At 35.3% G+C, this 72,089-nt stretch overlaps 1 pseudogene; it reads right to left on the reverse strand.

Moving 5' to 3' along the window:
- Positions 1 to 11,072: 11,072 nt before the first annotated feature.
- On the reverse strand, positions 11,073 to 52,291 carry LOC131054583 (probable CCR4-associated factor 1 homolog 7; annotated as a pseudogene).
- Positions 52,292 to 72,089: the final 19,798 nt, after the last annotated feature.

A 72,089-nucleotide genomic window follows, 5' to 3' on the forward strand; every position in this document is an offset into this window, starting at 1 on the left:
TGGAGATATCTTTACTAAGTATTTGCCTAACGAAACCTTGAATATCTCAAAGAGTATCTTGGGGTAATACCCTCACCGGTAGAGACTTAGACAATTGAAGATTGGCATCAAACCGACTGAAACTAACAGAGAATTCTTTTTTCCGGCTTTGATGGAGGAGAGCTACTTCTTAGGGGGAGTAGATGGTTATAACAATTGGTTACAGTAATTGGTTATATGAGTTGGTTATCTGTTCTGGTATTGTTATTGCTTTGGCATTTGATGTCAAAGGGGGAGAGATATCTATAGAAAAACTTATCCTTGGGAGAGATTATTCTTTTGGAGACATTATTTCATTGGGAGAGTTATACATTTTTATTTTGATTTCTGGTATTGATCTATTCTGGAGATTATTGGTTTTTGGTTTTTGGCATTTTGTTTTGGCACTTAGATGTTTTTCTAGCTAGTGTTTTCATCAATGCCAAAGGAGGAGATTGTTGGTATTATGGATGTTTTGCATTATTTTTGTCATTGATGTCAACACTTATCCTTCTGGAGATCTATGGTTATGTTGAACCAGTGCATTGTGTTCACCGGCAAGATTCAGTGACTTATGCACAATCACCGATATATTGTTCACCAACAGGTTATATTGTTCACCGGCACTAATGATGACTTGTTATCATCTGGAGATCACTTGTTTATGTCGAAGACATGGTTTGGATACTTTGTTTTGGTGTTTTGGTTATTGGTCTAGGTTATGGACTGGTATGCGTTATCTATTCCAGATCAACACGACACATTATGAAGATGATTTATTAATTAGATATTGTTGTAAATGTATTGAGCCTACATGATGCATCACATCTTGACTTACTTGTAATTTATTTAAATTGTAATATTCTTATTGAGCCGACCTACACATTTGGTCTTAGATTTTGTATATATGTAAGATCTCATTTGTGAGATATGACATGATGAGAATGTATGGTATGTAATGTTATGGTTTTGTAACATGGTATGTGCAAATATTGAACATCATATGAGAAGACCATAGAGAAGGTTCAAGGAAGGTTTGAAGGTGTTTATTAGAGCTTAACTGGTACTGAATCCAGCATTGGAGATGCTATTTTGAGCAGTACATTATTCTAGGATTTGACCATCCTACTATAGTCATCGCAACTCCAATTTGAGCAGTGTGCTCTAGGCAGTTGGCTTTTTTGCATGTGCAGACCCCATTTGTATAAACATACTATCTACAGTAGTATCATTTGATTGTGGGTAAGGCTTCCCATCATGGTTTTTCCCCTTACAAATTTTACACGTTAAAATATTTGTCTTATGAGTTGTGGATGTTGTTTCTCTTTCTATTTTATGCATTAAGTTTCATCAGTATTAATATTAACTGCTATTCTATCAGCCGGCATTAAGTTTGGTTTACCAGTATTAAGTATCAAGTTTGATTAAGTTATGATTGGGTTGAAATTCATAGACAACTGATTCAGCCCCCTCCCCCCTCTCAGTTGCCTTTTTGATTCCTAACACCACCTCCCTGACCTACCCCTTTCTCCAGGGCAGAATGCAAACATATTTATGTTGAGGCTAAGAGAGAAGTTGTTTTCACAAGCCAAGTAGTTTTCGGTCTCTAATCAAGCTAGAGGATTCGATTTTGCATGCATGAGGACCCTAATGCAGTTGAAAATTGCTCGGGTCGCAATTTTATGACAATACAAATATATATCTTTGAAGAAAATATATTGCATTAAAGAAACTCCTCATGGATAGTTCAAGAATAATGCTTCACAAAAGACAGCTTAGAGAAATCACTTCTTAGCCATTTTCATTGTCATGCGTTTGTAACTACCTCATATCCATTTCCACTACCATGCATTTATAACTACCCACGTTTCTTTTTTATTAAATTTTCCACTACTGTCATTTGATGTGTAACTATTTCCAAATCTTTAGTGTGTATAGGGATGAGAAATCTCCACCCTTGCTTCCATAGTAGGACGCCTCTCGGCATAATGATTTTAAAACTTGTTATAGTCCACCTTGAGATCATAAACAATTGAGCACTGACTCCTTATGGAAAATACTCATTAAGAAACTGAAATCAATTTTAATTTCAATTAGACAACACTAAAATCCAAGGAGATAGATAATTGATACACCATTCAAGGGGAGGGAGGGGGAGAAGCAATCCATGTTCCATTTTTTGAAGCAGTAACAATGAACAGGGAAATATGGTAAAAAAGGTGGGTCAAAAGTCATGTCCTTAGAGTCAACATGGGGCAAAATATTGCAGCATAAAAGCATTAAACTAAATATAAAGTTGCTAAGTAGCTTTAAATAAATAGAAAAACAAGGAGGATGAGGTTGGACAACACTTGATTTGCCTCTTACATCAATGGAGTTTAGGGTGTCTATGTAAGGGTCTCACTCATAAGCATCTTTGTCTTTGTCTTTTTATTCTTCTTATGTAGCATGATCAAATGAAATAGAAAGATCCAATCAAGGGAACTTGCCAAAATCAAACTAGTTGGAAACAATCACCAATAGACCACCCATAATTTCTTTCCATGGATGGTGGGGGAGGCAAAGTGTTGAAGAGAAGGCTACAACTAGCCCCACTATCCATAATTCCTTCTTGCTACCAAGGGAAAAGTTTGGAAGAATCTCTCCTAGGTACCTCAATTAGAAAGACTCCATCCAAAATGGTGCCCATGAGAATGTGATTGATCCCTAAAGGAGGAGAAAGATAAAGGAAATCAAACAATTGTAAAAGGAGTATTTCCCTAGTGGTCAAGCAGTACTGGTAAATGGGTCACCTCAAGTACATCTTTGTTAGCTTGTATTTGAATCTATAATATGAAACATTTGAACAAATAAAACCTTTAATATAGAGAAAAACATTCAATCAATAGAATAATTTCAAAAATAGTCAAATTTGTATCTTTCTATATGGTGAAGAGAATCTCCACCTTGAAATTATTCCAAATCTATTTGAATTTGTGAGGGATGCAAGGTCAATCCTCTAGAAGAGTCATAATACACTAAACAAAGTCAGCCAATTTGTGCTCTAGAAGAAGCATCCAAATGGTGCAAAATCTATGATGTCAAAAGGGGGTTGGTGATTACAAATTCAATCATTGATTCAAAGTGGGAACCATGGGCAAGTGAAGAGAGATCCAAACACATCCTGGCCATGATTTGTAATTCTAGAACATGATGTTTGGATACTTCCAATATTTCCACGAAAACCTTAAAGAATTGATACAAATTTGGTGAAGGTCATATTAGTTGAAAATGACCCAAATTTCCCCATGACTATATCAAAAGTTTCACAATATTGACTAGAAATATTAAACTTGGCTTTAGTGTCATCCCACTGTAGAAGAAACATTGAAGCTCTAGAGAAGATGTCTTTCATCTAGCTACTTTCTATGAAATATCAAGGCAGTTTAACCAATAAGTGTTCATGACCTTACAAAATGGGGGGCCACCAAATATTCTATCGGTTAAGGGAAATCCCATTATGAAATCTAGAACCATTTCAAAGAAGCTAGGGCTTCATGGATTACCAAGTTTTCTAAATACTTTTTTTTTTCAAATATGTCCCTTGATTTTCACTGGATTCTTCATGCTAATAAGGGTTTGAAGCCCAAAACCCTTCCAAGTAGGTCCTTTAGTAGGATAACCAAATCTGATACAATTCTACATAATGATTTTCCAAGGTTCATCATGTTTAAGGGCACAAATGTTTCACTTAGTACAAATAACCAAACCCTGACATTGGGGTAATAAAAACCCCAAACCTCCAAAATATTAGTCAAGCCAACAAAATTTAAAGGCAACCATATGAAATTTCTTCTAAGTATTTAAAGAATCACAAAAAAAATCACAAAGAAGCCTATCCAACTTTATATAAGAGGTTTTAGAAGGAGCCTATCATGAAGAATAATAAACATAAGTGGCCATAACAATCTTGGAACTAACTTGAAATTTTTAGCTTGGGAAAGGGGTTTGGTGACTTAGTAGCCCAACTCAATATTTTTTCCATAAGGATTCTTGGGAAGCCTACAAGGTGAAGGGGATGCCCAGATAATTAAAAAATTCTCCATGGCCAATCCATTTTAAATATCAAGAGTTGAGATAGGAAGCTGTGAGTAGTAAGGATTGTTGTAATACTATTTCTTATGCTAATGAATAGAAATCCTAGAAGCCTTGCAAGAAACATTCACAAGGTAGCCATTATAAAAATGAGTTGAGAAATTAGGTTTAATACATCTAACTAATCCTTTAGACACAAAGTGAGTTATAAGGTAACCAAATCATTTAGTAAGAAACACATAGAGAGTTGGAGCCAAGGAACAACTTTGGCAACTTATGGAATTGGAAATTCCAAAGACACTAGATTTTTAACCATTATTATGTGATTATCGTGTGCGGAAATGTTTCCTACACTAATCCTGAGAGGACGATTATACAAATTTCAACTTAACTATTATAAAGATTACAAGAAGCACATCGAGTAGAAATAAAACAATAAACACATAACACAGTGATTATTGTGGGGAAAACCCATACGGGTGGAAAAACCCCACACTCTAAAATCTACATAATGTATTAACAAATCAACAAGAGATTACAATACACTTGCAATGCAAGTTCTTAAAAGAGCATCACCTCAACTCAAGCTCAGAGAGACTTCACTAGCATCCTTCTAGCACCCAGCCTTGCAAACCAAACTCCATAATACAAATTCCTCCCCAAGCCCTCATTATATAGGAATTTTACAACCTGGAAACCATTTGTGGTTTTACAATACCATGGGCAAAACTTCCATGACACATGTTGCCCATGCTTGACATTTGTTTTTCCAAGATAAGAAAACCAGGTTAAAAGTAGTTACTAACGTCCAAACTCTTATCCCCTATTTTTAACCCTCATAACTAACATGAAATGTGTCATATAATCTCTAAAAATGTCCCTCCTATATTATACTATGGACAAGGCATCTTTTGAAAACTCATATACCTTTTTCCAAGGCACCGATAGATGGGAAACCGCCCAGCTATATTTGGAACTATTTACTGAAAATTGCATGGTTGAGACACATGTATCTCAACATTCTCCCACTTGTCGAATACCTTACAAGAGTCAGGAGATCCATATTACCATGGACTCAATGGTTAGGGGCCAAGAGGCCCATAGACTCCTAACACCATCTGAACTTCTCTGTGCTCACGAGCTTAGTTAATGAATCAACAAAATTCACCAGAGTTTCTACCTTCTCCAGCTTCACCTTGCCATCCTCAACCATATCTCTCACAAAAAGATATTGTACATCAATGTGTTTGGTCCTGGCATGAAAAGTTGGGTTCTTCTCTAGGAAAATTGCACTCTGATTGTCACTATAAATTATCAGTGCACCCTATTTAAACTCTATATCTGAACACAATCTCTTGAGCCAAATGGCTTCCTTGCAGGCATGAGTAGCTGCCATATACTTTGCCTCTGTAGAGGACAAAGCTACCACAACCTGTCACTTTTTTAACCAACTGATTGCACCACCAAATAATGTAAACACATATGCACTGGTGGATCTTCTTCTATCAACATCACAAGCCCAGTCTAAATCCACAAAGCCTCTAATATCCAAGGAATGTTCATTTCCTATTCCATGAAAACATATAGAGTACTCTGAGGTACCTCGCAAGTATCTAAAAACTCTTTTTACTCCATCCCAATGTGCTCTTCCTGGATTAGACATGTAATGGGAAAGTACTCTCACTGCTTGGGCAATATCTAGTCTTGTACAAACCATAGCATACATCAAACTTCCAACAACACTTTGGTATGCTACTCAACTCATCTCTTCCATCTCCAATGGGGATGTAGGATACTGTGAACTAGAAAGCTTTGTTCCCATTGTAACAAGAACACTCAATGGTCTAGAATCTTGCGTATTAAATCTTCTCAGAATAGTACTAACATACTTACTCTGGCCTAGCCAAAGATTTTTGTTTTGTCTATCTCTTACAATCTCCATTCCCAGAATGTGTCTTGCTGCACCAAGATCTTTCATATCAAATTTTGCCGAGAGTTGAGATTTTAATTCTACAATCAAACCTTTTCCTTTCCCAATAAACAATATGTCATCAACATACAAGGCAAAAACTAGGAAACGATTACCATCAGATTTGAAATATATGCAGTGATCAGATTTAGACCGCACAAACCCCAAACTCAATGCATATGTATCAAACTTCTGGTACCACATCCTAGGACACTATTTTTTACCATACAAGGATTTCTTCAACATACAAACCAAATTACTTTTACCTTTTACCACATAGTGGTCTAGCTGTGTCATATAAATTTCTTCCTCCAAATCTCCATGAAGGAAAGCAGTTTTTACATCCATTTGTTTGACCTCTAGATCATAAGCCACTGCAATAGAAAGAAAGAAATGAATGGATGTCATATTGGCCATATGAGAAAAAATCTCACCATAATCTACTCCCTCGACCTATGAGTAACCTTTTGCAACCAAATGTTCTTTGTACTTCTCAATTCTTCCATCTGAACCTATCTTCCTTTTGAACACCCATTTGCAACCAATAGGCTTTTGTCCTTCAGGCAATGGTACAAGGTCCTATGTGTCATTTTTCTTAAGAGCTGCCATCTCTTCATTGATGGAAATTTTCCAGGACTCTAAATCATTCATACCAAGAGCCTCTTCTAAAGATTTTGGTTCATCAATATTATCATTCAAAGAAAATATGCATCTCCAATCATCAGGAGAATATCCATACCTTTTAGGTGGTTTACTTTGTCTAGTAGACCTTCGAACAAGTTCAGGTTTAGGCTCTTCTTCTTCCTCTGATGATTCAAAACTCGTAGAGCTCTCATCAACTTCCTATCTTTCTAAGGGCCTTGATTCAACTTTTTCAGGTGTAGCAGGCAGTTGAATCACATCTTTCTTTTCTTCCTTTTGTTCTGGCTACACTGTAACAAAAGAAGACAATTTCTCTAAAAATAACACTTCTAGAATAAAATACCTTCTGTGCAACAGGATCCCAAAGCTTGTATCCTTTCATACTATAACTGTATCCAATGAATATACATTTAACAACTTTGTTATCCAATTTTGTCCACTTCTCCTTTGGCACATAGGCATATGCCTCACAACCAAAAACTTTCAGATGACTAAGTGAAGGCTTGTGGCCCGACCATGCTTCCAGTGGCATTTTATCAACAAGAGTTGATGTAGGAGACCTATTTAACAGGTAGCAGGCAATGGCTACAACTTCAGCTCAGAAATTTTGTTCTAGACCAGAACCAATTAGCATACTCCTAGCCTTTTCCATCATGGTCATGTTCATTCTTTTTGTAGCTCCATTCTGTTGTGGAGAATACGGAGCTGTCTTTTGTCTCTTAATACCACAATCTTTACAAAATGTGTCAAAATCATTGGAGCAATATTCACTGCCATTATTTGTCCTTAAACATTTTATCTTCTTTCCAGTCTGCAACTCAACCATTGCTTTAAATTCTTTGAAACGATTGAAAACTTCAGCTTTACTCTTAAGAAAATAAACCAACGTTCTTCTACTGAAATCATCAATGAAAGAAACATAATAAACTGATTCACCAATAGAAGAAACATCAACTGGAGCAAATAGATTTGAATGGATTAGATCCAAAACACTTGAAAACTTATAAGAACTGGAGTAAAACTGAATGCGGTTTTATTTTCCATAAATACAATGCTCACAAAAATCAAATTCAAGATTGCAATCATTCAACCCATTAACAAGGTTCTTATTTTTCAAAGTTCATAGACCCTTCTCACCTATGTGGCCAAGTCTCTAGTGCCACAACGTTGTCTTCTCTACAGGCAACTTTGATTCGGTAGACAGAGCACCCTTGGGTACCCAAAAACCATGACCATCTGTTGAAAGAGACACCCTCTCCTTTTCCAACATAGTCTTTATCATAGTCTTATCAAAAGTACTATTGCACTCAATTGTGCATGCATCAAGCTAGTACAATGTACCCATTCTTCTTCCTCTTGCTATTACCATAGCACCTCTCACCATTTTCACACCTACTTCAAAAAACTGTACATGCACACCGCATCTATTAGTTTGCTAATAGATAACAAATTTCTTGCTAATCTCGAGATATGCAAGACACCATCAAATCTTCTAGTTCTACCATCAAAAAATTTAACATGAACACTTCCAGGACCAACAATATCAAGAAAGGAGTTATCACCCAAATACACCTTACCACCATCAAACTTTTCATACTTAATAAACCAGTTTCTAATAGGAGTCATGTGGAAATATGCACCTGAGTCTATCAACCATGCATTGTCACCTGCACGAGTGGGCCAAGGCTGCAATAAAAGCATCTCCATCTTCCTTCTCAGACTCGGAATCAAAATCTTGCTTCTTCTTCTTTTTCTTCTTATCTTCTTTACAGTCCTTTCGAAAATGTCCGGGCTTTCCACAATTCCAGCAAATTGCCTTGGACTTACTAGGAGATTTTGATCTCCCTTATTCTTGGACTTAGAACGACCATTCTGCTTTTCATTCTTGCCTCTTTCTTTTGGTCTTCCTCAAACACTCAAAGCCTCTTTGGCATTTAGAGAAGCCTTCCTTCTCATCTCCTCAGAAAGTAGAGAACCAACAACATCCTCCATCTTCAAGACAACTGCAGTGCTCCCTATGGCCATCACAAGGCTGTCCCATGAGTCTGGCAACGAACATAGCAAGATTTGGCACCTTTCTTCTTCATCCATTGGTACCCCAACCAAGGTCAACTGAATCACCAACATATTAAAACTTTCCAGATACTCAGAGATTCGTCCACCTTCTTCCATTCTCAAGGAATGCAACTTCTTCCTCAAGAAAATTTTATTCACAAGTGATTTTGCTCGGTAGATCTCACTTAGCTTCTTCCAAAGCTTCTTCACAGTAGATTCTTCATGGACATTAATCAGAATTGAGTCTGGAAGGCACAATCTTATGAGACCTTTAGCTTTTCTATCCATTACATCATATTGTGTAGCTAAAGTCGGATCTATGGGCCTTGACTTATTCTCATCAACCGCATCCCATAGATCTTGATCAATCAACAGATCTTCCATCTTCAGCTTCCACATTTCAAAGTTTGTGCTAGAAAACTTCTCCACATCAATCCTCCCTGATATGCTTGCCATCTTTACAATCCTGCAATACAAAAATGAAATACTCTACACAAGCTCCCACTCAAACCTTGATTAGCTCAAAAAACCCTGTACCCAACAAATAGAACCAAAACTGGCCAGACTCTGATACCACTTGTAAGGAAGCAAAGGTGTGCGGAAATGCTTCCTATGCTAATCTTGAGAGGATGATTATGCAAATTTCAACTTAACTATTAGAAGATTACAAGAAGCACATAGAGTAGAAATAAAACAATAAACACATAACATAGTGATTATTGTGGGGAAAACCCCACACTCTAAAACCTGCATAATGTATTAACAAATCAACAAGAGATTACAATACACTTGCAACACAAGTTCTTACAAGAGCATCACCTCAACTCAAGCTTGAAGAGACTTCACTAGCATCCTTCTAGCACCTAGCCTTGCAAACCAAACTCCATAATACAAATTCCTCCCCAAGCCCTCATTATATAGGAATTTTACAACCTGGAAACCATTTGTGGTTTTACAATACCATGGCAAAACCTCCATGACACGTGTTGCCCACCCTTGACATTTGTTTTTCCAAGATAAGAAAACCAAGTTAAAAGTAGTTACTCACGTCCAAACTCTTATCCCCTATTTTTTACCCTCATAACTAACATGAAATGTGCCATATAATCTCTAAAAATCACCCTCCTATATTATACTATGGGCAAGGCATCTTTTGACGACTCATATACCTTTTTCCAAAGCACCAACACATGGGAAACCTCCCAACTATATTTGGAACTATTTACTGAAAATTGCATGGTTGAGACACATGTATCTCAACACAACCCACAGTATTCACACTACAAGCATTTTCAGAACTTTTATATTGAGTCTTGACAATTAACAGTCAATGGGGAAGCAAATATTCTTTTCAGCAGCACAAAGATCAAGAAAGATTATAATAGATACATGAACATTTTCTCTAGTAACCCACATAAATTAAATTTATAAAAAAAGTACAAAAGAAAACAGGGAAATATGGTACCACACAATACTACAACAGACACTCACCCAACAGTGCATTCCAGAAGAAAAGAAAATAACCCACTTAGTTCCACAGAAAACTAGTTCGTTTCCATATAAATTGGAAGAAAAGAATTGAGGTATTTCACTAATAAGACCAAAATTGATCTCAGAAAAAAACACACTTAACATCAGATCCTTTACCAAAGGCATGGGTACACAGAAGGGCCAATCAAGACCTGCTGATCACTTTATCAGCAGACTAAAAACCATGTGATGCTATATAATTCCAATTTAAAGCTCTGCAGCAATGTGCAAGGATTAGATGAATTAAGCAAGCTACTAGAAAATGACCTGATGGACTGGAACAATATTGCTGTAATAACCTACCACGTCTTGATCAAAAAGTAAAACTTACCAATAAACTCTATCCTTTCTCCTTGCATAAAAGAAGCAGCCATGTGTATGCAATTTCTAAACATTTAATGATACAAACTATTCCTCATCACCAAAGTATTGTACAATTTCCATAATGATATCTTTTAATTGATCTTTTCCTCCATTATACATACATACTCCATTCATATCCAAGAAATTCAACTTATACTGAAAATAAACAACTACCACGGAGAAACTAAAGATCCAATTATTTTTAACTACAATTAGTTTCCTCAATAACTAAAGACTGTACATGCCTTAAATCTCTGAAAGAAATCCATGCATGTTCTTCTGCAGCAAAATATTTAAAATTAACCTTTGTATATATGCAGAAATTTTCTCATCTTTTTCTTTTTAAGAGTTATATTTGTTCCACCAGAGTAGCCCACCTCTTAACAGAGAGAAAATGGAGGAATAGACAATGCATTGTAAATGGCAAGAAAATAGCCCACTCTGTTTCGGTGGAAAAACAATTTAAAGAATTGAAGTATTTTGATATTATGAGAAAAAGTAGATGGCATGAAAGAAGACACTATACAACAGACATTGTAGTACACAAAGAGGGGCAATCATGTACTACGGGTCCCATTCTCATTGCTCAATACCCAAATCGTATAAAAGACCAGAAAGAGGCTCAATAGATCCATTAATAAAACCCTGTTGCAGCTTCCAAAAGACACGCGAAGTAAGCAAGCTATCAGAGTCAGCTTGATGCTTAGGTCCAACCCTTTCCACCTTCAGTTTGTTTGCAAGATTGCCCAATCCACCATGGAGGTCTTTACTACAAAGTTTTAACAAATTCTTGATATCATACGATTTAGGGAAATAGGTCCTAAATAGCTTGAAAAATTCAGCTTGATCTTTCGGCAGATCTTGGTTCGTGAGCAATTTTATCACGTACCCAAAATCATATCTCCCTTGAAAGCTAATCCACAGGACATTCTCATTTAGCACCACCCGAGAAGACATGAAAAGATCCCTAAAAACTTTGGAATCAATACCAAATTGCTCATTTAGGACCACCCTAGCTCAGAGAAAATCAATACCACACTTCTTAAGCATCTCGATCGAAAAACTATTATGCTTATCAATATGGCTATTGAACTCCCTGAAATTGAACTGCCAGACGCATTCCTGATTAGTTCCACATTTGGCCAAGTTGCCATTCTTATCGGAAAATGTGAAACCCAATTGAATTAATTTCAATAGATTCACATTGTCTCTGAGCTCGGCGTCCTTGTATTCTGCATCACTCTGGATTCTGGAAGCTGCCCATGGCTAGTATAGATAATCATCTACGATTTCACTAATTAACCTGAATTCTTCTACCAGATTAGCTGCCCATACCTTACGAATTCAAAGACCATCATCCGTGCTGGTCGTTGTACCGGTGCTTGTCCCTGCACTTGCCATTAGTGATGCCTGAACGTAAGGCAATGCTGGTCAGCAATCGTAAAAGAAATCCTCAGCAGAACCCAGGAAAACCCAATTACTGCAAAACCGAAGAAAACCTCAGAACCTCGAAATTACTCAGAATCAAGTGGGTTTTGGTTAAATTGGCCCGCCCGCACCAATTTTCAATCGCGAAAATTCACCCAATGAAATATTGATTTTTTTTTTTTTTGTTGTTGTTGTTGTCTTTGTATGTCACTTAATTACTTATAACTAAGGTTCTGGTTTTTGAGTAGTAAGGAGACACCCTATGGGATCAATTATGGGCATAAGGTTCAAAAAGTATATATTTTGAAGTGTTGCTGATATCTACTTAAAGATGTTCCAAAAGCTGCCGCTCAAAATTGCCAATATTGGAGGACAAATGTCCCAGTAGTTGTGCATAAATGTCCTAGTAATGGTGGACAAATGGGCCAATTATGGATCAGAAAAGCTAAATAATGATCGGCTATTCGTACATGTGAAACTTATTAGTGAACTTTTTATCATCAATTTTTCGGCTCCTTTAAAATTAATAATTGGGGATTGGGTGCACAAGGAGTGATTGGTTATTGGAACACGATATTCATTATAGTGTTAGTTGATTGTGGTTGATTTCTTATATAGTTAAAGCTAGAAATCAACTACAATCAATAACATGAACTATGGAGATATGATAAATCTAGTATAGTGTTAGTACTTATATGATTTTAATTGCTTTGTTGTTTTTCTTTATTTTTTTATGAATAAAGTGTATATTACTTTTTATTGATAAAGAAGATAATATACTATTTTAGAAATAGGTGAATGGTCATCGAGAAGATCCTATACTTTAGATGGGACAAACTATCATTAATAGCTCCCAAATAATAAAAGCACCATCCTCCTCTTGATATTTTCTAGACTGTTGAGCATGAACATGGGAAATTGCTAGCTCCAAGCAAGGAGACTTGTGAGAGTTTTTCCCTCCAAGAGCACCATGCTAATGAGGAAAGGTGAAGAGCAACTGAGAGGGTTGAGACAATCCATAGGAAGTACAATCTATAGAACTTTGTAATCAAAGCCTTAAGATTGGAATTCAAAATCTTATTTGACAAACAGACCATAACTATGCATACTCCCTAAAGGTGGGAGGAAGTACGAGCTAGGACTCTAGTAGCCACGCATCTGGAAAATTACTCCAATGGCTGAAATACTTCTATAGATGTGCAACATCTAATGGAACTTGGCAAGCTTGTACATAGATCTACATAAGTACATTAGAAAAAATCATAGCTTTAGCATATAAAGAAAAATGAACATTAACCAAACAAATAGAGAAGAGAGCTAATTTTTTTTTATCTTTCTAAGCATTATAGATAATTTCCACACTAAGAGCTTGCTAAATATAACAAAAATCAAGCATGAGACTAGGTCAATCGCCTAGCAACACCAAATACCTTGTGAAGGTGTAATGTCTCTGTTTGGAATTTGCCTTTCTTTAGTCTTGAGACAACAATTTAAATCTAATGTGAGAGTTGAAATACATTTATGAATATAAGTTTATCAATTATGAGTATATTTCATTATAATATTTGATTTAAATTTCTAAGAATTAGTTTGAGAGATAAGACTTATCTCGCTATCTCAAATATGGAAAATTGATGAATATGCATAGGAGATCTTTATTGTCTATCTGAATTCACTTGATGTAAAGCTCTGTCTATTTATCTACAAAGGTGTATGTTTATATCACTCATAGTGATATGTTGTTGTCTCTGACATGAGCGTATCTCCTTGCAACAATGATTATTATGGTAGCATTGTTGATAAAAATTCTTGTGTGGAATTGAATGTTGAAATCAATTTCCTCTTCAATGGTTGAATCCTTAACTCGAATGCAACACCTAGCCTTGAAGGGAGACTTGAGAATGTTCAATGATGGAAAAAAATACTGGAATGCTTGATCGCTTGTGCATACTCCAATCTTATCTAACTTCAACTTATGCAAATGAGAGGACAAATTCCCCTTAAATACATGTGATTGGATTTGATTTTTGTCACAGGCAGACATCGGGAGAGTTTTCCCTTTCATTGCACAATCCACAACGCATGCTTTAGGAAGGTCCTACTCCAAAATAGGGTAGGGACAAGGCACCACACCCCTATCTTGGGAGGAAAAGGGCACTACGCCATTGTAATACGGGGGATAGGGGCGCCATGCCCCTGACCTACCGCTTTCTCCAGGATAGAGTGCGGACATATTTATGTTGAGGCTAAGAGATAAGTTGTTTTCGCAAGCCGAGTAGTCTTCGGTCTCCGATCAGGCTAGAGCATTCGAGTTTGCGTGCGTGAGGACCCTAATGCAATCGAAAATTGCTAGGGTCCCAATTTTATGACAATACAAATATATATTTCTTTGGAGAAAATATATTGCATTGAAGAAACTCCTCATGGATAGTTCAAGAACAACGCTTCACAAAGACAACTTAGAGAAATCACTTCTTATCCATTTTCATTGTCATGCATTTGTAACTACCTCATATCCATTTCCACTACCATGCATTTGTAACTACCCACATTTCTTTTTTATTCAATTTTCCACTACTATCATTTCATGTATAATTGTTTCCAAATCTTTAGTGTTTACAGGGATGAGAAATCTCCACCCCTAGTGATTTTAAAACTTGTTATAGTCCACCTTGAGATCATACACAATTGAGCATTGACTCCTTATGGAAAAAGCTCATTAAGCAATTGAAACCAATTTTAATTTCAATTAGTCAACACTAAAATCCAAGGAGATAGATAATTGATACACCAGTCAAGGGGAGAGAGGGGTAGAAGCAATCTATGTTCCATTTTTTGAAGCAGTAACAGTAAACTGGGAAATATGGTAAAAAACATGAGTCAAAAGTCATATCCTTAGAGTCAACATGGGGCAAAATATTGGAGCATAAAAGCATTAAAGTAAATATAAAGTTGCTAAGTAGCTTTAAATAAATAGAAAAACAAGGAGGAGGAGGTTGGACAACACTTGATTTGCCTCTTACATCAATGGAGTTTAGGGTGTCTATGTGAGGGTCTCACTCATAAGCATCTTTGTCTTTGTCTTTTAATTCTTCTTTTGTAGCATGATAAAATGAAATAGAAAGATCCAATCAAGGGAACTTGCCAAAATCAAACTAGTTGGGAACAATCACCAATAGACCACCCAAAATTTCTTTCCCTGGATGGTGAGGGAGGCAGAGTGTTGAAGAGAAGGATACAACTAGCCCCACTATCCATAATTCCTTCTTGCTACCTAGGGAAAAGTTTGGAAGAATGTCTGCTAGGTACCTCAATTAGAAAGACTCCATCCACAATGGTGCCCATTAGAATGTGATCGGTACCTAAAGGAGGAGAAAGATAAAGGAAATCTAACAATTGCACAAGGAGTATTGCCCTAGTGGTTGAGGAGTACTTGTAAATGTGTAACCTCAAGTACATCTTTGTTAGCTGGTATTTGAATCTATAATATGAAACATTTGAACAAATAAAACCTTTAATATAGAGAAAGACATGTCAATTTATATCTTTCTATATGGTGAAGAGAATCTCCACCTTGAAATTATTCCAAATCTAGTTGAATTTGTGAGGGATGCAAGGTCAATCCCCTAGAAGAGTAATAATACACTAAACAAAGTGAGCCAACTTGGGCTCTAGAAGAAGCATCCAAATGGTGTGAAATATATGATGTCAAAAGGAGGTTGGTGATTACAAATACCATCATTGATTCAAAGTGGGAACCATGGGCAAGTGAAGAGAGATCCAAACATATCCTTGCCATGATTTGTAATTCTAGAACATGATGTTTGGACACTTCCAATATTTCCACTAAAACCTTAAAGAATTGATACAAATTTGGTGAAGGTCATATTAGTTGAAAATGACCAAAATTGCCCCATGACTATATCAAAAGTTTCACAATTTTGATTAGAAATATGAAACTTGGCTTTAGTGTCATCCTATTGTAGAAGAAACATGGAAGCTCTAGAGAAAATGTCTTTCATCTAGCTACTTTCTATGAAATATCAAGGAAACTTCACTAATAAGTGTTCATGACCTTACAAAATGGGGGACCACCAACTATTCTATTGGTTAATAGAAATCCCATTACGAAATCTAGAACCATTTCAAAGAAGCTAGGGCTTCATGGATTCCCAAGTTCTCCAAATACTTTTTTTTTTCAAATATGTCCCTATTGGCATATGTGCAGAGCTTGATGATATGATGATATTGTATGTTGTCAGTGATGTCAATATGTTGTAGTATGAACCAATATATTGAAGTAAGCAAGTTGGCAAGAGAACCGGTATGATGAGGTGAACCAGTCTATGTGAAAAAGTGAAGCGGTATGTTTGTTCAAAGTGAACCCGTATGTTGGAATGTGAACCGGTATATGGAAAGTTTTGTATCGGGGTTTCATTTGGTATGACTACCGGTTGCTAGTCTCAGCTTCAGGGTTTTTGATTGATGCATTTCAAGTCTGTGTGATTTGATCGATGACATTCTATGATGGGTTAGCATTGAAATGGAGATCAGATCCTGTTGCCACGTAAGCCTTGTGTGCTTGAAGGATTTCCTTGAGGATCTAGCATGAAGAAGATTGATCCTATCTACCTCGAGAATGTGCGAAGTCTAGGTAAACGATGGAGAGCGTGTGATGGGTTATCAACTTCCTGAAGCGGCAAAGAACAAATGATGGAGAACATCTTGAGATCTGTTCAAGGCTATTTTATTCAATGCAATGTGTTTTGAACGGTCATGATTGGACCAACTGTATTGATAACCTAAATGTTTAGGGTTTAGGGTTTATGCTACTGACCTATCTATTTCTGATAAGGTCGATGATGATTTGCATTGTGAGGTTGTTGGCAAATGTTATGTGTGTATCCAAGTGAAGATATACTTTATTCTTGCCAAACCAGAGAAGTGTGTTGATACCTACAGAGTGTGATTGCAGAAGCAAAGGAGCTAAAGTGGATCTACCTTGGCATTGAGTCTTGTTATCAGATCAGTGTAGTACGTGTTGACTTCTAACCATTTCAGTAGTTGGAAAATCCCTTAACCGGGTAGCTTTAATAGGCTTTGTGTAAATCCTTTAATAGGGTGACTCAATTCAATGACTTCTTCAAATCCTCTTGCGAGGTAACCTTTAACCGGGTATTTAGCCATCCCTTAACCGGGTGATCCCTAGCAGGATCAGTTCCTAGCAGAACCTATTGTAAAGTCCTTAACTAGATTAGGCCCCTAATAGAGCGGACTTCGGAAGAGTTCAAAGAACAACTTGTGGGTATTCATCCCCACTGTGGTTTTTCCCAGTTGGGTTTCCACAAGAAAAATCAGTGTGTCATGTGTGATGCCTTTTCATGTGATGATTAGTATTTTCTGTTAAGTGGTAATGCATGCTGATCTAGTGGTCTTTATATTTCTGATCTATTACTTGTTTATGCATATGGGTGATGTGGAAAGGAGAGATTACGTGTGGTGAAGATCTAAGTGTTGCTGGTTTATGTCTTTCACAATCATACTGTGTTTTACTAATAGTACCCTGCTTTAGATCAGTGATACTATTTACCAATTAGTTCAGTCTTTGCAGTCAAACTGGTTTAAGGAAGTTTTTGTCTATACTGATTCACCCCCCTTCTCAGTATCTATTGAGTACTTACTATTCATCATTATTCATCAATTGGTATCAGAGCATCCTCTAGGTCCTCTATGTTGTAAGCTTAACCGCTTGAGGAAAAGATCCTATTCTAATGATGAAGAGAGAACATCCCAAGTTTAATAGAGACAACTTTAAGATATGGAAGGACATAATGAAGATATACATTAAAAGCATGGGTGCTCAACATTGGAGCTATGTTGAGAATACTTATGTTTTCCCTATTGGTACTCTCACCGATGATCAAAGAAGAGAAATTCAGGAGAATGGACTGTTAGGGTTTCAAGAAGATCCGAAGCAAATATGAACTAAAAATTAGATGCAGATTTAAATACAAAAGATGAAGAAATAAAATAGGACACACATAACATAGAGATTTAACGTGGTTCACCTAGAATGGGTTATGTCCACCATACATAGCCGTCCAATCTTTCTTATTATCCAGCAAAAATAGTACATCAACCTTTCAATGCCTTAAGCATCCCAACCACTTATAACATGCATTTTAGGGCAACAAACAAAGTCAACCTTTTTTAGGGTTTTATTACAATGTCAGTTTTCATCAACAAAAAATGACGAGAATACATGCTGAGTGTACAACACTTTATTGATTAGTCACCACATATCAACATGGACAAGTCATGGAAGCTCTTATCAACAACCTATCTAATGTTGAGTTTATTGATGTTCAAGAAAAAGACAATCCCAAAGATGTATGGGATACTTTGGAGTCTATCTATGGCGGTGATGAGCATGTGAAGCAGGCTAAGGAAGAAAGCCTTAGAGAAAAGTTTCAAGATATGCGGATGGTTGAAGGAGAGACCATTCAACAATATGGGATAAGGATTAAAACTATTGTTGGAGACATCAAGAGTGCAGGAGGTACAATGGATGATTCCACCATTGTTAGCAAAGTTTTGAGAACCTCATTACCGGTCTATGCAATAAGGGTTGCCGCTATTCAGGAGTTGAGATCTATTGATAAGACAAAGGTGTCCCTTGATTCTATCATTGCTAAGTTGACCGTTTATGAGCTAAACAATCATGAAAGGGTAAATAAGTTAGTACCAGTTGTGAACCTAAACAAAGTAGAGATATGGATGGTGAGGAGATCCTGATGGAATTTGAAGCTCTTCTGGCCAAGATAATTCCTAAGGGAACTAGTAAATATAGAGGTAAGATCCCTTTGAAATGCTTTTCTTGCAATAGGATTGGATACATTGTTGTTAACTATCCTAATAGTGATAATAAGGACAAACCAGAGAGGTTCAAAAAGTTCAAAGGAGGAATTAGGATAAACTATCTTGTTGCAGTTGATGAAGGTGTCACTGATGATGAATCAAAAGATGAAGAAAGTGAAGACATAGTATTTGTAGCTATCAAGGAAGATGTGTCAGACAAGAAGGCTCTTGTCTCCCGCTTTGATAATTCTAATGAATGGATTATTGCTAGTGGTTGTTCTCACCACATGACTGGTGACTAGATAAAGTTTTTGTCTTTGGAAGAGTATGATGGAGGTGTAGTCCGATTTGGTAATGATGCACCTTGTATGGTAAAAGGAAAAGGGTCCATCTCTTTAAATGGAAAAAGAAGCACTGATAATGTGTATTGGGTAGAAGGTCTCAGGCATAACCTTTTGAGTGTTGCTCAGCTAAATGATAATGGACTCACTCTGGAATTCAAAGATGGAGTATGCAAAATAAAAGGGAAGAGTGGTGGACTGATGGCCACCGGTATGCAGACCAAAGGTAACCTATTTCAGTTAAATGCAAATATCAGTCAATGTCTAATGACCAAGTATGATGACAGTTGGATATGGCATAGGAGACTCTACCACGTAAATTTTGATAAAATTGTGAAGGCCAGTAAGATCAAGGCAGTTAGGGGATTGCATGTACTGAACAAACCAGAGAATCCTTTGTACAGAGAATGTCAACTAGGAAAATGTCTTCCTCAACCTTCAAAGGTAAATCTTTCATAGTAGAAAATTTACTTGATCTTGTGCACACTAATTTGTGTGGTCCTATGAAAACTAGGAGTGTTCAAGGAGATAGGTACTTTATGATTTTTACTAATGATTGCTCAAGAATTATGTGGGTCACATTCATGAAAGACAAGTTTGAAGCTTTTGGAAAGTTTAAATCCTTCAGAGCACTTTTTGAAAAAGAAAGTGGTAAGAGAATAAAATGCCTTAGAACTAACCAAGGAGGTGAGTTCACTTCTAGTGAGTTCAATAAGTATTGTGAAGAAAATGACATCAAGAGGAAACTGTCTACCCCCTGGACTCCACAGTAGAATGGCCTAGTAGAGAGGAACAACCAGACTATAGTTGAAGCAGCCAGAACAATGTTGATCCAAGGAAAGGTTGCTCACACTTTTTGGAGAGAAATGGTGAGCACTGCAGTCTACACTATGAACCAGGTACTCATCAAGAAAGGTAAGGATAAAACACCTTATGAGTATTGGACCAATAATAATCCTGTAGCAAGCTACTTTAGAGTGTTTGGCAGCAAGTGTTATATCAAGAGGAGTGAACACCAGAGCAAGTTTGATGTAAAATGTGATGAGGGAATATTCCTAGAATATTCCACCAAGAGCAAAGCTCTCAAGTGTTTCAACAATGGGACTTAGAGAATTGTTGAAAGTATCAATGTCAAAGTTGATGAAACCTCTGAGAAACCTGAGGAAATTGGCTGTGAGCAAGTAGTAGATGAACCGGTTGTAACCTTCTGGGAACCGGTTGCAAAACAACCAAGTACCAGTAATAGTGCTCCTACACTGGTAGATGCTGATGCTGATGAAGATGAGGATGAAGAAGAAAAGAAAGAGGAATCTATTAAGATCATTCCTAGGTATGTTAAGCTGAATCATGATCCAAAGCAGATCATAGAAGATAAGGATGCAAGAATTCTTACAAGAATAAAGGTAAGAGAAAACTCTTGCATGATCTTTGAATTTGAGCCTAAAACATTTAAAGAGGAACATAAAGATGAAGAATAGATCAAGGCTATGGAAGAGGAACTTGACCAGATAGAAAAGAATGGTACATGGTATTTGGTACCCAGACCTGAGCATAAAAATGTTATTGGCACCAAATGGGTTTTTCAGAAACAAGTTGAATGAAGATGGCATAGTGGTAAGAAACAAAGCTAGACTGGTGTGTAAGGGCTATGCTCAAGAATAAGGAGAAGACTATGGAGAAACCTTTGCTCCAGTAGCTAGATTGGAAAGAGTTCGAATGCTTCTTGCATATGCAACCTTCAAGGGATTCAAAGTGTATCAAATGGATGTAAAATCTACACTCCTGAATGGAATACTTGAAGAGGAGGTGTATATAGAGTAACCAGATGGATTTGCCCCATCAGAAGACAATAAAATGGTGTGTAGGCTACATAAAGCCTTGTATGGATTGAAGCAGGCACCTAGAGCATGGTATGAATGTTTACACTCCCATATTGTGAAGATTGGATTTGAAAGAACATGTGAAGATAGAAATATCTATCTGAATTCAGAAGGAGATCAGATCGTAATCTATGAAGTGTTTGTTGATGACATAATTTTTGGTGGAGATGACAAGATGAGTCATGATTTTGCAAATGAGATGAAAAAAGAATTTGAGATGTCACTTATCGGGGAGATTAAGTTCTTCATTGGACTACAGATTCAACAAATGAAAGATGTTATCTTTATCACTCAGTCCAAGTATGTCAAAGAGGTGTTGAAGACCTTTGGCATGGAAGACAGCAAACCGGTTGGTACACTGATGGTGACCGATTGTAAATTGTCAAAAGAAGATGACTCAGCATTGGTGAATGAGAAGGAATATCGATCAATGATTGGTAAGTTGCACTATGTAGTACACAACATACTGGACATTGCACATGTAGTGGGCATTACTGCACGTTTGTAGAAAAGTCCAAGAGAATCCCACTTGGTAGAAGTCAAGCGGGTTCTTAGATATCTGAAGGGAACTATTGACTATGGATTGTGGTATCCATATAGTAATGATTTCAATCTCAAAGTATTTATAGATGTCGATTGGGCTGGTAATGTGGACGTCCGGAAGAGTACAACTGATGGAGCATTCTTTCTTGGTGGTAGACTAGTTTCATGGATGAGTAAGAAGCAGAGTTGTATCTCTCAGTCTACAGCAGAAGAAGAATATGTAGTAGCATTTATGAACTCCAGTCAGACAATTTGGATGAAGCATATATTAAGTGGTTTCAAAGTCCTTGTATCTAAACCAATGAGTATATTTTGTGACAACACAAGTGCAATTAATATTTCCAAGAATCCGGTATTGCATGCTAGAACCAAGCACTTCGAGCTCAAGTATCTTTTCTCGAGGGAGAAAGTTCAGAACAAAAAGGTTGTCTTGGAACATGTTTCTAGTAAGGAGCAGTTAGCAGACATATTCACCAAGCCTCTATCGAAGGCTACATTTACATATTTAAGAGGTGAATTAGGGGTGCTGCCCCTTCAAGAGGTGAACTAAAGGTATGTGCTCCACATTAGTTAGGTATTGCATTGTCAAATCTTTTCAGGATTAGTGTGTTGAAGGATGCTACTCCTTAGGGGGAGCAGCATAGTGGAACATAGTTTTATGTGCCTCCACTTTGGCATTGTTGTCAAAGGGGGAGAAGATGTGAAGCGGAGAAGATATCTACAGTATTAGGGAGAAGATATGAAGTGGAGAGATATCTTTGTATATTGCCATCAATGCCAAAGGGGGAGATTGTTGGTGTATGTGCAGAGCTTGATGATATGATGATATTGTATGTTGTCATTGATGTCAATATGCTGTAGTATGAACCAATATACTGAAGTAAGCAAACTAGCAAGAGAACTGGTATGATGATGTGAACCGATATATGTGAAAAAGTGAAGTGGTATGTTTGTTCAAAGTGAACCAGTATGTTGGAATGTGAACCGGTATATGGAAAGTTTTGTATCGGGGTTTCATTTGGTATGACTACCAGTTGGTAGTCTTAGCTTCAGGGTTTCCAGTTGATGCATTTCAAGTCTGTGTGATTCAACCGATGATATTTTGTGATGGGTTAGCATTGAAACAGAGACCAGATCATGTTGCCACGTTAGCCTTGTACGCGTGAAGGATTTCCTTGAGGATCTTGCATGAAGAAGATTGATCCTATCTACCTCGGGAATGTGCGAAGTCTCAGTAAACGGTGGAGAGCGCGTGATGGGTTATCAGCTTCCTGAAGCAGAAAAGAATGAACAATGGAGAACGTCTTGAGATCCATTCATGACTGTTTTATTCAATGCAATGTGTTTTGAATGGTTAGGATTGGACCGACTGTATTGATAACCTAAATGTTTAGGGTTTAGGGTTTATGCTATCAACCTATCTATTTCCTATAAGGTCAATGATGATTTACATTGTGAGGTTGTTGGCAAACGTTATGTGTGTATCCAACTGAAGAGATACTCGATTCTTGCTAGACTAGAGAAGTGTGTTGATACCTGCAGAGTGTGATTACAGAAGAAAAGGAGCTAAAGTGGATCTGCCTTGGCATTGAGTGCTGTTATCAGATCAGTGTAGTACCTATTGACTTCTAACCATTTCAGCAGTTGGAAAATCCCTTAACCGGGTAGCTTTAATAGGCTTTGTGTAAATCCTTTAATAGGGTGACTCAATTCAATGAGTTCTTCAAATCCTCTTGCAAGGTAACCTTTAACATGGTTCTAACCTTTAACCGGGTATTTAGCCATCCCTTAACCAGGTGATCCCTAGCAGGATCGATTCCTAGCAGATCCTATTGTAAAGTCCTTAACCGGATTAGGATCCTAACAGAGCGGACTTTGGAAGAGTTCAAAGAACAACTTGTGGGTATTCATCCCCATCGTGGTTTTTCCCAGTTGGGTTTCCATGTGAAAAATCAGTGTGTCATGTGTGATATCTTTTCATGTGATGATTAGTATTTTCTATTAAGTGGTAATGCATGCTGATCCAGTGGTCTTTATATTTCTGATGTATTACTTGTTTATGCAAATGGGTGAAGTGGAAAGGAGATATTAGGTGTGGTGAAGATCTAAGTGTTGCCGATTTATGTCTTTCACAATCATACTGTGTTTTACCGGTAGTACCCTGCTTTAGATTGGTGATACTATTTACCAGTTAGTTTAGTCTTTGCAGTCAAACTAGTTTAAGGAAGTTTTTGTCTATACTGATTCACCCCCCCTCCTCAGTATCTGTTGAGTACTTACTATTCATCATTATTCATCAGTCCCTTGATTTTCACTTGATTCTTTATGCTAATAAGGGTTTGAAGCCCAAAACCCTTCCAAGTAGGTCTTTTAGTAGGATTACCAAATGTGATACAATTCTACATAATGATTTTCTAAGGTTCATCATGTTTAAGGGCACAAATGTTTCACTTAGTATAAATTACCAAACCTTGACATTGGGGGAATAAAATCCCCAAACCTCCAAAATATTAGTCGAGCCAACAAAATTTCAAGGCAACCATATGAAATTCCTTCTAAGTGTTTGAAGAATTGCAAATAAAATCACAAAGAAGCCTATCCAACTGTTGGGAAAAATGGTGTCTCAATCTTGCATTTATGCGATGTTACTATTTATAATAAGTTTTTATTTGAGAACAAAATGGTGCGAAACTCTCCCTGAAGCTTCTGGTTGGCTAGATAAGCATTCCGTTAAAGTTGCGTCTCAAGGTCACAGCTAGTTTTGAAGATATTAAAGTTTTCATCTTGGAGGGGTGCAATAAAATGTTTAAACTTAATTTTGGAGACTTTAGAGGCTCCAAAACGCCCTGAAAAGTTGTCGTAACCGGTGAAGCAGGTTATGAGGTGATAGAGCACTTCGCGAGCTTTCCGGCGCTTCAAACGGTTCGTCAATCGGACACCCGGTTTTCAAGTTATGGCCTCCGGAAGTTTGTACTCCTGAAATAGGAAAAATAATTTATATCGGATACATAAATGAGCTGTAAAAGGGAGCAACACATGTTGATGTGTGCTTTAACATGTCATAGGGCATCTAGAAGGGAGATAAGGTCGGCTACACCTTATTGGGTGGTTTTAGCCCATGGTTTTGTAATACCGTTTGACGGTTTCTTGTATTGTATCTCCTATTTATGAGGTGTGTGAGATAGAGGTTGGGTGTAAGAGTCTTATGGCTATTGAGTTGCCTCTGAATCTCTGATTAGTGGTACTCCTGCGAAGAGCTTGCTCTGCAAGTATTTTGTAATCTGTTTTTGATTGCTGAATAAAATATTGAGCTGCTTTTGGAGGGTGGGGTTTTTCTCCCGAAAGGGTTTTCCCCACGTAAATCATTGTGTTGTGGTATGAATGCTATTATATCTATTTCCATTTTCTGTAACTGTTGTAATGATCTGAAAAAGTTTTGCATTACCCTCCTCTCAAGGTTAGTGTAGGAAGTTGTTTCCGCTACTTAACTTCCTTACACCAACTTTATATAAGAGGCTTTAGAAGGAGCCTATCATGAAGAATAATAAACATAAGTGGCCATAACAATCTTGGAACTAACTTGAAATTTTTAGCTAGGGAAAGGGGTTTGGTGACTTAGTAGCGCAACTCAATATTTTTTCCATAAGGATTCTTGGGAAGCCTGCAAGGTGAAGGGGATGCCCAAATAATTAAAAAATTCTCCATGGCCAATCGATTTTAAATATCAAGAGTTGAGATAGGAAGATGTGAGTAGTAAGGATTGTTGTAATACTATTTCTTATGCTAATGAATAGAAATCTTAGAAGCCTTGCAAGAAAAATTCACAACGTAGCCATGAACAAAATGAGTTGAGAAATTAGGTAAGACATATAACTAATCCTTTAGACACAAATGGAGGTTATAAGGTAACCAAATCCTTTAGCAAGAAATACATAGAGAGTTGGAGCCAAGGAACAACTTTGGTAACTTATGGAATTGGAAATTCCAAAGTCACTAGATTTATAACCATTAATATTAATACAAATCGAGGTGTTTGAAAAGAGAATGTTAATGATTGAATGAAGTGAATCCCAAATTATAAATCTTCAAGTGTAAGTAGGATAGCAAGCCATTTAATATAGTCGTACACCTTAGCAAAATCAACTTTGAGGAATAAATTCATTTTATTAGAGTGCTTATGTCATTTCATGCCTTCACAAATTAAAATTATTGTACCTAAAATATCTTTGGATTTAATTAAATTGGTTAGCTCACAACTCACAATTTGAGAACGAAGATGACACTTTTAGAGCCAACACTTTGGCAATTATCTTATAAGAGACATTGAGCAAGGTGATAGACCTCCAAATACAAATATCCTTCGAGTCTGTAAACATAAGTATGAATTTAATATTTCCTTTGTTGATTAATTATCCCAACTATTTGGAGTGAAAGGCTTCAAAGTAGACTTGGTGTAAGTCTTCACTAACACATTCCCAAAGGAGCTTATAAAATTTACAAGGTAGCCGTTACAAATGAAGGCCTTATCATTGACAATGGTATGAACAAACTCCTTGGGATCAATAATAGAGAGGAATTTATCACAAAAGACTTGTTGTGTGGGAAAAGGATAACATGGAACAACCTAGAAGCACTCTTGAAGATAATTTTCTTGAGCTTGGAAGAATTCCTTACAAGCTATATCCACAACCTTAACCCAATGCAATTTGGTTTTTGTTTGAGTGTCTTGGACTAAATCGTTATCAATAATTTTATCATGATGATAATGCTCAACCACCTTGACCTCAACCACCATGACCTAGGTACAAAGAAAGGGAAAATTGGTCTACTTCAAGAGCTACAATAGCCCCATGGAGCTTGAAGGTTGCAACCTCATATGCATGGCACTAAAATATTTCTATCTAGTGACTATAATTTTGAAAAAAGAAAAAGTACACCTTATAGCTCTATTTAACTAATCAATCCAATGAATTGGCTAATTGAGTCATGCTTCTAAACTCCACACTTTCTTAATCTAGGCCAATGAAAAGGTAAACCTAGGAATTTGAACTAACTTGAGCAAAAAAATTAAAAATTAAACCTAAAATAATAAAATCTCAATCTACGATCGAATGACTAACAAGTGTGCATGGACATACCACATGCCATGCTTAAAAAGGGTGTCAACAAAGTGAAAAAGGAAGAACACTTCAGTGAGATTCTAGACAAAGTCAAGTTGAACCCATGTGAAACCCACTGCTTGTTAACCTAGTCTCAAAGAACACTTTTGGGAAAAATTCTCCCAAATAAGGTACTCTCAAAGTAAAATGCTATAATTGCTTGCATTATCATACTTGAGTATGAGTAAAACTCGCGTGAAAAAACTTTTGAAACAAACTCCTGGACCTGCTTGTTCAAAGGTGCTATTTGAACTCCCTGAAATTGAACTGCCACACACATTCTTGATACCACATTGTCATGTATCCAACTCCTTGATGAGTTACATCTACACCAAGTAAAAGATCCTTTTATATAATGGAGGTCATGAGAAATGAGGCAATTTGTTCTCAAGAGAGACCGCCCAAATAGTTTTCCTATTAAGGTTGGCTTGATGGCTAGGTCCAACCCTTTCCACGTACACAAAGTCAACTATAATGTTAAGTGCTAAGTAAAGAGTACTAGAGGTGTAAATTATGGTTTAATTGGTCCACCATTCAAAGATGAGACATGGGCCGCAAGTATAGGGTCCATAACTATGTAATTGGATTTTAGATTACCATTTCTAATCTTTCCCACAAAACCTAACCCCAATCTTATGAACCATATGGAAATGGATGAAAAAAAAGAATTGTTTGAAAGGTCTTGGGCATTCGAATCTAGAGGATATGGAATTGAATCAACAAAATCAATGATTGCTGATACTGGCTTTGCTGCCTATTGTTGCTGCTAGTGTTGCTTAAGGATCACTTGTTGAATTGATACCCTAATCTAATGCTTAATTGATGAAATCTACAATTGAGTCTTGGTTGGGGGGTGGTTCCAAGCAAATCTAGTGGATCTACGTTCTAATACTAGTGTTGGATCTTATATACACGATGCTTCCTTAGCTATTGGTGCTCTAGGTGGATCAACTTAGTCAACCGAATCCCCTTCTTTTCTATGGTACTCATTGAATAACTAGAAATTTAGCTTGGATTTAGGCTAAGAGATAAAATTATTGGTTGCTTTGACAAGGAGATTACGAAGAGTTCAAATTCATCTATTTAATTGTTTCAAGGAGTGAATCTAAGGGGATTTGGCAAGATGCAAACCTTGATTAGATAAAACTAGAGACCATCATATAAACTTTTGATTAATTGAAAGAGCATTATGGAAGTCATTACCAACTCAAAGAAGTCAAAGGTTTGATAGACCTAAAAGTTTTCTAAATTATATAGATAACAAAAGTGTCTTGAATTATAGTAGGCTCCTTAAAGGTGAGAAGAATATAGAGACCAAGGCTAAGTTCAAAGCCAATCATAATAGGAACTCCTTAAGAAATCAAAATTCCAACGATAAATTTTTAGCCATCATCCACTTTCAAATATTTGATAATCCATTTAACATAGATATTAATGCCTCACCTACATATTGAAAGAATCCTGAATCCATCAATAACATGATAGAGAACATAATTCCCAAGTAAAATAATGAAAACCTTTATTTCCATTAAAAGAGGCCCAAATAAAATCCATAGGAAGCTTCAAAACATTAAAATTGGAGGCCTTAGAAGGGACCCAAGAAGAAGAATAGGAAAAAAGGGTAGTGAATAAACTTTTAGAGAACACGTGGAATTTATTAGGATAAAGGAGATGATTACCAATCCAATTGAGTTTAGATTAATTTATTCAAGCAAGGACAACTTACTTAAAGCAAGCAGGCGATGAATGACATAAAAAGGGAATGATTAAGAATCAAAAGATTTTCCCATGATTTGTCTATTTCCAGCCAATAGAGTCTAATCACCAAGCTTTGGGAATAAAAGAATAATGTGACAACAACACCCAAATCCTATTTGAATTCCAAATAAATAAACATAGAACTTGCTATTGATGGGCTAGATCAATGAGTTAGCACCAATAACTTCAATCATAATGTCCAATAGTTACAAGAAAGGTTTCGCCACCCAAATGGTGGCCACCACGACCAAGGTTGGTTATCTTATAACTTAGTGCAACACAATAATGTGATACTTCGCATGATACTCACATCAACACCAAAAAGGATATATACATATCCATACACGTGTGTTATCTGTGTACCACGGGTATGATAATATATCTCTAAATACATAAATCCATAAAATGCCTTCAAAGACAACCAAGAAAAGCATAAAAATAATAACTTTTAAAAACTATATTGAGGGTCTTAGAAACCCCAGTTAAGTAAAAAAGTGTAGATCTTATAGATCTAGTTAAAGCAAGGTGTACATCTCTTTGCAAGATTTCCAATGATGTATGATAATTGAAAATAAAATGGTCGGATTAAAAGATATGGCCTTTGGAAGTTTTGCTACTCAAAATATTTAGGTATGAATGCCAAAACCCTTTTTAGGTATATTCTTGGAATATTCTAATATAGGTAAATGGAGTACAAAATTGGCCGGCATAAAAAGAGGGAGTTACACTATCCGAAACATTCTAGACAGTCAAACTTCACAATATAAAGAAGGTAAATGGGGTTACAGAGGGGGACGGTTCCTATAGTATAGATCATAGGTCTGGCTTGGAGATTATTGTAATGAGAATGCCCATGTGGTTGGTGCATGTTTCTTTTCTGAATGTTGTAATTTCCTTCAATTGAGATTTAATAGAAAGCAAATATTTATTTCTTGCATTTTCCTATCCATTTTCTTTGTTTTTGTTGTGTGTTTGGGTTTATAAGAGGAGTACCCTTCATCAAGTGGTATTAGATTAGAAGATCTTGAGTGTGTAAACAGATTGCTGAATGTGAGTTAATTTGCACCAGGATCGTGGTAGTGGGTTTTTGAGGAAAGTGAGAAAATGCCTCCATGAAGGAACCATGGTGGAAGAAATATCGATGTTACATAAGAGGGTTTTAGAGCCCTCCAGAGATGAGTTCAAGCACATCTAGAACATATGAGCTAAATGCATTTTTTATTATTTTCATGAAATTGTATAATCTCAAGAACCCTTCTATAAAAAGTGTAAACATGAAAGTCATTGAACTATCTCTCTAATAATTTCTCTAGACTTTCCTCTATATAAGAGTCTTTTTACAAATGAAATAGTCTTGCATTTATAGGCTCTCCTAAGATAACTGTACCACGTAACCACTTAGGATAACTACATGGAATAACTACCTAACTGACTACTTCTAGTAACTACCTTTTCACAAATAATTTAGGATTTACCTAAATTTTACACAAATTAAGACAATTTTCTAACTAGTAGTTACACTGAATGAAATAAGTCACATTTACAAAGATGAAAATGAATCCATAACTTTTCTTGAGTCATGAATATTTCCAAGGCATTATTCCATCTACGTGTATTTTACCTTTGATGCAGTTTGGAAATGTTCATGACACTGAGCATTATCTATCTTGTCCTCGTTGCGGAATAGATGGAACTTTACCACCCTCTTCAACAATACATTCAACAATATCATGTTCTTTCCCTATTCGCAGGGCCCCAAAAATTATCTATTTGGTTCTTCACTAGTGAAGACAAAATATCAATATCATCATATAGTACACATGTTCCTTTGTTCTACAAAAAAAATGATTTAGTATGAAGCACTTACTCTTCTTCAAATAATTTAGTATGAAGCATATATGAAAATTTTGTATGGATGTAATAATTAATTTGCATATTCTTCTTCAAATAACTCATCATGATCGATACCACCAATTTTATAATCTTGTGGCAACCATGATATACCTAATTTCAAAACTAGTTAAATTTAATTGGAACACCCTTGCATCTTAGCAAGTGGGGGAAACACATCTATTATGTAGTTTATAAGATCCAAATTCTTACTAGCCAAAAAATCCCTTGGTCCACTAGCAATAGCTTTCTCTGATTCAATTGAACTGAAGAACCCATAACATTTTCATATTTCATTGTTCTTCAGAAAAATATCTCAAATATGACTCAAGAGAATTTATATGTGCAATATTTTGTTGTGTTTTTTCTCTTGTAAGGATTTCCACATAATCATGTGTTATGGTATTAAGTTTGAAAAAAATAAATAATTGTATCATATTGATTCACTCCCTCTCCCTTTCTCTATATAATTGTGTGCTCTTTAATTGGTATCAGAGTGAGTTCCTTTAGAGATAGCCTAACTACTATTTAAGGTAGATTTTGGAAGCACACATGGAAAAAAGAAAATGAAATAAGGGAAAAGGAAATTCTGAGCAAAGTATTGCTCAATAAGAACCAAATGGAACTGATGATGTGACAAATAAAATAGAATTCCCAATACAAACAAAAGATGATCTACTGAGTGAAAGAAAAGAAGAGATAAACTTACAAGAGGAGTCCAAAAAATATGATGAGAATTTTCATAAGAACTTAGAAAAAAATGTTGAATATGGAGGAGAAGTAGATCTAGAGGAATTACTTATTGCTGCCCTAAATGAAATAAAAAAAATCAAGAAGGAAAATTCAAAACTAAAAATTCAAACTTGTGAAGATGATGAATCAAAGATGAAGCTACTTGAAGAATCTGAAAAATATGATTATGGATCTAAAGACTCAAGTTGAAGAGGCTAATTGAATTGAACAATTTTTAAGGGATTAGTTGAAAGTAAAGGAATCGGATTGTGAGAAGTTAGAACATTAAATTGTTTCTTTGAGAATTTTTTTTTAAAGAAAACAAGTGCTTAATTGAACAAAGACCTGAAGAATGAGAAATGTATGAAAATATTAGATAATATTCTCAATTCCCAAATACCAACTTACAATACAAGCAATATTGGTTATGAAAAAGGTCAAAGGTAAAAACCCACACAATCCTCAAGGAAGACAAATGGAGATAAGCCAAAAGGCTATGTGGATGCTTTCAAAATTCTTATAAAAAATAAGGGTAGTAAGATGACAAACGCTCTTAATGATAACAAGGACAAATTTTTAAAGTCCTTTCCTTCAAGGCAAGCACATACATCTAGGTTCCAACATTCTTTTTATAGATATTACTATTCATGTAATCTTTTTTGTCATAGAGAAAAGGACCATAGAACACATGTGAGATATGATTATGGTTGGAACAAGAATAGAAGACCTTATGGGTTTCAACTACGAACTACAATTTGTATACTCCTTTAAGGAATTATAACTCTATTTCTTCCTCTCGTGGATTATAATGCTAAATGCTACAAATCCAACAATTATGGACACATAACATGCTTTTGCAAAAGTGGTTTTGTGAAATCACCTAGACAAGACATGAAGAAGAGCATTGTGGATTATTCTTTTATTTTGCCAATTTCATCAAGCAATACTTATACCATCTTTTATGTGTTCTTTGCATGCATAAGAACAATCATATATAGATGCACTAAAGACTTAAGAATCAAATAATAAAGATGTAGATTTGTATCATAAACTATCTTCAAATCATCATATTTAAAAAAAAATTCCTTAATTTAATATTATTTCAAAAGTTACTAAAAATTATTTTATTTTATCATGTTTTTTAATTTAAGGGTTACTCTTTAGCTATTTTATTTATTTAAGAAATACTAGTTTCCTTAAATATGGAGAAATACTAATGTCCCTATATATTGACTTCAAAGGTATTTTATCAGGTCCTACTTACAACTATAGGAAGACTGTGTTTTAAATAATAACTAACAAGTGAATAAACATTTTAACAACAACCAATCAAAATCAAGAAAAAAATCCTTTTTAAAGTTCACAATTATGTGATTATGAAAAGTAACATTTTTTACAGATATGTCAAAAAAAAAAAGTTGTATGACGATTGGGCAAAAATTTTTGTAAAAAGTAGACTAGAGGCTATTTGTGAAATTATCTAGCTAGATATCAAGCTACTTAGGCAAAATGAATTTAATTAGGGGAATAGCATTAGAATACCACATACTTGTAGAATACATGGTAAAATGTAGTTATGAAAAGTAAGAAATTCTAGGATCACTTAAAGAGAACTTGTCTAGATGTTCAACACAAGGCCAATAATTATTAGATATGAGATCCTCATAAAAATCATATCAATACTTTAACTTAATCATTTATACAATAGATATCTACAAATTTTACAAAGACAAATGTTATATGTATATTAGTGGAAAGGCATGACAAACTCAAAGAACAAGACCTAACGGCCAGACCTAATGTCTTGGGGGCTCATCATAGATGGCCTTGCCTATGTGAAAGCACATAGACATCATAGTTCATAAAACAATCTAAGACCGCCTAACATGTAATTGCAAAAAGTGGGTATGCAACCCTTTCTAGGGTCTAGTACCCTAGGCAGTTACCTCATCAGTTGCTACCCACTTAGGTGAAGCAGGGACGGAAAGTAATCATTTCCATTATTTCAATACAAAATTTATTAGGTACTAAATGCAATTAAATAAGTGATCCCACTAGTAAATTAAGGTGAATGGCTCATACAAGTCAATATCATAACATTTACATCTCCAATAAAATTTTATGGTGGAAGTATAGAATGAGTGTTAATAAAAATTCTGGTTTGTAAATAAGAGAAGGATAGATATTTTCTACAATCAACATTAACATATTCACAAGGACGCTAATCCGATATATGATTTCCATTCCATTGAATCTTGGTGCAAGATAAAAGAAACCCCATTAGAACATCAAGAAATCTAATCAACATTGATGGATACTAGAAGGAGATACTATGAAGTACTTAATGAATTATATCAACAAATATATTCTATATATAGATAAGCAAACATTAGATGCAACATGTGTCTCCTACTATAATTAGGTATAGCTCAAATTGGAGATCCAAACTTTGATATTCTATCTTTAAATTTTAAAAAGACAAACTTAATATTGGTTACTATCCATGAGTATTTAACAATAAATATTTATCATCTTTCTCATAAGGTTATGTTTCTAAAAAAAAATTCTCATGTTCATATTATTATAATCTAGGAGTTTTCTAATATCACCAAAACAAGGATATCCATGTTGAACCTTAACAACATTCTCTCAAGATCACTTTGGCTGGAAGTATTGTAATATCACCAAGGTCAGACATGATACTGATTGATGTGTTGCTTGATATAGAAAGGATTAGTAAGGTATTGGTCATAATGATAATGATCCAATTCACTCATTATAATGACATATACAAAATGAGTCAATTTGTAGCCAATTGGAAACTAAGAAATAACATATAATTTTTAAAAAATAATTATACAAAATTATCTTATAGCTTTAAGATCAAGACTTGCTACAACATGGATAAACGATTTTGGTATCATAGTCATCTAAGATAGAAAATTACCTTAAACATTATCCCTTTTTAGTTTTCCTTTCCCTTCCTCATATGAGTCTGATAAAAAATGCATCAACTTGTACCATAATACAATAACTTTACAAGAACAAAGTGACATTGCCTCTCAAAACATTAAGGGTTCACAATTATAATATCTGATTTATGTGACTACAAAGTTAACCACTTGTAAGGGTTTATATATATAGTTACTCCTAAGTAATCTGTTTTAAATTAAGCAATTGTGCTCATATCTAAGATTTATATAGCTAAACGTAAATCTTGGTAACTAACTTATATGTGTGTGTGTGTGTGATAAAAGTCATAAAAAAAAGGTAGGAACATTGCATTTTAGACAACTCTACTTTCTGTTCTTGCAACATTAGAATATTCCAGATGAGATTACTAAAGTAGAACCTACCCATAGTCATTTTGGGTTCCAAAATTATACCCAATAAAACTATTAATCCTCCACACACAGGAAGACAATAAAAAAAAATGCATACTATATTCTATATACAAGTGTCATAATTAATCGATTGCCCTGCTAAAGAAGGTTGCTATGACAGAAAGAATGAAGGTAAGCTCTCCTAGTTGTAAACACGTGCACATAGCACAAAAGGAATTCGATAGTACCACGACTGTCGGTTAAGCTAAGTTATCAACAAGAATTCACATAGACTGCACTAAAATAAACTCAGGCCAACAGTATAGATAACAAGAACATAAGAATCTTGTTACATAGATAGAGACAAATAGCTTACAAAAATGGGGAAAGTGGTGGAATATGAAAGGCCATGATCTTCATTTGAAAATAAAAACATGTCGATAAAAAAGCTCGACAAAACCAAGGAAATCAATTTAACAAAAGTAATATACATAGTTGATCTATCGAATGATAATAGGCTATCGGCTGTAATGATCAGTTGGAAATGAGAGACCACAGATGAATAAGCAGAGGGGAAGGATAAGAGAACTCTCAAATTAATAGGTCTTCAATTTGGAGTACCGAAGCACAACCATTGAATTGACAGGACATTGCAAAGGGAGGTCACTGACAAAACCTGGTGAGAATGAATATGCAAAAGAAGGAAAGTAAAGGAATCCAATGATAGCTATGGAGGTTAACGGAAGAACATTTAAGCTATTATCCTAAACAAATCCGTAGATCATAGTCATGCTTCATATATAACAAAGAGAGGCACATATTTTAAAATACAGTGGTAGAGAACTTACCTAAATTTTGGTTTAGTGTCACCCCCAAGTAGTATGTTCCTTCACCCACACACTTTCGTGTTTACCCATCACGACTAATATTTCCAAAACAATGCCAGGTAGAATCTCGCTTCAGATGAAGAGTTCTAAGATCCAGATACATCTGCCCCTTCCAATTTTTTTAAGACAAATCGCCCCTCCAAAATTCCATAGTTCAACACATTTTTTTGTTCTCCTCTGCCCCTCCCAGCCCCCACATTTTTCCATGAGAATTCAAAAATGACCCCCCCCCCCCCCCCGTAAAATTTAACTTATTGCCTCTTTAATGATCAAAAATTGTAACTCCTCAATTTACTCTGCATGTGAGATTATGTCCTCATCACCTCTATTCATTATTCTGAATTTGTCACTCCTTTCACCAACAAATTATAATAGATACTTAAATAAATTTAAGAAAGAAAATTAGGTTTTTTTTTTCCACGAGTACAATTTTATTCGAAGAAGAAATATTAATTACTTATAAAAAGATAATGTTTTCACATCTTAAGTTGATTGTACATATTAAGTGAATTACATTGTATGATCATACATAAGATTTGAAAAGCATTTATTATGTTAATTTGCATCCATCAATAAACGTAATTGAGGTAAGTTTATAAACCAATGCCCATGAAACCTAAAATATCTCAAAAAAGAGTATTGAAACCTAAAGGGTCCATATTGGGTCATAGCAGGGTCTAACATAGAGGGACACGACAATCAATGTCTACACAACCTCAACTAAGATAATCAAACTTAGCAGCAACACTAAGTAGGACATATTGACATCATACATCTTTGATCATCTTCCACAACAACCTCGACTAAGACACTAGTCAAACTTGACAAGAACACTAATTTACGACACCCTTAATCAATATTAAAAAATAGAGAATCCTTCATGTAGTTGCACGACAATGTAATAATAACTCACCTGTCACCAAGAGTAGTTTGCATACTGCAAGACTATATATCTAGACGAGACCAAATTCAACCCAAAAAATTTGAAATCAATGACAACATAACTTGAATTTTTTAACAGATGGTTCTTCATTGATGTGTTGTTGAATTTCATTATGGATCTAGGGTTTTGTGGTTAGAACCAGTGTTTGCAATAGAGGGTTCAAATTCATCTTATACACTAAGAAGTATCAAATATTTTAGAGGGGAGGTGTTTGATGTACAATTGAAAAATATATTTATTATAAAATTATTGATAGTGTTTCATGCAATCAAGTTGATGTTTGATGACATTAAATTCTATCCTCTACTCATAGATCCAAGGTCAACATGGACATTCAATTTATGTTTGTCGTAGTTTTGTTGGATGCAATGGATGTCAAAGATTTATATTCAAGTAATAGTAGAGTTGGTTATCAAGTTGCATTGGTGTGATCTAGCATAAAGAATATTTTGGATGTTACAATGGTTGGGTTGGGCTTTCATCTAGACAACATAAATGACCTTTCATTAATCCACCATTCTCAGACCTCTAGGTTCCTTTGATAATTTGATTAGTGGGTAAAAATGGAGTTGCTTGTCAACACAGGTCAAAGTAGGGAGTTGATTTCGCAAAGGAAATTGTAGGTATATCAACCCCTTAGGATGTACACTGATAATTTTGTATCGATCTCTAACAATTTAGACTCTGATGATGGCAATGTTGCTGATCAAGAAGCCTCTGCCACGGTGCAAGAATACATATAATAGATAAAACCTATTTTTTAGTTTGTGTTTATAAGATGTAATGTAGCATATATGTTGGAAGTTGGAACTATTTTCCCTCGGAGAACTTCAAATGTAATTTTAAATTATGTAGTTTTAAATTTTAAACATCCGTACGAAGGGTATGACTCTCCTATATTGATTTTATTGATAAAAAAAGTTGTTAAAATAAAATTTAAATAATGTAAGTAAAATAAAATACCTATAAAATAAAATAAAATAATAAAATAAAATATTTATCTCACATTTTTTATAAATATATTTAAAATAATGATATTTAATATTTAAAATATTTTTCTATATTTTTTTAATTTAACAAGTCTATATTTAATATATATATAGTTCTTAAATGGATTAATAATCTATAATTAGAAACCAAAATACCACCATATAACTTGAAAAATAATTTTTTAAATTATAATAAGCTATTTGAAATACATATTTATAAATATAAAAACTACCAGATTTGAGATGCATGCTTCTACATACATCAAAATAAAGAAGTACTGGCTTCTAAATATAGAAGTCTAATAAGCTATTTCATATATATATAATTTGAGAGGTATGATATGCATTAAAAAAACATATTATAAAAAGATGATATACGTGCTTCTAAATATGAAAGATTGAGTATATAGAAAATATGAGATAAAAAGGGCTTATTACGTGGAAGGCGTCTCTTATATGAGATGCATCCGCTGACTTTAAAAATCAATGGCTCAAATTTCATAATAACCTATGCAAGACCATTGGGAAAATTTTATCCGTTGATTTTTCTGGCAAACAAATGGTATGCGTAAGCAGTTTAGAACACTTTGGAGCATTAAATTTCTGAAACGGCATTAAATAGTCTGGATGAACGAACGCAGAAGTTTCAGAGTGGCATCTGTTTGTAGCGCACTAAGGGGGCAAGTACGATAAGTGTCAGAGCTCCATATGTCCACATCTAACGCTGTTTTGGTGGCTAAAGCCATGGCTTTCAAATCACGCCTGATACGTGAACATTAAAATCCAATATTAAGGCATACACGTCACTACCTTCTGTGACTGCAGGGTATTAATTTTTTATACATTGCATGCTTTTAATTTTTCCACCGTCTCTCAGTGCTAAAAATAATCACCCACTTCAACTGATAAACGGTGTATGCTTCTAATTTTTTCATCACCTCCTCACGTATGTGGTAAAAATAATCATTCGCTTCAACTCCTATTTATCAGCAAACTTTCATAAGGTGTAAATTTAAAAACTAGAGGAAGTGGTGGAGAATACTATAAATAAACATGAAGTTAATTGGAGATTTGCAGAGTATTCACAGCTCAGGTTAGCTTTTATCTCTGTTAACATGAAATTTGCACACAAAAGATTGTGCATAAATATCATAGTAAATGGCAAATAAAAATTGAAGGAATAGAATTTTTTTAAGTACTAAATAGAAAAAAAATTCAGAAAGAATAAAAGTTTTTTAAGTACTAAATAGAAAAAAAATTCATTATAATCATAATTAGATTTTGAAGGTGAGAATGAGAAAATATTACATCATGATCATTGATTTTTGAAATGAAGATTATATTTTTGTGAATATACTTTTCCATTCATGTGGATATGCACAGTTAGTCTGTTTTCTCAATTTAAAGACTCTAATGATGATAAATTAGTATGAAATTCTATTACTTTGTTTCACTGGATAGGCTGGCAAATTTTGAATTAAGTTAGCAGGATAATCTACTTCTACAGACAGCAATTTTCTATGAGAGAAAATAAAAGAATATAGACAAAATATTGTACAAATATTTTTTGCTTGTAGTTGCAAAGTCAAAAATTCTTTGAGAAATCCTGACACTAGAGTTAATGACATCTCCACCAATATCTTCCACAACTTCTTTATTAAAGAAAAAAAAAAAAAAAATTAGAAAAAATTCCCAAACCAAAAAATAAAAAGCTAATATAAAGATGTATGTTAGAAGAATTAAACATATATAGTTTTCAATCAAATATTTTAATTTCAGTCTTAATGAAAACTTCATGGAAAATACATTGGATATAGCAAGGGAAGAATAGTTAATACCCTAAAAACATTGTCAAAACCAGCTGGAGGTGTGATGAGATCGAAAGCCAAAATTGGAGCTGATGATGCCAATACCCCAATGCAATATGTGTGTACTTAAGTCTGAACCAAGCGGCTAACACTGCAAACCCATAAATATATACACATATAAGTTTCATCAGTGCATTTTGAAATTCGTAACACAAAATTATTGGAACACACTTACCACCACTATAAGACTTCCAAATAAAACCACCGTTGAATCCTCCGTTGTTAAATTCTTTGTGAGATCTGTGAGATCTGTTGCAAAATCAGCTAAAGCTTGAGAGGACCTAGATAGGCCATTGTGGTGGCATTGCAGGAAGCCACATCTTTACTCCCAAATGGAATTGATTCATCATAGTAATGGTGCTGAAATCAATTTAAACCCATATTGAGATCTTCTTTGGCTAATGAAAATAAAATAGAACCACATAAGTTTCCACAGTTCATTTCAATAAAATTTCCATTTTTTTTGCAATTGTAATGTAAAGAAAAAAAAACATTGCCTAGAGACATTTATAATATGAACATATTATTTTTCTATGAGATTTAAGCATCTTTTTTCTATTTCACTACACTTAGGCCATGGGGATCTTTCTTAAAATTACTATGCACAGTGAGGTTTCAACTTAGAAGAAAAGCTTATAAAAATAGGCCCTAAGAAACATAAATAAATCGTGAAGAGCAATAGAGACTGGTTTGGAGAAAACACACATTATAATTTTGATATCCATAGAGTTGAGATAAGGATACAGAGCCTGTGGAAGTGGTTCTGAGTGACTCATTTATAGCAGTAACCTTCATTTTATATGCTGGTGGCAAACCTCTTAAGATTTTTGAAACAATCTCATCCTCACTCAAGGTTCCTCCACAACATTTGATACCCAAAACAATTTCATTTACTCTTTCCATAAAAGCAGAAATCCTTTCATCTTCTTCCATTTTCAGATGTTCATACTTGACTCGAAAGCTTTCAAGTTTTGCAATTTTGATTGTGGAATCTCCTTCATTCAGTGTTTCCAAATGATCCCAAATAGCTTTAGCAGTAGATCTATCTGATAATCCCATGATTTGTTGATCTGATAATGTGCTCAAGAGTGCTTCTCTTGCTTTGCAATCATTTTCTTCATCTTTAGCTAAAGTAGTTGGAGCAATCTGACCAGCTACAGCAGTAGTATAACCATTCTTAGTAACTTCCAAGATGTCTTTACCAATGCAATTCAGATGTGTCTCCATTCTGATCTTCCATATCCCATAGTTGGTTCCATCAAGTTTAGGACTATCCTTTCTAAAATTACTAGACATTGGATCTCCTCAAGTTGTTAAACTTCTGCAAAAAAAGGACTAGGCTTTGATACCAATTGTTAGGTCCTAGAGACAACTGAGAGGGAGGGGGGGTGAATCAGTTGTCTAATAAATTCAAACCAAAAACTTATTAACCAACTTAATGCTTAATACCGGTAAACTAGTTAAGTATGCCCGTAGACAGTGTTAATAGTAAATTGCCATACCGGTAAGAATTAATGCATGAAACATAAACACAAAGTCATCCACAACACATGACACCAATATTTGTACGTGGAAACCCTGTAAGGGGAAAAACCATGGTGGGAAACCTTACCCACAATCAGATGATACTATTGCAGATAGTAAGTGTACAAAGAGGGGTCTGCACATGCAGAAAGGCCAACAGCCTAGAGCTCACTGCTCAATCACAAATGGGAATCACACTGACTATAGTTGGATGGTTAAATCCAATAAGAATGTACTGTACAAAATCGCATCTTCATATGTTGAATTCAGTACCGGTGTAATGCTGATATGCTTCTACAAAAACCTAACTTCACCTTCAGATGATGTCTTTGTGTATCCCTCTGCTTGATCTCGCATATACCTTCACTCAAATCTTTTTCGCATTCCACACTTGATTTTACAAATAAGATCTTACATTTATACCATACCCTAAGACCAATTTTAGTAGGTCGGCTCTACAAGATATTACAATAAAAATATTTTACAAATAATATAATATCCGATGCAATAACTGATAAAACATGTCAGCGTAATGCATTTATAACAATAATAAATCATCTCCATAGTGTGCCATGCTGATCTGGAAAAGATAAGCCTGCCAGTGTAACCCTAGATAACCTAGACCTATTTGTCGGTAAAAGCAAATATGCAAATAAGAATATATCAATGATTATTACTTCAAAATAAAGTGTCCATATGATTTCTTCAACATTACCAAGTGTCTTCTATGTCATTCCAGGTACCGATGAACATTATATCCTGCCGGTTGATCATATACTAGTAACTGTTGCACAGATTACTGCTTGCTGGTGAATGTTGTTGGATCTCCAAAGTAGGTGTATGTAGTAGGTGTTGACATCAATGACAAAACCATACCAAAATACCAACAGTATTACCAGTTTTCTATGATCCTGTGTGTTTGCAGTACTGGAGCTTTCACCAACTTCAAAGCCAATTCCACAAGTGTCACCATTAGGTTTCTGATTCTTCAACAAGTCACCAAGTTCTTCTGAGCTTTTCTTGAGTTTCTCTTTGTGCTGATTTGCAATATCTAGTTCTCTTTCTAAGATCTCTTTCTACCTCATAAGTTCATTGGAGTCATTTTGTGTATGCATCAGATTTATCTTCAACAAATCATTTTCATAGCTAATTCTGGTGTTCTCATTTGCTGCATCACTTAGTCTTCTAGTCAAATCTTCTTCATTCTTCTTTCTATCTTCAATTTCCTTATAAAATCTCATAGTCGTATCCTGCATTTCATTCTTTATTGTCATGTTTTCTTGTTTCAACTTGCATATCTGATTATTAAGAGATCCCTTTTCATCATTCTTATTTTGAATCTTTTCACAAATTTCTCTTCTCTTATTTCTTGCAATGGTAAAATTTTCTTGAAGTGCTTGAATAATATCCTGAGCTGCCTTTAGATCATCTTTAAGTTTTCTGTATCATATTCTGAGAGAGATGCTTCTAGTTGCTTCATCAAATTTTCTATCTCTGCGGGTGTCAAGATCTTCCTCAAATTGTTAGGCTTCTGAAAATAGAGGACCAAGCTCTGATACCAATTGTTAGGATTCTCACAGATACTGAGAGGGGGGGAGAATCACTATCTAATCGGTTTGATGAATTTGTTAACTTAAAACATGTAGAGCAAATTAAATCTTTGTATCGGTAAACAGAAAGTAATGCAATAAACAGAGATATAAACAACCACATGAAAAACACACCATAACACAGTAGTTTAACGAGGAAACCTGGTGTGGGAAAAACCTCGGTGGGAAAAACCTCGGTGGGATTTGTGACCCACAATATTCACTTATTGGCCAATAAGAGAATAATACTTCTACAAGAGGGGCCTGCACATGGAGGAAGGCCAAGTGCCTAGAGCTCACTGCTCAATTACAAAATAGGAAGTCTCACTGACTTACAAAATGGATTATATAAATCCAATGTGATGTACTGCTTCAAAACAGCATCTACTATGCTAGATCCAGTATCGGTTTATAGCTCTGCTTCTTCCATAAACCCTTAACCTATAATTTGCATAATAGGTCTGCCTTATTTCGCCTAATTACATTCTTCCATACATACATATATCTCCATTTTAATGTTCTACAATGAACTATCTTATTTAAGAGTCATTTTACAACTTGCCAAGTCGGCTTACAAAGATTTTACAATAATAAACAAAATAAATTATAAACAAAATCCTTGTTGGCTTCTATGTCGGTATGCTTCCTTTCACTGCCGATGTCGGTGGTTTGTGTGCTGGTGTAAAATCTGATCTTGCTAGTGCCGTTGGATTGCCTTGCCGGTGTCATAGGTTTGTAAGGTTGCCACAAATGGCAAAACCTTCAATCACCTACAATGTCTCATTGGAGTGTGCATTTGCCAATAATGTTATGTTTGCAAAAATGAGAGAGAGAGGAAGAGAGAGAGGGGGGGAAGAGGGGGAGAGATATAGAGAGATAAGGAGGGATAGAGAAATTGATAGAGTAGAGGGAGAAAGATAGAGAGATAGGAAGATAGAGGTAGAGAAAGATATGTATAAGAAGATATAGAAAGACAAATGGAGAGATAGAAATATGAAGCGGGTAAGGTAGGTAAGGTAAAGAGGTGCAAGAGGTCAATTAGGAAAAAAAATGGTATGTTTTGTGCATATATTTGTGCAGTACATAAGATCAATCTCTAGGCTATTTGTAAAATGATATTGTTTGTGAAACAAATGTCAAAATTATGGAGCGATAACTTCTTATAAACTATACATCTACTTATACAAATCCAAAAACAAATGAAACAAAACTTTTGAATCAAGAAGATAATCGAACTCCACAAAAATAGGCTCATGTTATGTTTGCAATAGGGAGAGAGGGAGAGAAAGAGATAGAGAGAGAGAAAGAGTAAGGGTGGAAGAGAGAGTGGAAGAGTGAGAGAGAGGTAAGGAGATAGAGATAGGGGATAGTGATAAAGATAAAGATAGGGACAAAATTAGAGATGGAGATTGATAGTGAGAGAAGAGGGGACGAGAGAGGTAGAGACAATGATAGAGAGAGGGGAGGGAGGGCAAAGAAATGGGAAGATAAAAATAAAGATATTTCTAGAGATAGAGAAGTAGAAAGATAGAGATAGAGGTGAAGATAGAGTGGGAGAGGAAGAGGGAGAGAGGGAACCAAACATAAGTGAAATAAAGCCACTTAGAAAATGGTGTTATTTATGCAAAAATGGTCCTGATGAAGAAGTGATAGTTTTGAATCAACTATGCATTCATTACTAATGTCCTCCTAATATGTTAGTGTCATAAATGGACATCCACTATAACTTTTGATGACAAGCTCTATATATGTACTTTCATTGACAATGGTTATCTTGAGAAAAAGTGATGCATGTGGCACATTTAGAGATCTATCTCAAATATATCTTGCGACTAATTCAACAAAGAGAAATGTGTATGCCCTAGATGCAAAGATGTGTGTGTACGACTTCAACAATAGAGGTCAACTAATAGTCATGCTTGTGTGTGATTGCTACTCTTAAGTATGCTCTAAGTGCTACTAAGTGTTCTTTTTTCTTTTTTTTCTTTAAGCCTTATTTATTGAATTAATTTTTTTGGTTAGAGGTGGATTAGAGTTTACAATATAAAAAAGTAAAAGTGTTGGCCAAAAAAAGACCATTTTGAACATATAGGATGTTACTATGTGTCACCCCATTTGAAAGACAAGACCGTAATGTGCTAGCATTATAGATGTTAGAAATGTGAGGATGGGAATAGGGATGGATCTTTTAAATGTGGATAGGTTTATTAGTGATATTAAGTTCAAGTTTGATAGTTTGATGTCGTAATAGCCAATAGTAGACATATTCAAGTTTAATAAATAAAGATATAAAGACTTTTTAATTGACTACAATACACAAGGGGTTTAGATGCATTTTTTTTGTTTCTATGCCTACCTGTTTAGTTTATTATCATTTTAACTTGCTCTTTTGAGTTTTTTTCCTTCGAGTGCATTAAATATTTAAGGAATTCATTTATCAACTTGAATATCAATAATACATTGATATTATTTTTAAGATAAATCTTCATAGGTATCATTAGAATCAAAATTAATGACCTTCAACTAGAAAATTGAGTGGTATCTATCCTACCAGCTCAACTTCTCCATATATTAAAGGCTACTTCACAATTTTTTATTTTTTTATGGGTTGTTTTCAAAATGAATGACAAACAGATATACATACCTTCCATCAAAGGTATTTTCTTTCTTCTTGACATTGACCACAAAGAAATCATACATATATTGGAAAATTACTTTTAACAAATACAAAGTAATCAAATTATACCAAATGTATTGAAATTCAATTGCATGGCTTCGAATCTCAAGATATTATTTAATGAATAGAAATTACTATTCAAAATGTTGTACCGCAGTCCCCCTACGTGTATCACATGCTTCGCAAAAGTATTTGTTTTGACAGATGGATGTGTGATCGAAAGAGAGCGCGGGATAACGTGGATTGAGAAACTAAGCCCATCCAACTCAAATAAAGATACGCTTGGGCATAAAAAATAATACACAATACAAATGGTACTATATTATTCTTCTGCATACAGTCTCAACTATCATTAGAAATAGATACAGGCTTAAGGAATACGGCAAGCCCAAAATGTTGTCTTTGGTAGTCGATAGAATGTATTGATACATCAACTACCACAACATAACCGTACCTTTGCCACCGCCCTAATTTATGGAGAAGGCATGACATGCGAGGCCCATTTTGTCCGCTGCATAGCCAGTGCCCTCCCAAGCCACCACCTGCTATTTGAAGTTAACCCTAATTTATTCGTTACTATTATTGGCAGGCTCATGTGGCCTTTCCTTTTCCTATGCATAATGATAAGTTACTATTATTGGCAAGCTGCGATTCACACATTCTCTGGAGGGGCGGTTCACATTCATTTGGCATCGGATGCCTCCATGAATTGTCATATCAAAAGAATATTATGATTAGAAAACAAATAACGTACGGATTGATATCAGTATATATTAGAAGATCAAAACTTACTGTATTGAAAATGATTCTTTTCCTATGACTATCAATATATATGAGCAGAGATGGGAAAAGTTTGCAGGAAAATCCACGGTACTTTGGATTTTCCTGCAAACTTTTCCCGTCCCTGCACGGCTTAACCGACACACTTGAAGCACTTAGGTGGCCGGGCCATGTGGGTCGCATATGTCGTTCCCACAGCTTAACATGTTTTTGCATTCACCGTTTCCGTTCCCGTCACGTTCAATTTAGTCAACTAAATCTTTCACTGCAATTGGTTAAGAAATCAACTTTAGTTACAAAAATTGAACAAATAAAACTTATTGTTTGAAACAAAAAATATCAATTTTTGTTAGGAAATCTACCAACAGTTGTTAGGAAATGTACCAATAGTTGTTAAGAAATGTACTAATATTGTAAAAAGTAACCAATCAGGTGATGCCATATCAGCTGCAAAACTATTGGGTCTCTTTTGCACACCTAGTGGTCTCACTTTTTTTTGGGGCTGTTTTGGACACCTTGGCAAAAAGCATGCTGATGTGGCATCATATTTGATGATGTAATCGGAGTGATTTGAAATTTCCAAGTAAGATTTTGAGAAACGCAAAGTTAGGGTGCACAACTACTGGGCCCTGTCCCCTATAGGAGAATTTTTTTTTCTTTAATTAATTTTTTATTAAGAAAAAAAAAATGTAACAACAAAGTGTAATTTTAATTATAGATAAAAATATTTATAAAGTTAAATGTTTCAAACATTTATGGAATTGAATTTTTTTTAATTGTATTATCATTTATTTGAAAATTTGTGTCACGATAGGGTTTAAATGAGATATTTGATTCTTGCGTAATAAAAATATCCATCCAAATTTGTTCTCATTCCTCTCAAAGTGGACTCATTATCTTGCACTTAATAATAATAGGGTAAGGACCATTCAATTATATAACACCAATAACAATAGCAACTTATTATTCTCATATAAGATATAGATAAAAATATGCAAATACTTCTATTATTAATATCAAATACTTTTTTAAACATGATGAAAATGAGCTGGTATATTAAAATCTAGAATACAAATGAATGATAATAATAAACAAATTTTGAATTATTTTTATACTTACTTATTCCAATAATAGTGATGAAATTCCCTCTCTAAGCAATTATTTTTGTCTTGTCTAGCATGCATTCAAACCTAAACAAAAAAAGACACAATCACCAATGTCAAGAGTATGCTATGTTCTATGTTATCGACGTACTACTTCATACAAATAAGGGTCAATGTCAAATTGGTTACTGTAGCATCATAAAATTGCGACCCTTGTAATTTTCGACCACATTAGGGTCTTCACATTGGCAATCGAATCCCCAAGTCTAATCGGAGACCCCAGACTTGCTCAATCCCTGAAAAACTGCACTTTTCCACACTTTGCACTGCTTGAACCTTGCTTTTTGTCCTAGATAAGGGAAAGATATGGGTGTGGTGCCCCTATTCCCTTAGGATAGGGGCGTGAACCCACATCCCTGCCCTAATTTGGGCCCCCTCCACTCTTCCCTTGCATTGGGCCTTTCAACCTTGAAGCGGGAAAACTTTCCCTATGTCAGCCTATGACGAAAAATTAGTCCAATAACCCTTTTTATTTCATGAATTTTTTGGAGGACTATGTGCACTTTCAACATGATCCCAATGACTTTTCCTCAAATTCATAGGGCAACTTCATCTGGACATATTATAACTAGATACAGGTGCACAGCTTCATCCCATTCTTCTATTTTAAGTTATAATCAGTTCTTTGTTGCTTTTGCACTTAGTCTTGAAAACACCTAATTCAAACAACATTTTCCATTTTAAAGAGGTCTTAAGGGGTCATATTATGTACTCAGATATTAAAAGACATCATATGTTGTCCTGAGGGGTTATATTTTGTACTCAAATATTAAAAGGGGTCATATAGTGTCCTAAGGGGTCATATTTTGTCCTAAGGGGTCATATGGTGTCCTAAGGGGTTATATTTTGTACTTAGATATTAAAGACCTAGAATGCGAGAAGATGGATGAATGACTAGTTGGAGTCCTACTAGGTTGGGTCTCACCATCAGGCTGAACAATTCAACACCAAATCAATGCGATCTTCTAAGGGATGCTTTGAATATGTTCAAATCGTACACCATCAGACAGTGATCACCATTCAAGAGAATGCATGAACAATAGATGTGTAACGACTTGAGATTAAGCTCATTCTATGTCAGTGGACCACAAAGGGTGCACTTACAATTAGCAAGCTCGACTAGTGGTTTGGACTAGGCAGATTCCATGAGAGTGCATTCAATAACTTCCTTCATTCAATCTAATTAACCATCATCTAAAATGAAGATTCAACGAGAGACCATGCATATTGCAAAGAAACAACACATTTCACCATAATTTCAATGAAAATGGAGTTCATTTACAATTTATGCAATAATTTCTTGCCTTCTCCTCCTAATCTACTCTAATTGCTATTCTATTCACTATTTTAGCTACTAATTCTTAGCTATTAACCAACTATTAACCCATACAAATGAAGAGCCAAAGCTTTTATATAGGGAGCTATTTACAATTTTATGGCTCTGATTGATTTAGAATCAATGGCTAGGATTACAAGATTGAAACCCTAATTAGGGTTTGTTACAAGAAACTCCCTTAGCTAATGAGAAAATTACATTCAAAACTTGAGAACCAATAGATGTCAAGGGAAGGTGCCTCAAAGTTTGTACCATCATTGGTGAGTTAGGTACATTGAATCTGGACATGCTGAGGTAGATCTATCTGACTGGAGGAACAGTGACTAGGATGTCACCTTGCCTAGTACTTGCTCGTATCTCCTTGATACTCAATTTGGTGATGCTGAGAAGCTAACTTTGATTAACTCTTCTGAAACTATCTGCTTCTTTAGTGTACCTTTGCACTAATTTTGGTTGATCCTCCTTCATCCTTGACGTACCTAATGAATAGCGTACCTCCTTGACTCCCATGTGTTTGATGAGGCCTCCTCCAATCAAGTCACTTCTTCTTCTCTGGTAGCATACTTCACCTTTAAGTGCTTGTAAGATCCTTCTTCTCTATCATCATGTGATTTTTCCATGTGGCAAAATGAAGATCTTGAGGATAGCTTGCAACTCCTTGAACACTTGAAGTCTTCCAACACTTTAGAAGCACCTTGAGTCCTCCTCCATGGATTTGAGGTGTCTTTAATGATGATGGAACTGGAATAGGTCCTCCTTTGTCCTGACATGATCTTCCTTCTAGCTCAACCTTCTTGATCTACAAAGAAAATAAAAGATGATTAAGTATACATAATATATTCATTTTAACATGGTATTTCTTACTTCAAACCATTAATAAGAAGGCATTAAGATCAATTTTCTTTGGACCCTCTCCAAGGATAGGACCTATAAGGAATTTTTCTCTGGACCCTTTCTAAGGAAAAGACCTATCTAGGAAATTTACCTCAGGATCTTCTCTAGGGACAAGACCTATCTAGGAATTTTTACTTAGGACCCTCTCCAAGGACATGACCTGTCTAGGAATTTTTGCTCAAGACACTTTGGAAGGGTTAGGAGAGAAATTTACATTTTACTCAATCTTCCCTCATATAATTTCATCTCTCACCCTTTCCTTATCAAGATCAAGTCATTTTCCTTCAAATTGTTTAGAGATAGGTTTTGCTCAAGGACCTAGGCAGGACATTAGACCTCCTAGGAATTTTGCTCTGGACCCTTTGGAAGGATCGGGAGCGAAATTTGCATTTTAGCTCAAATTTCATCATCTCTTTGCCTCAAATCTCTTCTCAAGTCAAGAATACATCAATCCCCCCTCAACCATGTCTTAGGAACAAAACTTTAATTTGGACAAGGAGGAAATATGTGTTTTTAGGAGAATTCACTCTAGACCCTTTGGAAGGGTCAGGAGCGAAATTCTTCCTAGGCTCAATTTATTGATCCATTCATCCTTTCTTTATCTTTAATTTAACTTACTACACCTCCTTCCATCACTATCAAGTAAATTTGCTATCAAAACAAGGTTCATTTAGTACATTAGTCAAAATAGAGAGTCTTTCTAGGAATTTCACTCTGGACCCTTTGGAAGGGTCAAGAGGGAAATTTGCATTTCTAGGCTCAATTCTCATTCAATTTGCCTTGGACTTGCCCATTCCCCCTTATCCTATCATATTCAATCCAACTTGCTCTCAATTTGGTGTCTACTCAATATTCTTGACAAGAAATTAGGCTATCCTAAGGATTTCACTCTAGACCCTTTGGAAGGGTCAGGAGCGAAATTCATGTTTTAGGCTCAATTCCTGACCTTGCTTCAAATTTTCAAGTGTAGGCTTGGTTGATAGGAATTTATAAGGAAAAAATAGGTGATTATCACATCAATCAATGCCAATCTCAAACCCTCAAAGGAAAAATCCTTGATGATACTCACTCACAAACCTTTATTCACTTCCTTAATTCAAAGACATGGGTCAAAAAGGAAAGAATCCTAGCAAGATATAATGACTTACTCAAACTCAATCAAGACTTATCCTAGAAACAAGATCAAAGCCTAACCTAGAGAAGGATTTCAAAGAGACCCTGACCTGGACCAACTACTGACCCACCTCAACTCAAGTAGACCCTACTATCCTAATGAGCCCCCTGGCGACCCTTCGATGCAAAGACTAATAGCCAGGACCAAGCAACTAAGAAAACTAAACTAACCCTAGAAAGAAAAAATTAGGGGTCCCCATTTGTAATGGGGTGAGGTTTGAATATGTCACAACATCTAGCACCACCTTTAATAAATGTACCTGAACATTTCAAAGATAAAGACTCAAAGCATACTTAGAACCTCGAGAAGATTCAACCCATCTTATCAAGTGACTAGAAAATGTACTCAAAGAGGAAGGAGAATCCTTAACCAGATCAAGACACAGTATTTGATTATCCATGTGTATGCAAGTGTATTCATTCCCCTCGATAAGACAACTATGACCTTTAGGTTCCCCTGTGATCAGCTATGTGGTATATCTGAACTTCATAAGCATCCTAGATAGAGCCTCGGTGCCAGTCAGACGTCTATAGTCCTGATGAGGTTATTGTGGCAATCTCATGAACATTTCTCCATTGCCAGTTGGGCATCCATAGCCTCGATGGAGTTACTCACATGCTCCCATTAGCCAATTTTTATATTTTATTTCATTTTCTTTTTATTTTCTCATTTTTCTCTTTCATAAATGAACTAAACATAGAATCCAAAATCTCGCTAGTGTGTGAGCAAACAACATAGATGCCTTTCTTACAAATGGAGGCTCCCACTAAGGACATCTAAACTAAGCAAACGACCGACTGACAAACTCACTCAAAGTAAACTAAACTAAAGCAAACTAAAAGCCAACAAACTAAACTACCTGAGTCACTAAATAATCATGAGTCAAATGACTCAAGGCAAATTAAGAATAAGGCTCAAAAGACCCCTAACTAAAACACATGAAACAAAACCTACTCTAAAACTATATACAAGACTCCTAGACTTTACACAACTCAAAGAGGCGAAGTATATAACATGTATTTACATGATTTCTCAGGATATGCAATAGGAGCATGACAAAGGTGATGGTTCTCAGCTGAGAAAATTCATTCTTAAATATGAAAAAGCAAGCTCTCACCATGCATCTCTCATATTCAGGCAAGGTTTCATGTAAGATAATCAATTGAGGAAATTCATCGGGACCGTGATCTATCCAGATGCAAGTTGTTTTCCCAAAACCCCCATATTCAAAATCATAATCTTTCAAAACTAGGATTAAGGAAAGAGGCAACCTGGCATATTTCAGGCTCAAATGGAAATGCATTGTTGGAAGCAAGGTCATCAGCTGCTTCAGGAGGTCACCATTGATGATGAAACATTCCATGAGAATTCACAGTATGTTGATCTTGATTTGGAAGCTCTATTTGAAATAATCCTAGTGCCCCTTGGAGTAGCCCAACATTCTTCGTTTTCATAATAAAATCTTGTTCATCCCCATGCATAAACCATACATCTTCATGAAAATTTGTAAGCATATCCTCAAAAACTAAGCACTCCTTGCGTGATTGAGCTTAAAACATCTCCTTTGGTTGATAAAATATAATCTCTAGTGGGATTTCATCTTCAAGCATAGTCTCAAGAGGCCAGATCTGGTGATGAATCACATCACTCACCATAACTTGTTTATCTTGAAAAAATTTTGGCAGTGATTTCATTTGTACTTCCTCTGCCAGATCTTTCAGTGCACCTTCAACTAACATGAGAGTGAGGATGTCTCTGAGAGCCCCCTCAAATTGTTCTGTGTATCTAAGCTCACTTGCTATGATTTGTAGCTCTTCATTCAATATGTCAATTTGATTGTCCTCTTTACGGGTGCTATCTGAAATTTCTTGCAATTCACTCTCAATGATCTTCTTTTGTAGCATGAACAAAAACTCTTCGAGAAATGAGTCATCTTCTTGAAGGGTTGTTGAGCCATTTTATTCTTTTGGTACTTGGTGTAGATAGATATCATTCATTTATTCACATTGATCATTAAGGGAGATTGCATCCTCAAGTTGCAACTGGTTCTTCTCACAATCAGGTGCTAGAGCAGTGTCTTGTTCATAGGTTCTCCTAAATTCAGCTGTGACATGTGCACCCCAGGATTTGTTCACAATAAACTCTTCTTCGGACAAATTCGATATTCCAAACTGATATCTGACTTGGTTGATGGCCATTTCACATATTGAGCAAGTAAATTTAGAATGAGGTGCATTATGAATCTTACACCATAATGGTAACAATGTGCCTTCTAAATGCATTTCACCATTCAAAATAAGTTAACTCTCAATCATCCATAATAAGCTTGAAAGAAGATCTTTTCTTTCTAGAACACTGAAACTACCTTCTTTTGCTTCTAGTCTAGGAGCATCCAAAAAGAAGATCTTTCCCTGCACTGTGGATTCCATCCTTGATAAGTATTTCAAACAATGCATTTCATCATGTTCATTTGTCTCATGGATTCAACATTGCCTTGGCCTTGCAAACTCAGACAATCTACATGGATAAAGTGTTGTATTTAATCTTCATCAAAGTTGAGGAAAATTAACTTATTGCTCGTCATGAAACTATTGTTTCTCCATTTAGAAATCTTACTTTTTTATTTTTGGATTTTTCTGGATTTTCTATTTTTCACCTTTTTTTTTATTTTTTTATTTTTACTTTTTTGGATTTTCAGGAATAAGAGAGATCTTGAATATCTCAGATTCAACCTGAAATCTCAACTGGTTCTAGCTGCGCAAAGTGCTTCCTTTCTTCACAAGTCCAATTGACGACTCAATGATCGTCTTCCTTCTTTGTACCACTTTTTTTGAGCATTGAAGATGACTTTCTATTGATCTTCCTTGGATTCAAGAGTTTTCATTCTCTCACCTTTCTTCTTCTTCAATTTTGTTGAGTGTGAAGAGGGTAAAAAGCTCTAGATATCTCCTCTAAATATGACTTAATAAAATCAGGATTTTAGTTGCTCAAGTGTTCATCGCGATCAGGCCCTCCTTCTAGCACCAATTCTGTTGATGTGTTTTTCATGCACATGCGAACATAGAATAAAATACCAAGGTATCTTATCCTCTCTTGAACAAAATTTCCTCGAATGCTGAAGATTTTGCCTAAGGATCAATCGAGGCAACTCCAAGGTTCTTATATGTAGGGTCTCTACGTGTGGATGAGCTCTGATGGTGTGATGTGATTATGTTGGAATCAAAAGGGGACTTACATTCGAATGCCTGAGCATTTGATTTTCTATAACTCAAGTCCTATCCACTAGCTGGAAGATAAAGAAACATCAAAAGATATAGGGCTTAAAAAGTCTACTCTAACACTAGTACATTTGGCCTCAAATTCCATTGGCAGTTCATTGGGATTTTGACTATAATTCATTGGGTTGCCAATGAGAAACATCGTCAAAAAGTTATAGTCGAACATTTCGATAGTGCTCAAGACCATTAGAATTTTGATGGAGGTGAAAAATCTTCCAACGACAGCCATCACTGCACTTAGCCGTCGATAAAATGCTATAAGTCATCGGAATTCCAACACCTTGTAGGTAATGTTCTAATGGCTAAGGTGTCAGAATAAATTGGAATTTCGACGGCCCCCTCACTGCTTAGTCGTCGGTAAAAATTAATAAGTTGTTGAAATTCCAACAACAACAAGGGCATCCACACCGATGAGGATACTATATGTGTGCCGGTTCAGGCATTTGAATTCAGACAACCCCGTCACTGTGTAGTCATTGAAATTTCGATGGCATGAGGGCATCTACACTGATGAGGATGTTGTATGTTCCAATGGCTAAGGTGTGAGAGTAAATTGGAATTCTGACGACCCCCTCACTACTTAGCCATCAGTAAAAATTGATAAGTCATCAGAATGCCAATGGTAACCAGGGAATCCACACCGACGAGGATGTTGTATGTGCGATGGTTCGGGCGTCTGAATTCAGATGGCCCTGTCATTGTGTAGCCATCAGAATTTTTGATAGAATGAGGGCATCCGCACTGACGAGGATGTTGTATGTGTGACGGTTCGGACGTCTAAATTCAGATGGCCACGTCATGGTTTAGCTGTCAAATGTCTAACAGCTAGGACGACATCCACACCGATGAGGATGATGTATGTGCGACGGTTCGGGTGTCGACAAAACTTTATAAGTCATCAAAAAAAATTGGGTGGGCATCAGAATTCTGATGTCCCCTCACTGCTTAGCCATCAGCAAAACTCGACAGTCGTCGAAATAAATTGGGTGGGCATCAGAATTCTAATGCCCTGTCACTGCTTATCCAAAAAGGATGTTGTCGGACATACAACATCCTTGTTGGATGCTTGGTGGATGGAAAGGTTTGCACTTATTTACCAATACTATAATACTAAAGATTCATTATTTTGTATCACCCAACCAAACGACAAAAGAAATAATTTGACAATTTAATCATGTAACGGTTCGGGCGTCGAATGCTTGGTGGATAGAAAGATTTGAACTGATTGACCAATACGATAATACTAAAGATTCATTACTTTGTATCAACCAACCAAACAACAATAAAAATAATTTGAAAATATAATCTTTCCACTCGAAGATCAGCCTCAAAAAACCATGTATGATTGAAGAATTGTGCCCCATGTTAAGTTCTTCAATCCCATCAATAGCCACCAATAAGTGGCATACCATAAGCTGGCGTGGGAGGCATTCCCATTCTACTCATACCTAGCTCAAAGCAACCTCCCATGCTCACTCCCATTCCAAGCATTGGAGGTGCTGGCAAAGCAAAGGGGAAGAAGCTGAGAATACATATTATGTAAACAAAATAGGCACATATTTATTTCTACAGAAGATTTAAAATGTTTATTAGAGAGAAACTTAAAATATTCACAGAATCATCCGAGTATATCAAGAACTTGAAGTAGGTATGGAAACAAAAACTCAATTATATTATTCATCTAGGCAAGTTCCAAAGCCACATCTAGTCTGATCAAGTCATAGCATATGAACAAGCATGAAGCAAAACATTCTTTCTTGCCCTGCAGTTCCAAATGAAAAAGTAAGCCCCATTTCAATGCCCCAATCGAAAATGAAAATTCAAAATATACTTTAGCCTGTGAGATAGAACAAAAAGCTATATGTTTGACCAATTGTATACCTATTCCACAAAATACACCACCAATTCCTCTGCAAATTCATGATCACCTGACTGAGAACTAGTTTCCATTGCATCCTTGTAAAGATTATCCTTTTTAGACAATGCAATATGTTAGCACATAATTTTTCTATAATTTCCTAAAAAATGCTATTTTTCTATAATTTCCTTAATTATGCTCTTAAAAATGTGCATGCTATTTTCTATAATTCTCTTAATTATGCTCTTAAAATGCTATATTATGTAAACAAAATAGGCACATATTTATTCAAATTTTTAAAAAACGTTAGTAGAGTAGAACAAGTGCTCCTTGAGGCTGAATTAAGCAAAATGCATACCTATTGAGCAACAAGATCTTTCTCTTCTTTCTCCTTGAATTTCTCTTCTTGGACAACCTCTAACTCGTTCCACAAAATACCTGTTCCACAAAATACACTAGTAATTCCTTTGCAAGTTCACGATCACCTGATTGAGAACTAGTTTCCATTGCATCCTTGTAAAGATTATCCTTTTTAGACAGTGCAATATGTTAGCACATATTTTTTCTATAATTTCCTTAAAAATGCTATTTTTATATAAATTCCTTAATTATGCTCTTAAAAATGTGCATGCTATTTTCTATAATTTCCTTAATTATTCTTTTAAAATGCTATATTATGTAAACAAAATTTGCACATATTTATTTGAATTTTTAAAACCCGTTAGTAGAGTAGAACAAGTGCTCCTTGAGGCTCAATTAAGAAAAATGCATACTTGTTGAGAAACAAGATCTTTCTTTTCTTTCTCCTTGGATTTCTCTTCTTGGACATCCTCTAACTTTTCCTTAACAAGCTCATAAACTTTTGTCATGTATTCTCAAATGAACTTTGAAAAAGAAATTCTTTGAATATTAGCTATTTAATTGTGCAAAAGATTTAAAATGTTTATTAAAGAGAAACTTAAAATATTCACCGAATCATTAGAGTATATCAAGAACCTGAAGTAGGTATGGAAACACAAAGTCAATCATATTATTCATCCAGGCAAGTTTCAAAGCCTCATCTGGTCTGATCAAGTCATAACATATGAACAAGCATGAAGCAAAGTATTCTTTCTTGCCCTGCAGTTCCAAATTGCAAAAGTAAGCCCCATTTCAATGCCCCAATCCAAAATAAAAATTAAAATATACGTTACCCTATGAGAGAGAAAAACCAACTATATACCAATTGTATACCTGTTGCAATATACCACCAATTCCTCTGCAAGTTCACAATCACCAGATTGACGTGAGGAGGCATTGGGATACCATATACTGATGAGAGAGCGTAGCAAGCTGAATTTGTACTCATTGGCATAAGTTATATTTATCAAGGAGAAAAGTTGAGGAGAATTGATGCATTGGCAAAAACTATACCGATATGACCCATTGGCATAGTAAACACTAGCAACAATAGTGGAAAATTGTCTTGTTGATAGATGATGAGGGTATCAGTAAGAATTATACCGATAAGAGTGGTGAAAAGAAGATTTCATTGGTATAGCCAAAGCAATCGGTATGTGTTACTTGAGCCACCCCGACGCCTAAAGAAATCATTGGTGAAACATATATCGATGGAACATACTCTATCAAGAAGACTTTTCTTATTGGTATGTTTCATTTTGGATAACCCCGATACCCAATGAAGGAGCACTTTGATTGAGAAGAGTGAAGACACTATTGGGAAGACACATGTCGATGAAGTCGGTTGCATTGGGAAGACCTATACCGATGGTGAAGCCCATCAGGGAAACAATGCCTATCGCGATAATGCTAAATGAGCTCACCCGACGCCCGATGAGAATATCAGTTTGAGATATACCAATGAGGAGGAAAAAGAGTCATTGGCTTAGGGTATCTTGATAAGAGAAAGTAAGATGTCAAAGTAGATAAAGGGTTGTTCAGAGAGTGCTAAAAGGGAAATATTCATCGGGGAGACATATGTTGACGAGCCGTTGTCATATCAGAATTCAAAACCAAAATTTTTAAAAGTCTTCTATTTAATACTTGAAGTAGATATGCATCTATGGTTCGCATGAGGCAAATTTTATGAGAAGTTCATTATTGCAAAAGAATACGGGGGAACTAGAAATTTCCTTGTCTAAATATTACATTGGAGAAAGAAGAATACATAGATAGAACACACTATGCCTTGAAAATAGAGCAAAGGATTTTAATTGCAAAAATGGAAACTTCGAGTTCAATAGGAAAGAAGAGGGCGGCCGAGAGCCCTGAATCTAAGGCGAATAAAGGAAAAACTGAAGAGGTGCCTCCAGTCTGGAAGTTAAACCAAGACATGATAGACTAAATGCAAGCACCCAACCCAAAATCCAGAAGTTCAAAGAAACACTTGTTAGGGAGAGACCAATTAGAAGACAAGTATAGAGAGGTTGAAGATGTCTGGACCAAGGTAAGAGGACATGAACTATTTATGTTCCACTATTTGAGAAGGAGAAAGGAGATACCACTCTGCAATCCTTGGATGAAAAATTTAGGTAACCTAACAGTCCCCAATGTTTTTGTAAACATAAGATTGCTAGAGGTTTTGGTGAGGAATTATAATTCGGTGAAGAAGTGCATTCAACTCCCAAATGGGAAGTATTTATTAGATTTTTGTGGGTACCATAAATGAGGTTTTCAATTTAGACCCCAATCTTGATAAGCCCTTGTGCTTTTGGGGAGATGGAGGAAGAATACCTCAGAATGGACACTACATATACCGGCTGGAAATTTGTCATTCACAAGAGGAAGTGAAGGAAAATTAACAGAGGAAGATGGGCCACCATTCAGCATTGATTTGTTCAGACACTACTTGCAGTACACATATATGTCGTGTGGGCAAGTAGGAGGGGTGGAGGTGCCTGATCTGGCAAGCACTGGGCCACTGGTGTTAGCCTTCGATATACAAATGTATGAACCTGGGCCTTTTGACTATGCAACATATCTAGTGGAGAGGTTGCACAAAGGTTTTTTAAACCTTAGGGATGATACTCATCCCAATTTCAAATTTTATTCACTATTGATGCATCTAGTGTTATTTTCTGGATATGTAAAGATTTTTTGGCCTAAGGGCCTAAAATTAAATATCAAGAATAGGGAAGGTGAGGCGCAACCCCTCCAATTGTGAACATCTCTTTTGGATTCTTGATATATAAGGTCCAACTATATTAAGTTTGAAGAACTTATCATGATGCCATTGTACCGAATGTATGGGATTTCATGTGAAGGGTCTATCTCTGATGAGATTAAGAGGCCCCTAAGACCTAGGGATTATGATTAAAGACACATTGTTGATCATAATTGGGGGGACTCGTTTGTGAATAAGGATTTAACATGTCTTAGAGTATATGGATTTGAGGGCAGCCCCTAAATGCTACCAAAACTAGTACCAGATAGAATAGCTTATCTAGAGATTGTGAGGCAATTGAGTGTGTCCAATGGTAAACATTTTGTAGATATGCATAAGCAAGCCTTCTTGCCTGGGAAACCAAGTTTGGTGATTTCACCCTAGTGTCAACCAAAGCTTATGAAATAATTGATAAGAAGTTGATAGAAGAATATAATTTGTATGAGCATTATGCCAAGAAAAACTATGATCCTGAAGGATACATTCAATCTTGTAAGAAGAGCCAGAACTTGGGAGGTTATCTACATGTCAATATCGAGACTGAAGATATCTTCAGAAACATGGAGGATGCAGAGGCCAAAGGGGTAACTGATCAACTGAATAATGAACTAGCAAAAAAGAGACGAAGACTCGAGGAAATTGAAACCGAGGAGGAGGAGGCCAAAAGTGATTCTGATGAGAATGTAGTTGTCTCTAGATGGCAAGTGCCAGAGAAGGAAGAAGAGCCAGACATGCAGGGCCAAATAGAGACAACATTATAAGTTCATGCTAACTCTCGATTAGAGGAGTTTTCTTCTTTTTTTGCTGATGATGTTTTTATTCATTTCAAAGAATTTAAAACATTCTTGTATAATTTTAAATGGAAGAAATTGAGGGACTATATTCCCAACATAACACCTGATAATGAGGCTAAGTTGTTAAAGAAATTAAAAGAGGAAATTGATGTAGAGATAACCACAATGACCCGTCAAAAGGAGAGGCAACTTCTTATAGAGGAAGGGGTGATTTTGTTTCTCGGATGGCACCTCAGTGCTTATTTTATCTTTGATAGTTTATTGCATTCAGAAAACAAGGAATTCAAATTGGATATACAAAGTGTAAATGATGTATTTATTGGTTCAAGATTTGATTAGGATGAGGAATCTTTGAGGTTATGGCCTTTGTACCCTCCCCACAAGAGACCGAATATCATTGATGTTGACAAGGCCTTTGGCCATATGATAAAACTAAAAGTTGGTGAAATTGATCAAATTGTTTCTACTGATATTGGAGTGGATATTTCAAAATTCAATAAAGCACAGATGGTTAGAGTAGTGAGGGAGAGGAACCAGTACAAGGGGTTGTATGAAGAAATGCTAAGGAGAAGTGGGAAATAGGTGTTACATGGACAATGCAATTTCACACAACAAAATTTTAAATAGATTGGGAACAAGGTTGCATGATAAATCAATGGCCAAAGTGGAAACAAAAGAAATTGAAAAAATAAAGAGGTTGATTGCTAAACACAATAAATTTGATGAACAAATACAATCTGAATATGATGAATGCAAAGACACTATTCGGCATGGTTTTCCACAGTTAACTGATTAGAAGGGTGAGCTAAAGGATAAAGATGTATGGATCTCAAAATGTTATAGTCTTCTCAATTTCACCCTTGATATTGCCCAAATTGATGGAATTGAATTGAAAGAGACTGTAAAATAGATGGAAAACTTTGTCATGTTGGAAGTCATTGTTAGGGATATCATCCATGATGCAAACACATATAAGTCAGAGAAGTACTTGGAGCATATCTAGAACTACGACAAGATGCTGGGAGACCAAACCCGATGTCTAAGTTGGAGCCCAGTGTCATGTTTTTCTATGTTTTTATAATATGTTCATAATGTAAAGATAATTTTTAGGAAGTTAGTTATTATTTAGTTTTTGTTACTTTTAGTTTTAATGAAAGGGTTTGCCCTTTCACTTTCAAACTAAATCATCATCTATAAATGGAGGATCTTTTTGAACAAGTGGGAAGATACCTCAAATTTTATGATCTTATCAAGACAATTTTATTCAACACTTTATGTAGTTTGTTTTCTGGCAATATCAATGTTGATGGATGATACATATTGAAATCAACTGGTTTGATTATCTATTTTCAATATAAATTTTAAGTGTTCTTCATTTTGAATGGTATATACTTTTCAATTGATTGATTAGTTCCATTTGATAAACCTATTTTATTAGATTGCGTCAATGTGTTATCTTATTCTATTGTGATTGAGACTAATTTCTAGTTTGAGCATCAGTTTGAAAGGTTGGTTGGCAAGTTTCAAATTGTCTTATTGGTCTTTCAGAGTAGAGTTAAAATTGAATAAGACTAACTACATTTTATATTTTAGTTACAATCCATATAGATGCTTTTGATGTGATGGTCTTATTTTGAAAACAAGTTATTAAAACTGTCTCCATGGTTATGCGTAGGATCTTTCAATTTGAAATAGTATGAGATTAGTAAGGGATGAAGGCACTAGTCTATTATTGATCTAATATAATTAAATAAGGTATTTTTAGAAGAAATCTTCATCAAGGAATTATAATTTTAATTTATATAGGAAAAACTTCATAAACAGTTATAAGTAAGCGTTTCATAATTTTCAGCAAGCAATAAATATAACCAGTCAGAATTCAAGAATCATTTGCCTCCTCGAAAATTCACCATACAAAAGCCTTTAACCGGAATTCAAGAAGTTCATGTTTCTCAACCTAATTGAAATTGAAGATCATTACAAAAATATTCAAATGCTAAATTACATCCCACTTTAACTTAAATGAAAGAACCAATAAAGAATTTCCTCTCACCCTCTAAGAAATCCCTATTTGATCAAAGTTATCATGCATATCTATAGATTTTGGAAGCCTATCATAATCTTCATCTTCTACATAAATTCCATTCAACGCCTCATTATCAACAGCTACATTGTGTCTTTGTACTGCAACCTTGTACAACTTCACAAGATGGAGATGTCAAGCGTGGATAACAAATACAAAAGAACAAAAGATAGTCATGAAATCTTTCCAAACCAAATATCTGTTACTACTTATCAAGTTGCCATTAGTTTTTTATCCAAAGTCATTCTATATACTCTAATCGGTTACTACTACCGAAATATTTAGTCGGTATGCACAGTTCAGTCGGTTATAGAAGAAAGTAGTCATAGAGCCTAGTATGCACCGAGCTGTCTACCGAGTATCATTCTATGTCTACCGAGCAGCAAAGATAATACATCGAGTGAAACATGTTACCAGATTCATTGAACCTGGACACACATATGAAAACGTGTTACAAGATCGAGGAACATAGAACAGTTATCACATTGGAAATTGCACTTAATGATTGTGTATGATTTTGAGCTCATCTAACCAATGAAATATTTTGCATGGTTATTCATTCGAGAAATCATGTTTGTAAGATCGTAGCAATGAATCAGATCACCGACATAAGAGATCTATTTATACAACATGGATCAAAGATAAAAGTGTGAGACATGGATATACATAAGTGTATGAAGCAAAACATGTGTAATGCATGAGAAAGCACTAAGTGTTATGACTGTTACAGAGACACAAAGGTCACCGAGAAGGATTTCAGAGAACAGTCAAAGAATAGAGTAAATAGAAGGGTTTACCGAGTTACTTTATGGGTTACCGAGGTATTCTATAGGCAAGGTAATCTTATTTTGAGCACATAGAATCTGCTATAACATTCCAGATGTAAAGTTGCAGATAGTTTTATAGATTTTATTGAAAATTTTGAAGTTGTAAGAGAAACCTTTAATAGGGTAAAAGACTCTAATCAAGTCTATAAATTGTAAAGCCTCTAACCAGGTGCAACATTTAGATTAAGTGTTGTAAAATCCATTAGCAAGGTAGATCTAATAGATCTTGATACTCCTAATAGGGTAAGCTATCAGAAATAGCTAAACATGTAGCTCTAACCGAGCAACCTTTATTATTGCAGTAGTGAAGTTGTGGGTGCCATCCCCACCGCAATTTTTCTCTCTAACCAAGAGTTTCTGCATAACCAAAATATATGTGTTATGGAGTGAATCATGTATGATTATTATTTATTTGTTTTAGCTTTATGTTATGTTAAAAAAGTTTTTGGTTTATGCATAGCAGTAAAGATATTGTTGATAAAAGGATTTGAAGTACTGATTCACCCCTCCCCTCTCAGTACATTAGCTTTCCATATTGGGCCTAACAATTGGTATCAGAGCTACAATCTTAGAAAAGGGTTTAACTCCCTAAAGAGAAAGATCTTATCAATGGAAGGCTATAAACAATCTTGGAGGATTGTGTATCTACAAGAAGAGCTAGATCATGTTAATCAAGTGATTGCATATATGCAAAGGCAAATGCAAAAATCTCTAAAAGTGAGAAGAAGATTATCTGATGATTTGCAGGACTCTCAAGAGTTAGTGGAACAAATTGATACATCATCTGAGAACAATATATCTTAAGAGACTGAAGAAATGATTGGAGTATTAAAAGAACAGAACAAAGCACTGGTTGATCAACTAAAAGCAATGAAAAGAGAACATGAACATTTCAGCACACAGATGACTGAAAATCTTGATGCATTGAGGACAACCAAGGATAAAGTAAGAGATCTAGAAAGAGAGAAACAACAACTTGAAGCTTTAGTATCTGATAAGAATGATGAAATCATAAGGTTGACTGGGATTCAACAAAATCTGTCAGATCAACTAGGTTATGCACATCATAAAGAAAATCTGAAAGATGATGAGAATCAAGCATTGAAACTTGAAGTATCAAGGTTGACCAATGAACTTGAAACAGAAAAGAAATCCAAAGAAACACTGAAGAAGAGTTATGAAGCATCAAAGATGTTGGATGAGCAACTGAATACAAGAAGACCCAACAAAGATGTAGGACTCAGTTACAAAGGAAAAGACTCTACCGAGAAGGGAATCTATACTACCGAGAGAGGAGAATCATCAAAGCAAGCTAGAATCAAGAAGAACATCAAAAGAAATAAGCCTATTTGCAACTACTGTGGAAATCAAGGGTCATACTGCCAACATGTGCCAAATCAGAAAAGGTAAGCAACCGAATGTCACTAAGTCCAATGGTTATTGTTACAATTGCAATAAATATGGTCACACATCTAATCAATGTAGGACAAAGCCTATTAACAATTATCAGAAAGCAATATTCAAAGGGTTTTGTAAAAGCTGCAATAGATATGGACATAGTACCGAGAAGTGTTGGTTTAAGCAAAAGAACTATATGTGGTTTTCACATCGAGAAAATACTAGAGGTTACCGAACTCACATAGATCCTTATCGACAATATTCTGCAGTACCATGGGATTACAATACAAGGATATGGTGTGAATGTTGTGGAAGATATGGACATATAAGTGTCAACTACTTTATAAGGTTTGGAATGAACAACCAAAGATCATGGAGAAATCCTGGTATGGCATGTTATCATTGTCACAAAGTGGGACACTTGGCTGGAGATTGCAGAGATCAACCTAGAAAAGACACTAAGGAAATAAAAGAAAAATTAAAGATGATTTAGAAAAAGAAGGAAATTGTGTCAAATGAAGAAAGCACCTTACCTATCGAGTTAGGTGCACCTATTCCAAATTAATTGGTAAAAGTATGAAGGGACTACATTCTCTCAAGGTTAAATCTTAACAGTTCCTACTTTATTATGTACTTAATTCAAAATCTACATAGTTAAGATGTAATAGTAAGTTTGAAATTCTATAAAAGTCTTTTGGAGCACTATACAAGAAACCTATCAAGTCGGTAAATGAAGGAAGTTTGGTTACTCGGTTAAAGTGCAAAAAAGGAAAGAAAGTTTAGTTGAACCGAGTACATTTGATGTTTTTGACCTAATTTGCATGGAGCCTGATAAGGTATATTGTGTACTTAAAGCATTTACGCGGTCATTTTTCACTCACCAAGTTTTCGAGAGAGTAGAGCAAAGCAAATCAAAGGCGATCAAACCTCCTACAAAGTAAAATTCAAGGTATTTACATCAATCTCAATGCATTGTTAAGCTGGTTTACCGATCTTATCAAGTTGTTATTATCTGCTAAGTGGGAAGCGTCTGTCGTTTGAAAACCCTTAAACCCTAAGGATCTTTTGTTAGTTTTTTATCTAAAATCTACAAATGGCACCTAAGATCCAAGATCCCATTGTTGTTAAGAATGTTGAAAAGCCCTCACTAAAATACTCTTTAACTCCCAAAGTTTCATTTGAACTAGATGACAAAACCGCATTTTCACTCATCCCGGATCGAGTGTTATTAGTTAAGGATGTGAGATTCTTCACCAAATGTCGTGTTGAAGAACTCGGTCACGTTGAAATCAAAGACACATATGATGAAATATGCACCAATGGTAAAATGGATAGCAAGTATGAGCACATTAAGATCAAGGGATTAACTGAAGCCCTAACCTATCCCCGTGTGTTCAAACCCCAGTAGGTCAAGTTTGTTCTGAGTAGAGTTCACAATGACTTCATGTGGCTAGAAGAGAAACCGTTTGAGATTACCAAGGAAATCATTCATTTGATCACCGGTTACGCTATTTATGATCATGCCTGAGCTTAGAAAATGATATCACAGAAGGAATTGATTAGTTTAACTGGAGTAGAATCAGATTGCAGAGGACTGAAATTGAACAATGTCACTAATGCAGAACTAAAATTTGCCATTAGAGTAATAGGTTACTAATTCTTCCAATCGACAAGGGAAAATAGTGTACCCTGTACAGTAGTAGACTTAGCATATAAAATTGTGAAGAAAGGCATGAAAGTTGATTTATGTGAGGTGTTGCTGAAAAACCTGTTTGAGAATCTGAACATAATAAGGAAGCCAAAGAAGAACAACTCGGCTAATACATTAAAGTTTGGATCACTATTAGTATGCATGTTTTTTTATTATGAAAAATTCTTTCCAATAGTCAGTAAAGTTGTTTGGGAACTACACTGACCAATCACCCATCAGATCAATGACTTCATCAAGAAGCTAGGTGATAATTTTAATGATATTATGGATGATTATTTCAGCAAGTTCAGGGAAAGGATGCATAAAAGGTACCGGATTCCACCCAAGCTAGTGGAGAAATACAAAGATGACATATGTTTTGAAGTAGACACTGATTACTGTTATGTGAATGTTGTGGAACCAAGAACTCAATATTTGCCACCTATGGGTTAGGAGATTGAATTTGACCTCACATAACAACAAATAGATGTATTTCTTACATTACCAAGGTATGCTACCGAGCTGAGGTATGGAACATATGAAGAAGTAAAAGAAAAAATAAAAATGAGAATTGTAGCACCCAAAGCTACAAGAAAGGCAACAAAAATGATAAAGGCATTATCGGAGAAATTCAGAGAAGATTCTTCCTCCACACCTATCAAAGGCACTATAGCCATTACCAAAGAGGAATCTGAAGCCCAAGAGGCAACTATAACACTGAGCACCAAATTGCCTAAGGGAAAAGTGTTGAAAAGAAAGAAACATGATACATCAAAGGCATCACCGACTCCTCCAACAAAGCGACCTAACACAAGAGCATTTGCAGCTTCACCGAGTAAGAAACCAAAGAATGTTACTGTTCCAAAGGTGACCAAAACTTACAAGAAATCTACTCGGAGACTCATTTTGTCAAAAGAGTCTAGTGACACCGAATCTGAGGATGCAAGCAAATTTTAGATTGTCAAGAGCAAGAAGGTAAATGTACATAGTGTTGAAATTTTTTGTACTAATTTGAAGGAATATGGTGGATTTGGATCATTTAGATTTGTTAAGTATGAATCCAGGAATGCTGATGAAAAGAGACAAATAGAAGAAGCTATCATCTGCACACTTCTTAAATTCTGATTGGTCCCATTAGAAATATCCAATTCTATTCCAAAAGAATTATATGCACATATTGATAATAGGTGGCAATATGCCCTGGACTCGGAAAAATAGATCAGAGAAAGAAGTCTTGTACATCTCTTTCCTAACATGTCGGTAGATGAGATCAAGGAACATCTGAAAAACTGCTAGACACAATTCTTAGTCAAGCAAAAGGCCTTGAAATAGATGAATGGCCTATATATTGAAGTGGAGAAGGAAACAAAAGAATAGTGGCAGGAAATAATTTGACTCAAGGATGTTGGTGAACAAGCTGCAGTTCAAATAGTTGATGTCACCAAGCAAGATCATGATGTCACCGAGCAAGACCTTGCTGACACCATTCAAATAGATGAAGATATCATGGATATAGAGACACCTAAACATGAAATGATAGAAGGAAATGCATATGCAAAACTTGTATCCAGTGAATCAGTTTTGTAACAAGTTTAGCCTTATCCACCGATCAATCAACCTATCTCAACTAAAGCCCCTTAGGATATGGATAAAGGCATCAAAGGTCACAAGTCTACAGTAGGAGAAGGTACTACTCAAGAACAAACATCTCAAGAACCTTCTAGAACTAAAAAATGTTGCATCTGAGACACCAAGTACCGAGACACCAAAGGACACTACAAAGGCTAAATAAACCGACCAAAGTGTTGCCTCTACCAAGCATCCTACCAAGGGTCATCAAGCCTCACAAGCCATTGTCTTAGTTCAATCGGTGAAAGGTAAAGAAAAGAAGATGAAAAAGAATAGTTTCAAAGTAGATTTGTCAAAACCAATAGTGTTGCCCAATGTTGATATATCAAAATTAAAGGGGCAAGCACTCATTGATTTTAGTGAACTATGCAAAGCAAAGGCCGAACAGGAAAAAAAAATGGCCATACAAAAGAAAAATAAAGTACTTCAGAAGGTAAAGACACTCTTAAGAGATATGCTACCTACAACTACAGTGTCAACAGATGCAGCCATCCATATTCAACTAGATGAACTCCTTAATCAGATAGAGACATCTGGAGTCAATGTATCTGAATATACGAGCAAGCTAAAAGATAAGGAGCTCACTACTAAAATGATAGAAGAGGTATAGAAAGCTATAGCTATTGGAAAATTTAAACTTGTCAAATTTATTTCTGACTTGTCCCCTCAACTCAAGCATATTCTTTATTTATTTCAGAAACTCTGTACATTTTTTCTATTCATTAAAGACATAAAAAATAAAATAGAAGCAATTGAGAAAGAGATCATCGATCTCTCAAATAAGTTGACCATAGAGCCCAATTCAGTTTATAATTTCTATACAAAGTTACAATAGTTCATGGCTCAACATTTGGACCTAAAAAATGAAGAACACAAGATCAGGATGGACATAATGACACTTCAGACATTATTCCTTCCTCATCTTTCATCCATCTAAGAACAGATCAACTGAGCCACATACTTATCTACTACACAAGAGGGAAGCACTTTAGATGGCTTAATATCATTATTGGCTAATATTCAAGCGCATAATTATTTAATGGACAATGTAAAGGATGCCCTATCTGTCGCTCTCATTGAAGCATGGACAAAGTACAAATCCATTTTTTGACCAGTTGCCACCATCGAATGGTAACTAAATTTTTATGTTTGTCAAAAAGGGGGAGTGATATAGTATTCAAAGCACCAAAGTATCAAACATAAGGAGTTTAGTATACTGGGGGAGTATACCAAGAAGAATGAGCAGAGTATCCAAGAGCAGTGAACTGAGCAGTGAATAGAACAGTAAGCAAAGAACAAGAGTAGCACACTGATCATTGATCACTGAGCATACAAAATCAGAGTTTTGTATAGTATATTGATAAGGGGAGTATATCTGAATATACTATTTCATTGACTAATGTATATACTGTCAGTTTAGTCAAATTTTGTAAAGTATATAGATTTTTTGAGTTATGACTTTGAAATTAGTTTTGTCAAACATCTCAACTAATGTCAAAAGGGGAGATTGTTACTACTTATCAAGTTGCCATTAGTTTTTTATCCAAAGACATTCTATATACTCTAGTCGGTTACTACTACCAAAATATTCAGTCGGTATGCATAGTTCAGTTGGTTATAGAAGAAAGTAGTCACAGAGCCCAGTATGCACCAAGCTGTCTACCGAGTATCATTCTATGTCTACCGAGCAACAAAGATAATACACTGAGTTGATATACATTGAGTGAAACGTGTTACCAGATTCATTGACCCTGGACACACAGATGAAAACGTGTTACAAGATCGAGGAAGATAGAACCATTATCACATTGGAAATTGCACTTAATGATTGTGTATGATTTTGAGTTCACCAAACTAATGAAATATTTTGCATGGTTATTCATTTGAGAAATCATGTTTGTAAGATCGAAGCAATGAATCAGATCACCGACATAAGAGATATCTTTATATAGCATGGATTAAAGATAAAAGTGTGAGACATGGATATACATAAGTGTATGAAGCAAAACATGTGTAATGTATGAGAAAGCACTAAGTGTTATGACTATTACAGAGACACAGAGGTCACCGAGAAGGATTTCAGAGAACAGTCAAAGAACAGAGTAAACAGAAGGGTTTACCGAGTTACTTTATGGGTTACCGAGGTATTCTATAGGCAAGGTAATCTTATTTTGAGCACATAGAATCTGCTATAACATTCCAGATGTAAAGTTGTAGATAGTTGTAAAGATTTTATTGAAAATTTTGAAGTTGTAAGAGAAACCTTTAACAAGGTAAAAAACTGTAATCAAGTCTATAAATTGTAAAGCCTTTAACCAGGTGCAACATTTAGATTAAGTGTTGTAAAATCCTTTGGCAAGGCAGATCTAACAGATCTTGATACTCCTAATAGGGTAAGCTATCAGAAATAGCTAAACCTGTAGCTCTAACTGAGCAACCTTTATTATTGCAGTAGTGAAGTTGTGGGTGCCATCCCCACCGCAATTTTTCTCTCTAACCAAGAGTTTATGCGTAACCAAAGTATATGTGTTATGGAGTGAATCATGTATGATTGTTATTTATTTGTTTTAGCTTTATGTTATGTTACAACAGTTTTTGGTTTATGCATAATAGTAAAGATATTGTTGATAAAAGGATTTGAAGTACCCCTCCCCTCTTAGTACATTAGCTTTCCATTTTGTGCCTAACAATAGCTACTAAAGAGAAAATCTAGAAAAACTTAATACCCAAGTGAAAGACATCTTGGTAATCATAAAAACAATAACAAAAAAAAAGAGTTTAGAGCCATAACTTATGCATGATGTCAACCACTAGTGTGTGGTCTATCCTAAGGGCACATACATTCAAGAGGTCATTAATAAGCTCTGACCTTTGTTTTGATATTAATCACCGACCTCTTCCAAGTCATCCACTTGGAATAAAAAAATAAATATGAGAATCACAAAAAATATAAATTTCTCACCTTCACAATTACACATAACACTGCAAATGAACCTTCCCAGATTATCATGAAAAAAAAACTTAAAAAACAAACCACTTACTTGTGGTGTTGTTGTTCGTGTTGGCTCTGTTGGGCCTTGTAATTAATATTCAATATACATTATTCAATAAGATTAACTGTGCAACATAATGAAATATTTAAAATTATGTTATCTTATTGAGCTTTGATTGGTTTTGAGAATAGTTTAATATTCTCTACTTAACTGGGCCAACCACATGAAGGTGGGAGCTCATTTGCCCCCCCCTAACATCACTCTAAACTCCCTATTAACATCTAACATTCATTCATTGTTTCATCCATTGATAAAATATAACATTCATCATTATCACATAATGTTCAATAACACATAACATTCATTAACACATTAACACACAACATTCATCAATATTAATTAATACATACCATTCATGAACATTCATTAGCACATAATTACATTCATTAACACATAAAAATTAGTCATTATCAAATAATGTAGATTACAATTTTTATTTTTTTAAGCTATGAAAAGTCTAAGTGGAGCATTGTTTTCTTCGTCACTTTCCCCCTCTTTAGTTGTTCTGCCCTCTGCTCGTGATCTTGATGTATGCCTAGTCCTCTTCTGAGGACAAGGACACTGGTGCAAAGGGGGATCCTCTGCAATAACAAAGAAATGGGTTAAATTCAAATCATTTTTTAATTTTTGGTACAAGTATTTCATTAATTTAAAGAACATAACTATGGCGCTCTTTACCTGATGGGGCCACATCATCTTCAAAATCATTTTGTCTAGCCTCAACCTCAACATGTTGAACACCGTCTAACTCCTCTGGAGTTAAAATATGAAAGGTTACATTATTCAATACACCAATTGCAATTAAATATGTTTAAAGTAATAACAGTGGTCCTCTTTACCTGACTGGGGAACATCACATTCTTGATGTTGTCTACCTGGATCATGCTCCACTTGGTCACCACTGGCTACATGCTCTAAAATATTAACAAAAAAGGTTACATTAATTTCTACACCAATTACAATTAAAGATGTTTATTTGTATCAATAATTACATAAAAAAAAATGAATAGCAAATGAATACCTCCACTATTGGGATGTGCATCTGGACCTTCATGTGGAGGTTGTGTTACACGATTATCAGGCTACATTCCAATGTCATGCACATTGTTATAATTGCTTGCTTAATTAAAACAAATAAATTCACTTTTTGTTGGAACTTAACATCAAATAGATTATTGGTAAGGTATTCAATTTGAAATTATTTTCATATAGCTTATTTACCTGTGTGAGAGATGAACTAGAATCTCATGTTAGACCACTCAATTCGCGTAGCCATTCAGCCATGACTGTATAGCCTTGCTGGTAGACAATTCTCTTGTCATATTCTATGGGTGCTCTATTGAATTCAGAGCACTGTATTTTTGCTTAGTATCATGAATTTTGCTTGTATTGTTTGCTAAAAAAAAATTGTTTGCAATTTATAAATATTTTGATGTGATATTCTATTTACTGATTCTTACAATTTGTGCGACAAGTTTCATATAACCACCAGAGCCGATTTTGTGTTGCCCATGCTTTTCTTGTCTTTCCTTGGTTGCCTTTGAAGTGTCACCCAGTCTATGAAAAGTTTGAAATATGTTAGATTATATAAATATAAAGAGTAATTAGTACATGTTACCAAATTTTGCACATGCACAATTTAGTGCCCTAATGAAGCCTTTCATTCATTTCATTTTGAAAAGGTCAAATCATGAACGAGAAATCAAAAATGCACTATTTTTGTCTAACTTGTTTGCTTCATGTGCAGATACATGAAAAGTAAGACAACATGTGGGTTAAAATGTGGCTCCCACGAGGGTTGAGCTCAACATGCTATAGATCACAAAGATATTTATGCTCCATTGTAGATGAAATGGCGTGGCTATTAAAACCTTCAAGAAAATTCATTTAGCAAGTGTATCGCCAAATCCCCTCTGTGGCTGATGTAAG

Source organism: Cryptomeria japonica, chromosome 3 (genome assembly GCF_030272615.1).
Source record: "Cryptomeria japonica chromosome 3, Sugi_1.0, whole genome shotgun sequence".
In the NCBI taxonomy this organism is placed as follows: Eukaryota; Viridiplantae; Streptophyta; class Pinopsida; order Cupressales; family Cupressaceae; genus Cryptomeria; species Cryptomeria japonica.